The sequence below is a fragment of the Amblyomma americanum genome, chromosome 2 (genome assembly GCF_052857255.1).
Source record: "Amblyomma americanum isolate KBUSLIRL-KWMA chromosome 2, ASM5285725v1, whole genome shotgun sequence".
Lineage (NCBI taxonomy): Eukaryota > Metazoa > Arthropoda > Arachnida > Ixodida > Ixodidae > Amblyomma > Amblyomma americanum.
The window spans coordinates 180,702,156-180,773,988 of NC_135498.1; the positions used below are offsets into that span (position 1 = coordinate 180,702,156).

The following is a 71,833-nucleotide window of genomic DNA, read 5'->3' on the forward strand; positions in this document are numbered from 1 at the left end:
GAGCTGCATGGTCATCGCCTGGTGCATGCTCCTGGCTCCATTGTAAAGAAGACGACGAGCATCTGCGCGAGCTGCATGGTCATCGCCTGGTGCATGCTCCTGGCTCCATTGTAAAGAAGACGACGAGCATATGCGCGAGCTGCATGGTCATCGCCTGGTGCATGCTCCTGGCTCCATTGTAAAGAAGACGACGAGCATATGCGCGAGCTGCATGGTCATCGCCTGGTGCATGCTCCTGGCTCCATTGTAAGGAAGATGTCTAGCATATGCGCGAAATGCATGGTCATCGCCTGGCACACGCTCTCGGCTGGACTAGCTGACCCGCTGTTGGCCCTGCTCCCGTTAGGAAGCTTCTCAGAAGAAACCCCACCGTACATTTGGTGCCGGTGCCGGGTAACGTCCTCTCGCCCTGGAACTCCGCAACCGAACGCTTCCCCCTACCGCGATGCCTAACCACCAAGCCGTCCAAGTGAGCCCGGCCGCCGTCAGCTGTGCTGGTTCTCTCCGCCAGCGAGACCCCGCTATCTTCAGTGGCACGGACGACCATGATGTTGAGGATTGGCTCGCATCGTATGAGCGGGTGAGCGCATACAAGTGGGACGCGGAAACCAAACTGAACACTGTGATTTTCTATCTTATGGGCGTTGCGAATCTGTTGTATGGGAACCACGAGGCGGACATTACATCATGGTCTGTTTTCAAATCTAACTTCTCAGAGGTATTCGGCCGCCTGGCAGTCAGAAAACTCCGTGCCGAACAGCGCTTGCGTGCGCGGTCACAGCAGGTTGGCGAGAATTTCAAGAGTTATATCTAGGATGTCAATCTGTGCAAGAGGGTGAACGCTCAGATGCCCGAAGCCGACAAGATTAGGCATATTCTCCAGGGCATTGATGACGATGCCTTTCAGATGTTGTTGGCGCGAGACCTGCGCATCGTCGCGAAAGTCGTCACCTTGTGTCAGAGCTTCGGCGAACTACGCAAGCAGATGGCTCTGACACGCGAACACACCACGAACGTCGACTCGCTTGCTGGCCTGAACAATGCAAGAGACCGCACATCAAGAGCTTCATCCGAGAAGAAGTTGCTCGCCAGCTCTCGCTTATTTCCCGCCATCAAGAGAGATCACCACACATAACTCCGAATTTGCGGCACATCATCCAAGAACAGGTCGCTGAAGCTCTCCCACAGGCCCCTCAGCCCACAGCTCTTGCGGCCCGCTGACATAAGCGGACGTTGTTGCGCGACCTCGTCCACCTACCTATGCTCCGCCTCCTGGTCCCGTTCGAGAGCCCGCTGCTTTTATTTCGTCGCCTGCTCATCAGCGAACCTCTTGGTGCACCCCTGATAATAATCGACCGCCTGCTCAACGGGAAACTCCTGGCGCGCGCCTGACAACCGCCCGATCAGCTACTTCTACAGCTTGCCAGGTCATGTGGCGCGGCTTTGCCGTCGACGCATGAACATCTCACGAACACCTCCTGAAGTTTCCGGTTACTGGTCCCAGCGCCAGTACTCACCTCCTGCTGAGCCGCCCCTAAGCCGTTCTCTGTCTCCTGAGCGCACCTCCTTCTCTGGACACCGTTCCCCTTCTCCAAGTCGGCGCTCCATCTCTCTGATGCGGCGGCATCCCTCGACCACTCAAGAGGGAAACTAGGTGCCGCAGTTCCTGAGCCGAGAACTCCACAGTCGTCGAAATTTGAAAGGCCTCGTCTGTCCGCCGCCAATTTAATTGAAGTTTTTGTAGAGGGCGTATCTGTGATGGCGCTTGTGGACAACGGCGCTGCGGTTTCTGTCATGGATGCAGCGCTTTGCCGATCTTTGAAGAAAGTGAAGACGCCCCTTTCTGGCCTGTCGTTACGAACTGCAAGTGCGCACCTCATCCAGCCGTTAGCAGCCTGCACTGCTCGAGTAGCCATAGCAGACATTCTATATTTGGTTGAGTTCATCGTTCTGCCGTCATGTTCGCATTCGATCATCTTGGGCTGGGACTTCCTATCGCTTCATTACGCGGTCATCGACTGTGCTCGGGCTCAAGTAGCGCTCTCCACGTTGCCGAATCCCGTGCCAGAGACTGAAATTTGCGATGCCCCTGTTCCTGCTAAAGCTTTTGTCGCCGACAGTATCGATATTCCTGCGTGCTCTTCCGTGATTGTGCCTCTCTCCTGTGCTTGTGTTCGCGATGCCAGTGTCCTCTTCCCGCCGTCTCCTACTTTTCTGCGTCGCCATCGCTAGCCGCTGCCTTATGCCCTGTTCACTTTCTCCGCCGGACTCACCGCACTGTGAGTCGTCAACCTTCTTTCAAGCCCCTTCACTCTTCGCCGTGGAGAATGCATCGGCACCGTGCAGCTCTTTGATTCTGTTTTCAACCTTTCAATCATCCCGACGCTGCCGCAGAATCACCGCCGGTCGCCATGGACGCCCTCAGCTCACCTACTCCTGCGCCCGCCCCATTGTTCACCGACCTATTAATTCGCTCTATCGACGCCACTCTACCTCCAACTCAGCGAACCCAGCTTCTAGCGCTACTTGAGGAGTTTCGCTCGTCCTTCGATTGCCACCAAAGCCGTTTGGGGCGCACGTCGACTGTCGAGCATCACATTGAAACCGGCGCCCATGCCCCTCTGCGACAGCGCCCATATCGTGTTTCCGCCGCTGAACGAAGAGTTATTGAAGAACAGGTAGACACCGTGCGTCAGAGCGGCGTTATTCAGCCTTCCACCAGCCCCTGGGCCTCCCCGGTTCTCCTCGTCAAAAAGTAGGATGGCTCCGTTCGGTTTTGCGTCGATAACCGCCGCATTAATAAGATCACACGCAAAGACGTCTACCCTCTGCCCTGTATTTATGACGCCCTGGACTGTCTACAAGGCGCGGAGCTCTTTTCTTCCCTTGATTTGCGCTCTGGTTATTGGCAGGTCCCAAATGGCAGCTGCAGATTGTGCCAAAACCGCATTCGTGACCCCTGACGGCCTCTACGAGTTTACCGTCATGCCTTTCGGCCTGTGTAACGCTCCTGCTACTTTCGAACGAATGATGGATACCGTTTTTCGTGGCCTCAAATGGAATACGTGCCTGTGCTACCTGGACGATATCGTTATCTTTTCACCTAACTTCCAAACGCATCTATCTCGCCTGCGGGACGTCTTGACATGCCTCACAAACGCAGGCCTGCAGCTAAACTTGAAAAAATGCACCTTTGCAGCCCGTGAAATGACAATTTTAGGTCACGTTGTGATGAAAGACGTTGTACGCCCTGACCCAGCGAAACTTTGTGCCGTGACTGAATTTCCTAAACTTTCCATCACTAAGGAACTTCGCAGCTTCCTAGGGCTCTGCTCTCATTTTAGGCGTTTCATTCGCAGTTTTGCCTCAATTGCTGCCCCTTTGACTCAACTCCTCGGCGCCAATGTCGATTTTTCGGCTTCGTTACCCGCCTGCGACGACGCCTACAGCACCTTACGTCAACTTCTCACGGCACCTCCTATCTTGCGTCATTTCGACCCGGTGGCCTCGACTGAGGTTCACACGGATGCCAGTGGTATTGGTCTGGGTGCAGTGCTCGCTCAGCGCAAATATGGATACGACGAATATGTCGTTACCTATGCCAGCCGCACACTTACCAAGGCTGAGTCTCACTACTCTGTGACTGAAAAAGAATGCCTCGCCATTGTGTGGGCCTTAGGCAAGTTTCGCCCTTACGTGTACGGCCGTCCTTTCGACGTCGTTACTGATCATCGCGCCGTTTGTTGGCATTCCTCTTTGAAAGATCCTACCGGCCGCCTGGCGCGATGGGCGCTGCGTCTTCAAGAATACAACATCCGAGTCGTGTACCGGTCGGGCCGCAAACATCACGACGCCGACGCCTTGTCTCGCTCCCCGCTCCCCGTTGAACTTGCCAGCCTCTGCGAAATCGAAGCCCCTGAGCAATCTGCCACCGTCAGTGACATGCCTTCTGAACAACGCAAGGATCCATGGATTCGTGCTCTTCTGGACTTTCTCTCCGACCCATCGGCGGTTAAACCATCCCGCGCGCTGCGCCGTCAAGCTTCCCATTTTGAGATCCGAGATAACCTGCTTTATCGCCGTAATTATCATTCTGATGGACGAAAATGGCTCCTCGTCATTCCTCGCCACCTACGGTCCTATATCTGCTCATGTTTTCACACTGAGTTTCACACTGAGTTCAAGACTTACACGTGCCTCCGCCTCCGCTACTACTGGCGTGGCATGTACAATTTCGTTTTGAAATACGTACGCTCGTGCCTCGACTGCCAACGCCGCAAGACACCCACTACCCATACTGCTGGCGAGTTGCAGCCGCTATCTTGTCCGCCTCGCCCTTTCGACCGCGTTGGCATTAATTTATATGGGCCCCTCCCCTATACTGCTTCTGGCAAACGATGGATCATTGTTGCCGTCGATCACCTCACGCGGTATGCTGAAACCGCCGCGCTCTCTGCTGCCACGGCACAGGATGTGGCATCCTTTCTTCTGCGTCGGTTCATCCTTCGACACGGTGCCCCTCGAGAACTCCTCAGCGACAGAGGCCGTGTCTTCCTACCTGATGTCATCAAATCTCTGCTCCGTGAGTGCAACGTCATCCATCGGACTTCCCCCGCTTACCACCCTCAGACGAACGGCCTCACTGAATGCTTTAACCACACTCTGGGGGACATGCTGGCTATGTACGTTGGTTCGAACCACACGACCTGGGACCTTATTCTCCCGTATATTACGTTCGCGTACAATACTGCTACGCAATCTACGACAGGATTTTCTCCTTTCTTCCTCCTTTATGGCCGCCATCCCTCCGTTCCCATTGATACTTTTCTCCCCTACCACCCTGACGCATCTGAGTGCACCACCGTTTCCGAAGCCTCCAGGCAGGCCGAAGACTGCCGCCAGATCGCCCGGTCGCTCACGACAGCTACCCAGTCCCTTCAAAAAACGCGCCACGATGAAGACCAACGTCCCCAGCATTTCTCGCCCGGCTCTCTTGTCTGGCTATGGATACCTTCCAGTACTCCGGGCCTCTCCCGGAAACTGCTGGCTAAATATCAAGGGCCCTATCGTGTCCTCGAACAAACATCTCTGTCAACTATATTGTTGAGCCCCTCACGCCGTCGTCACCCGATCACAGACGCCGCGGCCGTGAGACTGTACATGTCCAGCGCCTCAAGAGATACTCCGACCCCGCTGTCTTGTCCGGCCCTTAAGTCTCCAGGATGGCTCCTCTTCTGTCCGGGGGCCATTGTAAAGAAGACGACGAGCATAAGCGCGACATGCATGGTCATCGCCTGGCACACGCTCTCGGCTGGACTAGCTGACCCGCTGTTGGCCCTGCTCCCGTTAGGAAGCTTTTTAGAAGAAACCCCACTTTACAGTTATTATTAATATTATAATTATTTCTGCTCACGACTGTACTTGAACGCTCTGCACAGCAGAGTCGCGGGCCTTTGCTCAGTGAGCAACTCTAGCTTGACTATCGGTGCCTCGACGTATGCTCGTCGCGCGAAAACTGGGGGGTGGGGGGGGGGGGGGCACTGGTGACATCTAATGTTCGGTATATTCTGGACCCCATAGGCTGCAGCTATAGAGCTGCAGCGGGGACATGAAGTTTAAATTTTCGCTTCAACTACGACTTCTATCCCTGGCAGCATTACTGTACGGCCTCCTGGCCCGCGTACCAACAAATGCTGCCGCGTGCAGCAATAACAGACGAGCGTGGAACTTCGTCCGATCGATTTCTCACACGCCGACAGCATCTCATACAGGCTGAAATGACAGCTCAGACAAGGACTGGCGAATATCTCAAACAAAGAACTGAATGACACGGCAGTCGACGAATAAAGTCCCCGCCCTCGGCCGCGCTTAGTTTAAAGCCGGTGAAGAACTTGAGAGCTAAGGTGCTGAAAGAACCTACAATTTCGAACGCAGGAGCAGTTGCTCACGGCCGCAAATACTCCAGATAAGTCTGGTCGCATCTATCGCTCGAAACAGGGTGATAAGGCCGCGTGCAGTCTTGCCACTCCGCATGAGGGGTCATCTGACGAAGCCGTCCTGCTGTCGAGACCGGCCCATGCAGTGCCCCAGTCGCGACAGCGGGGCGGCTCGGCAAGCTTCGTAACACGAGAGACGCAGGCTTTTACCTTTGACTCTACTTTCAAGGTAAATCAGACTTATGCAAACAGCTCGGAAGGGCTGCCTCATAAGCAGTCACTTTTAACATGAGCCGACCTGCGGAGTTTTGGGTTCCCTCGCACAGACACTTCCCTAGTTAAATAAAACTTATACAGGACATGAGACAAGATGGAACATGATATCAAAAAAGCCTTGGGGTCCTATGCTTTTAAAACTGTAACTGAAAGTCGTTAGCCGTCGTGTCCTCGAATACTTCATGACCACAGCGCGACGAACGGGGCTGCGTTGTGTCCATGTGTGTTTCATTCTTCTACGTCCTGTTCGTCGCCCTGAAAGCAACGAATATCGTCTACAACTCGCCCAACAACTTACATTGTCGTTCTTGAAATAATCAATTATTGAGACCTACTACAAAGCCAGCGGCTAAAACCTTAGCTCGGCAGTCGCGTTTCTTTAGTGGAAAGTTGTTGGACACCTTCAACAACGAACTTCGATATTCTTGCTTTGGGGCGCCCAGTTTTCCAGCATTCGCCGAATTCTGTATGGCCATGATCAGGCCCTCATTTGAATCAATGTAGCGTTGACGCCTTTTCAGCGCTGTCGCGGTTACACAGCAGGCGTTATATAGTGTGGCAGGGGTCCGTTCACCCATTCCCGTTAACCCAAAGGATTTGAAGCTCTGTAATTATTCGATGTCCGCTCGTTTCTACCTAAGCCTATGGCTACATTTTCATGATAAGAGTCAACAGACTTCGAATACATTTGCAAAAAAAATTTGGCAGTGGCTTAGCTCGGCTATGCCAGGATATATGTAGCGAAAGCTAAGGCATAGTATGGTTAGCCTTGGTTCATCTTGATTGCAAGTCCTGGTCACATTGTTCTTCGGTTTCTTGAGGCCGTCGCTGAAGTCTCTTGGTCGCATTCCATCGTTCATCACGGGCTCCTTCAGTGAAGCAGGACTCAGGTCTCTCCTCCGGCTGGTGTCGCTGCTGCTAGCGGTTGAGACATCGGACATTAAACTTGCCCGTCCCGCGGCTGCATATTCACGACGTCTAGCCACTCGTTCGACACGCTGTTCATCTGTTTCCTGGGCGATTCGTTTGCTCTTCATCTCGTTTCTATGTCGATTCCAGGCCTCCTCCTGCTTATCAGACTTGTCGCCATCCATACTGCCGTCTCAGCTGTGGTTGCGGCGTACGCGAGCTCTCCTTTTCAATCCTCCATGTTATCAGGCATGCGACGCAGGTGGCTAAGCGAGCGGAGGCGAGCGCAACGACGAGGAACGCGGTGTGACGTCATACCAAACGGCGCGGCGGCAAGCCGCGCGGTTTGACGTCATGCCGGATGGCGCGGCGAGCGCGCGGCGCACAGTAACCGTCTCACATGTCTCGGTAAACACGCGAACCGCGCCGTGAAGGCAGGGATAAAGGAAGGAGGGAAAGTGGAAAGAGATAATAATAATATTTGGTTCTTTGGGGGAAAGGAAATGGCTCAGTATCTGTCTCATATATCTTTGGACACCTGAACAGCGCCGTAAGGGAAGGGATAAAGGAGGGAGGAAAGAAGAAAGGAATAGGTGCCGTAGTGGAGGGCTCCGGAATAATTTCGACAACCTGGGGATCTTTAACGTGCACTGACATCGCACAGCACACGGGCGCCTTAGCGTTTTCCTCCATAAAAACGCAGCCGCCGCGGTCGGGTTCGAACCCGGGAACTCCGGAGCAGTCAGTAGTCGAGCGCCCTAACCACTAAGCCACCGCGGCGGGGCGGAAAGAGATATTGAAAGTTGGATTTTGAGGAAAGGCGCGGCGCTGCGCAGCGGCGGAACACCTGTGGCTCGGTGCTACTAGTGGCGCATGCGCAGTTGTGACTAGGAAGTGAGAGAGAGAGAAATGGGCCGTGTGTCCTCACTGCTCCTCGCGCATGCGCAGCACGGCTCTCCAGGAATCACGCGAAACTGCTCAACCTGCCGCCAGTAAAAAATTAACGTGGATAAGCTCAGCTAATCCAATATATACAAAGCAAAAGATGTCGGCGTTCACTGTGTTAATTGGCGTCGGCGTTGACAATGTTCTAGACGGTTATGGCTTACAGCAAAGGAAGGGCGCATAACTGGCCCCCTGGATATGCGGACGCCTCATTCGTGCTTTGATACATGTGGCGGTGGTGAGAGAGAGAGATGTGGCTTGAATGCATTAGCGCTGACACCGTTGTGGCTGACATGCGGCTCTGTAGCAATATCTAGGCCGCAGCGTTCATTTGGTGATCAATCTCTCGCGATCAACCATTAACTGCATGCCACCTTCCAGCGTGGCAGGGAGGGCGCACTGTCTATCCGGCGTGCGGAAGACAATCAAAGCAGGTTTTTGCAGTTGGACACCAACGCCACGTACATGAAAGAGAGATTGAGGTCTCCACTGACCCACGGAGCTGGTTGTGAACCCTTCCTTTCGTGAAAATGAACAGCCTTTGCAAAGTTGTCAACGCCAATGAACTCTATTAACGCCGTCTGCTCCCTTGTTTGGACGTGAGCGAACTTTGATGAGCCTCTGTGCATTCCTCGAACACACGGGCTTGACGTCCCGTCTGTTCTCCGTCAGGTAGTTACACGCAGTGACCGAACGCTCCGCGAGTTCTACCTTGAACGATTAATAACTGGACGCACCACTCCAGTTGTAACCAACACAGTGCTGTGCGCGTGTGTGATTTAATTCCTCTAAAATGCACTAATCACGCGCACAACCTGGACACATTTTTCATTGTGTACATAGTTTGTACATATTACTTCTCCCCCTATCCTCTCTTCCTGTCCACTCACCTCTTTCATTTCATTTCTCCATTCTGCCTGCTATGCTTTATTTCCGCTGCCCCAGCTCATTTGATTTAGTATCGATGGCAGATGCCGGGGCTAGCAAAAATCTTTTCCTTCCTTTTTTCTATTATTTTTAATAAAACCACTACCACCATCACTTGTTCGGTTTTTGAGGAATGAAAATGGCACAATAACCCCTTCGCATATCTCGGAGGACACCCGAACCGCGCCGTAAAGGAATCGATAAAGGAGGGAGGGCAAGTGGAAAGAGAAAACTGAAAATTGAAAGTTGTATTTTGAGAAAAGGCGCTGCGCAGCGGCGGGACACCTATGGCTCGGTGCTACTAGTGGCGCATGAGCAGTACTGACTAGGGAGCGAGAGAGAGAGAGAGAGAGACAGGCGACGGAGTCAGCGGCGGCCACCTGCGCCGTGCGCGACGTCACTCGTGCTCCGACATACGCCGGCTCGCGCGAAGCGCGGTGTTGACTAGCGTAGTGCAGCTTTTCGCTTCAAAAACATCAAATTTTTTTATGGCCAGGGTACGATCGGCGTGACGGTGGTAATTCGAGGTATATCTGGTCGAAGCTTGCTTTACAGAATGATCAAGCTTCATGCAAGTTCCATTCAGTATGAAATAAACATATTTAACGACACGCCTGATTCATCCGCTGTATTTCGGTACACTTAAGTGCCATCGTCACGTGGGTGCAACGGTACAATATCTCAGCATTCATATTTCTGCCGTCACGTCTTTCCATGGAGGTCGCAAAGGTGGCCTCGTTGAAAACAAAACTGTTTACTTAAAATATCATTAATTTTATAAATATCGGCATTGTTAAGCACTTCATATATTACCTTTCACTACTTTAAGGAGTTTATATTTCGTTTTCAAAATGAGTTCCTTAGAAGCGTGTAAAGAAATCTTACTGCTATTATGGAAGTTACTAACGCTTGGCAACACCGCTGGACACGGTTAAGGTGTATAATTTGTCTTCAGTGTTGTTTTTGAGGAAAGGAAATCGCAAAGTACCTGTCTCACTACGTGGTGAACACCTCAACAGGGCCGCAAGAGAAGGGAGGAAGGCAGGATGTTATTGAAGAGATCTGAAATGCCTTTTGCATTTTTTTTTCATTGAAAACTTTATTGAACCAAAAACGTTATCGCCCCGCCGCGGTGGCTCAGTGGTTAGGGCGCTCGACTACTGATCCGGAGTTCCCGGGTTCGAACCCGACCGCGGCGGCTGCGTTTTTATGGAGGAAAAACGCTAAGGCGCCCGTGTGCTGTGCGATGTCAGTGCACGTTAAAGATCCCCAGGTGGTCGAAATTATTCCGGAGCCCTCCACTACGGCACCTATTCTTCATTCTTTCACTCCCTCCTTTATCCCTTCCCTTACGGCGCGGTTCAGGTGTCGAAAGATATATGAGACAGATACTGCGCCATTTCCTTTCCCCAAAAACCAATTATTATTAACCAAAAACGTTGCGTTGTCACCACCGTGGATGCGGCGTTGGTTAAAGACTTCAGACGATATCCGCAGTCTTCCACTGTTCCTTGTGGCTAATATGCCATTCTAGCCTAGGCTTAAGCCTGGGGCATCCGTACATCATATGTGCAAGGTTCCGTTTTGTATCCCTACACATGAGGCATTGTGGTTTAAAGTAACCGGGGTACATTAGGGCTCTTCTGTGTGGGCTAGGGAATGTGCCTGTTTGAAGTTGCCTCCAAACAACCTGTTTCTGTTTATTTTGTGATTTATGCGCGGCCGGGTATATTAATCTCAGTTCTTTGTAATAGTTTGTAACTTTTGGTATGTAGTCATGTGCTCCTCAGCTACCTCCCAGGAATGAGAGCTCATGGCCCGGTTAATTAGACCTCGAGCTTTTTCATGAGCCATTTCATTCCCTGGATGAAAGGAGTGTGCGGAAATCCAGATCATATTAATATTGCGAATTTGAATATCTTTTGCCCTGTCGATGATTCGGTGAGCAATTTTGTGTATTTTTCCTTGTGCAAAGTTTCTTACAGCACTTTTCGAGTCACTCACTATGGCTCTACATTGTGTGCTGGTTATCGCCAGGGCGACTGTTGCCTCTTCTGCTTCCTGGATGTTGTTTGCGAGGGCAGTGGCAGCTGTTGTTGTTTCATTGTCCTGGTTTACAGCGGCTATCACGTGGCCATTCCTCTCCTCATGCATTGCCGCGTCCACGTAGGTTACCTCCCTTCGGCCACCATAATATTTATGGAGAGCTTTAACTCTAGCCAGTCTTCTAGCTTCATGCCTCGTGGGGTTCGTATTTTTTGGAAGCGGCTTAACTTGAAGCATCGCGTAAATATTCTTAGGTATTCGATGCTTCTCGGATTTTTCGGTGACAGCCAATTTTGAGAGTTCTAATGATTGTTTTGCCGGTTTTAGAGTTAGCGAGTCTTTCCAGCTGGAAGATTTTGTGAGCCTCAATCAGTTCCTCTATGATGTTGCGTATTCCTAACCCCAACAACTTATCCGCAGGCGTAGTTGTGGGTATGCAAAGCGCAATTTTGTATGCCTGCCTAATGAGAGTGTGAAGTTTCTCTGTTTAAGTCCGGTCAAGATTTATATACGGTGCCATATATACGATCCTACTGAGAACGAAGGTCTGAACAAGACTCCTGGTGTCTGCCTCTCTCATTCCTTTGCGTTTATTGGTGATTCTTCTAATTAACCTGCTGAATTGACCTGCGCAAAAGCCATTTTCTTGATGGCTGTGGCGTTTTTACCATTACTCTGAATGTAGAGTCCAAATAGTATAAATTTCTTGACCTCCGGAATTTTGTTTTGCCCCAGAAGTATCTCAATGGGTGGTTGTTCTTTGATTCTCGGGTGCTTATTGTTAGAAGTTCCGATTTAGACGGGAAACAGGTGAGTCCAACCCGCTCGGCTTCCCTGACCACTGTGTCCGCGCCTCTTTGAAGGGTTTCCTCCCGCTCGACATCACTTCCCTTGGTGGCCCGTAGCGTGATGTCTTCGGCATAGAATGCGTGGGACAGGTTAGGCACTTTAAGTTCTTTAGCCAGATTTATGAGAGTTATGTTAAATAGGAAGAGGGACAAGTCTGATCTTTGTGGGGTCCCTTTGCTTCCTAATTTAATGGTTTCACTTTTGAGTGTGTTAATATGTGTCTCAGCCGTCCTGGTTTGAAGAAACGCGGAGATATAATTGTAGGTGTTCTTCCCTGCCCCCAGCGACCCTAGAGCCTCTAGAATAGCTTCGTGCTTGACATTGTCAAAAGCCTTGATTAAATGTGGAAAACCAGCGAAAAGGACGCATTCACAAGGAGGAGAAGTACACAGGACAACGCTGTCCTGCGTTGTCCTGTGTTGACAGCGTTGTCCTGTGTACTTCTCCTCCTTGTGAATGCGTCCTTTTCGCTGGTTTTCCATATACCATGCACCAACTGGCCCAACAAGCTACGCTTCTTCAGTACCTTGATTAAATCTATCGCTAGTATTGCTCGGGTATACCTACTGCTTTTTGGGTTAATCACCTCCTCGGCCAGCTGCAGCATGATGTACTGTGTTGACAAGAAAGACCTAAAGCCCAGCATAGAATCCGGGTATAGGTCCCGCCGCGGTGGCTCAGTGGTTAGGGCGCTCGACTACTGATCCGGAGTTCCCGGGTTCGAATCCGACCGCGGCGGCTGCGTCTTTATGGAGGAAAAACGCTAAGGCGCCCGTGTGCTGTGCGATGTCAGTGCACGTTAAAGATCCCCAGGTGGTCGAAATTATTCCGGAGCCCTCCACTACGGACCTATTTGTTCCTCTCTTCTTTCACTCCCTCTTTTATCCCTTCCCTTACGGCGTGGTTCAGGTGTCCAACGATATATGAGACAGATACTGCGCCATTTCCTTTCCACCAAAAACCAATTATTATTATTATTGTCCCCCTTGTCCATGTGATGCAGAATTCTGTTTAGCAGTACGTGTTCCAAAAGCTTTCCTACACACGATGTGAGAGAATTCGCTCTTAGGTTTTTTAAGTCGAGGGCCTTGACAGGTTTGGCTATCATTATTATCGCTGCGTGTTTCCAAGTATCCGGGATTTCTCCCGCTAGCCAACATTGATTTAAGAAGTCTGTGAGATCTTCTACAGACCTGTCATATAGGTTTCTTAGCGTTTTGTTGGTTACGTTATCTGCTCCCGATGCCGAGACGGTGCGTAACTGGTGCAATGCTGCTCTTACTTCCGCTTCCGATATGTCCTTGTCCATATCCGAATTTGGAGTACCGTTGTATTTCTGATGTGGTGCCGCATTGGTGTCGCCAAAATAGATACGTTCGATTTCCTTTAATAAGGCGTCATCTGTTAAACCTGCCTGGTGTATTATTCTATTTATACCATTCCTGCTTTCCGCCTTGCTGCTTTCTGGGTCTATTAAGTCTCGCAGAAGTTGCCACGTGTTTTTATTGACTAATTTACCACTCATCTGATCGCAAAATTGATTCCACTGTTGTCTAATTAGGTCTTGCGAGTGCTGTTCTATGCTAAGGTCCAACTGGTTGATTTTTAACTTCACTTTCCGGTTGTGCTTTTGCTTTAGCCGCCTTTGCATCAAGGAAGCTCTTGCCTGCCACATGTGTAATATCCTCATGTCCAGCGCTTGGATTTCTCTCTCTATCGGCACAGGTTCTAATGCTGCAGCAACGTCCCTTTCGAGCTGTCCCAACCAAGTGTAATATCATTAAGGGTTCCTACCTCTTCCCATTGGGTTCTAATCCGCCTGAATGTGTCCCAATTAGTCATTTTCGCCTGTAATTCGGAATGTCTCCTATATGCCTAATCTGTAATCTGGTTTCAATATTAAAATGGTCGCTGCATAAGCTGTTTGGTGTGCTTTGCCACTTTCCGTCCCTCGCATTTTTACACATGGTCAGGTCTGGGCTGGTGTTTCTTTGGACGCTATTCCCAATCCGAGTCGGCTTCTTGGATCATTTAGAAGTGTTAGGCCTTCGTGCTGAATGAAGTTCCAGATCCCTACACCTTTTGGTTGGTCTATTTTGTATCCCCACGCAGTGTGCGAGCCGTTAAGATCTCCAACCACTATAAGAGGCTGTCTACCGCTCACACTAAGACCCTTTTTAATTGCTTGCACTACCGGGGGATGCTTTTTTCTGGGTGTACTATACACATTCAGTACGAAAATACTGGTTTTGGCCCATTGCGAGGGTATCAGCTCCACTAGGAGGCAATCTGCGTCTACGGGGCATATGTCGTGTTATATAGCCGTAAGGATTCTTTGCACGAGTACCGCCGTGTTTTTCTTTTCGTGTGCCTTGTCTAATCTTAATTTAGTAATTGCTTGCGTGTCTTCTAAGGCAATCACGTCCCGCACATTCCCTTCCTCCAGGTTTTGAATATAAAGCTGCAGGTTCTCCCTTTTTCGACGGTATCCCCTGCAGTTCCACTGCCAGATTATGATTTCCTGTTTCTCGTTAGCCATTTTGCTCTTCCTGGGCTGAAGCGTTGGGTATGGTTACCTCGGTCCTTTGCGTCTCAGACTGTGCATTTTTAATTTTGTGCTTGATTTCATGTAATTGAATCTGATGGTCTACCACCGTTGATTGAACTTTACTCATCCTTTCTGTTGGTTATTCTTTTGCTGTGTTCCTGCAACTGCTGCATTATTCCGTTTATTCCAACCTCTATCCGCACACTTCTTTTGTTGATCCTGCTCCCTATTTCTACGAGAGTTCTACTAAGCGAGCTGAACTCGTCTTCGTGGTCTTGATCCTCGTTAGACCGCTTTTTCGACTAAGGTAGCCTAACCGGTGAACTGCTCTCGAGGAGCTCGATGACGCTACCTCCATTGGTGGATTACTTTCCACACCAAGGGTTTTAGGTGCAGTAAGGGTATGGGTCGTGGGCGTGGTTACGGTTTGAGCCTTTTCTTGTAACTTCGAATGGGGTGGTTTAGATTTAGGGGTTTCATCCTGTTTACTTTGGGTCTGCAATCCCTTAAGTTCCAATATCTCCTTCTTTAGTTGTGCTATCTGAGCCTTTAATCCTTCCTTCTCCATTTCCCATGGAGACCGCGCCAGCTCACCTGTTTAGTTGTTTCTTTATTTCCCACCCGGCTCAACGGTGGGAAGGATTCCGAGCGACTCCTGGCCCGGCCCCGGCTGTTGTCCCGGTCGCATCCCCTGGTCCTGTTCCTCGATGCTCGCTGATCCGAGCTTTTCGATTCCCACCCGCGCGGTGGGCGACCGGTGTCCTTTCTTTGCGGGGTTTCTTCCTCACTTTGTTGTCCTTGACGTGCGGTGGTTTGCCTTGCACGGTTGCACGGCCATTCAAAGCGAAGCTTGCACTTTTTGGTTCCCGTGAAGTGGTCTCCACCACAAATGATGCACTTAGGGGCACAGTCTGGCGAGTCTTTTTTGGGGTGGTCTAGTCCACACCTAGCGCACAGGTTAGTCCTTGGCTTGACGCACACATCCGCTCGATGTCCAGGTGTTCTACAGTTGAAGCAAGCTTCTTCTTAGGTCTTGAATTTGTAGCATATACAGATGACGTTTCTGTATCTAATTTGTCTTGGAGGGTGCTTCGAATCAGAGAAGGTGATGATCATCGAGTTGGTGTGCCCTAGCCTCCTTGCTGCGTCTGTAATCGGGAGCGTTTGGTTCGCTTCTATAACGTCTTAAACAATTTCCTTGTGGCCTTCATCCGCCAGGATATTGTATACGATGCCTTTAACTGCATTTTCGGCAGTGCGTGTGTATGCCCTGACAGGATAGGTCTCATCATTCAACTTGAGGTATAGCAGCTTTACATATCCATTGGCTCAATCTCTATCTCGTGTGCTTATAGTGAAATAATTATTCACCGTGTTTATCCGGATCGCGTCCTGCTTGAAGGCCGCTGTCACATCCTTGCATCCAGCACCTTTGATGACTTCTTCAACGTCTTTCCCAAAACGATGAATTTCCCAAAAACCAATTTTCTTATCTTTCAGATGGTGTGGGCCCGCCGCGGTGGCGCAGTGGTTAGGGCGCTCGGCTACTGATCCGGAGTACCCGTGTTCGAACCCACCGCGGCGGCTGCATTTCGATGGAGCCGAAACGCAAAGGGGCCCGATTGCTGACCGATTTCAGTGCACGTTAAAGATCCCCAAGTGGTTGAAATTTTTCGTAAGCCCTCCACTACAGCACCTCTTTCTTCATTTCTTCTCTCAGTCCTTCCTTTAACGTTCCCTTATAGTGCGGTTCAGGTGTCCACCAATTTATTAGACAGATAATACGCTAATTCCTTACCCGAAAAGCAATTTTGTTTTTATCTTCTTAGAGCTGGCAGGTGGCATGTTACACTGCTATCTCCACACCGGGTTCTTCCCGTGGCAGCCACCTTCTTAGTATGTATAGGTTTGGGTAAGAACCTGTCTCGGTCTCCAAGTGACAGCTTCTTCTCTGTTGTGAGATTTCTGTGGCGGGGGATATCGGATTCTTCTGCCTCTATAGTTTTATCTCCGCGTGTCTCTCCTCCTTCGTGTTTTATAGCCCGAAGGGACGGAGGGCATCTTGTCAAGTGGCAGGTGCGCTGTCAATGTCTGGAGTGTCATAGGCAAAGATGGCCTGAGCCCGATTGAGCGCATCGAGAGCCGCTTCAAAGCCTCTGCGTACAATGTCATCATTCAAAAGGAGTGAGTTGGTCCCCTCGGTGCTTGATGGCTGACCTCGCCCAGGTGCCAACCCGCCCCGCCACGTGTAGCTTCTTTGGGTGCCTGCGCAGTCGGGGAGCCCCGGAGACGAGGCCTCCGATAGCTTAGCCCGAGGTCTGATACACCAGGCACAGGCGGACCCTGCGTCGGAGTTCTCCTGGGAGCGCATGCCCACATTCAGTGAGCTGATTCAGGCTCACCGAGCCGAGAGACAGCCCTAGACGTCACCACGCCACTCACTTGATAATTACCACCAAACCCTATGGCGCCACCTCCAGACACGAACCCTTTCATCCCCTTATACTAGGTTCTGCTACCTCCAAACGCTCACCAACCCATCTTGCACCCTCTGCAACCACCCCACCGCCACCCTCGCCCACATTTTATTCTAATGCCCTACGGATCCTCTCCCACGGGGCCTGGAGCACCTCAGCAGCTGAGAGGATTGGCAGAGCCTGCTACGCTCTGAGGGCCCGGTCCAGCAGAAGACCGCTACGGACAGTGCTGCCGACGTCATGGACCGTAGGAACGTGAGCGTTTGAGTGTAGTGCGTTCGTGCGGGGGCCCAGGGGCTTGTGTGCCCCAAACATCTCTGTCAAAATAAAAGCTTTTACCACCACCACCAGCACGTGGTAACCCAGGCTGCACCAGCATTTTGTTATACACGCTGTTTCAACCAAGGCGAAACAGAGTTTTAAAGAATTGGCTTTTAAGGTATAGAAATGGTTTCTGCGGCGTTGTAATAGGCTTACACCACTGTTGGCTGACGCCAGAAAACAGGTCAACCATGTTAACTAGTAAGCTGATAACTAATATCTACTAAATAATTTTTTTAATCGCGCAGGTGTGCCCTCAAGCATAAGAGTTATATATAAATATGCAGGCCGGTGTCGGCTATAAATGCCAACAAGGCCCGTTAAGACAGTTAGGTTTTTAACTGTTACAGTCAGGCGCATAGCAGTAATCAGATTTCTATCTGGCCGTTAGTAATAAGTCGGGTCCGGATATACCGAGCCCGGGTATATCGTATTATTGTTTATATCGAACAGACAGAACATATCCCCTTGAAAATCCCGTGAAAAAGTGTAGCACTATTGCTCGCGAACCCGCGTTCAACGGATAATTCGATGTATCGAACTGCGCGTCGCGTCCTTTAAGTGCCGCTTCTTCTAATAGCGCTCTTCTAACCCTTTCCGCACGCGGAGACGTATCTACTTCGAGGCCTTAGGCAGCTACTGGCAGTGCTAGCTGGCTCTATGAAACTGCGTGACGAGGTGCACGTGAGGAGTATTTGAGGGTAATATTGCGGTATCTTGTACTCATTTTCCACGCTACATTGCTGCCATGCAGTGAAGCCAACCTAACGAAAACCCTGCGGCGGCCCTGAACTGGCATGATTCGCTGCTGAATCCATTGCCGAAAGCCTGAAACCAACCCAACCTTGTATTATGACATTAATGAATTTAAAGTTTACCCCGGTAACAGGATCAGACATCTTATGATGGGCAGTGCATGGCTGTAGTTCCAAACCATCTTCCGCTGCAGATTCGATGCCAAGCAGGTTTGGCCCGCACGCCGGCGGGCAGCACGTAGCCGCAAGAGCACGCCAAATGTGGCTGAAATGTATTCTCACTTCTAGGTTACACACAAGCTTTTCTGTTGCAATTTTTAAATAGCGAATTATCGATATATCGAACTATTTCCAGATCACCTTACCTCGATATCTGGTTTCGACTTATCGCTGTCCACTGCATGCTTGTTTGCCTAGGGAGTTTATCGTTCATACAGCATCTTTGTCGCTATAACACACCCGGTGACGTCGCGCATGACACCACGGCAACGCGCCACGCTGATTGGGCAGAATGTCAATTCGAACACAATTACGGTCGCGACATCACAAGTTCCCCCTCTTCCTCATATTTACCTTTCTCCCTCGCGGCGTGCCACGCCGGACGGCCGCCTTATTCAAACGGCGAATTTGCATGACGGTCAGGAATGAGCAGATAAACGAAATCAATATTTTAATTCTTCACTTTAATAGCCAAATTAGATACATCAAAATTATATCGTGCTCCTTTTGTGATTATATAGCTTTCTGTCTATAGGTAGCAGTCACAGTTTCAGCGAAGGACTATTTCCTTGTTGCGGTGGGTTAGGCGGAGGAAAGGTGCGAATGGGCGAAGCTTCACTGAAGACTGAAGTTTTATCCGTCTATAAAGCCCTCACCATGTATCACAGAGTTTCTTACTATTAAAAAACTCTACACCATCTATACACACAGGGCCAGATTAAGAAAAATGGGGGCCCTGGGCTAATGCGCATGCAGGCCCCCTTTCTCTATAGTGACCCCCCCCCCTGTCGCCTGCTACGCTACTGGAGATATGCCATGTTTCATTTAAATTCCATCAAATAAAAAATAACAAAGTGTGATCAGCGGGATTATTATTATTGTTATTATTATAAGGAAAACAACAAAACTTGCTTGAAACGCGTGCTGTTGTGAACACAAACACACATGTTCACCTTCTGTTTATTCTGCATTCTGTCATGGCCAGGATTCTGGTTCATCCGCTCCTAGTTCACAACGCCGCCACCACGGGCCGCATGAAGTTGAGCTCCTCCTCCTTCTCTTACATTCTTCCTCCCGGTATGAGAGAGAGACGCTAGTAAGCTTCGCCCATTGTCCGCTTTGTGTGTCCTCCCCTCAAGCCAAGCTCCTCCGGAGGGGGGCAACCTTCGCGTTTCTGTTTTTTTTTTTCCACCCAGCGTGTTCGAAACGGGCTGACTGTGCGGCTCCCCTAGTCTGTTCCTTTACTGCGGTGCAAGAAAAGAAAGAAGTCGGGTTGGGGTTGAAGCGGTGTACACGCCCCGTCATGTCCGACTTTGAGGGGCCATTTGTCAAAAACTACTGGCGGTATATATGCACATCACACAAGATATGGCTAAACGTTCCAGAATTGTGCCAAGGCCCAGCTATCACTCAGTGAGTCCAGAGCATAATGCGTGGAATGGAATTTTTTTAGCGCTGCACCCAACTTCTCCCCGTGGGACGGTCTGTGTCTTCATGGTAAATGGTGTTTTTTAATTGGTTTTTTGGGGAAAGGAAATGGCGCAGTGTCTGTCTCATATATCGTTGGACACCTGAACCGCGCCGTAAGGGAAGGAGTAAAGGAGGGAGTGAAAGAAGAAAGGAAGAGAGAGGTGCCGTAGTGGAGGGCTCCGGAATAATTTCGACCACCTGGGGATCTTTAACGTGCACTGACATCGCACAGCACACGGGCGCCTTGGCGTTTTTCCTCCATAAAAACGCAGCCGCCGCGGTCGGTAAATGGTGTTTTGCTGTACAGAAAATCTGATGACTGGTGACAGAACAGAACTAGCGGCCGTATAAGCATCAGTAAGAACCTTGTGTTGCGCATTTGTTTACACGTCAGTGTTTTTATTTTTTCGAAAGAGGTTGCAGTTATAACCTGACTCACCATAATTGTCAAGTTTTTTCGCAACGGCGAAAAACATTACGGACAACAATTAAGTCTACTGACGAGCTGTGAAGGAGAAAGCTTGCAGCGTGGTGTTCGGCTGCGGCGATGGCGTGCTGCTCTAATGCAATGGCCAGCCAAGCGGATCAGTTCACGCCGCCCGAATGGAAGTTGATGAAGGCGACGATACCCAAACCCAGCTCGAGCCCCTGTGCTTCCTTTTTTCGAGTTGAGTTGAGTTGTCGACAGAAGGACGAAAGGAAAAGCACGGGCTTGCTTACTGGCTCAATGCGGAGCCACGCCCTGCTGCCTGCGTGCTGATAGTAGGAGGTGAAAGATGGGAGTAAAGAGACAGAAGAAAAGCGCGCGCAATAGCCCGTAGGCCACGGGCCAATCCCGGAGGCAGTGCAATACCGGGCTGACCTGTGCCAGAGTGCGTTACGCCAAGCACTCCGCCATACTTTCAAAAATATGCGTAACACCCAAGCCTCAAGGGCCCATATGAGATATTAAGCCAGGTATGTGAATGGCATCCCCCTTCGAAAGCGGACCGGGGATTGCGCCACACCCGAATACTCGATCCTGTGCTTCCTTGCTATCGCTCCCCTTTATATTTCTCCTCGATATCATTTCCCTTTCTCCTCCGCCGGCTGCAGCTCGGGTGGTTAAGATATTAGATAGCAATTGCCACGGCCGGCAACATTATTTTCCTTCACTTTTGATGCGAAAGCTTCACTATGCTACCTCGTAACGATTTCGCGGTGCTTACGGTTTTGACCTTCAAGTGGGCCAGAGGTCAGTCCTCTCACGGCGTGGTTCGAGCGTCCACCGATATATGTGAGACAGTTACTGCGCCATTTCCTTTCCTTAAAACCAATTTTAGAAACTAACCTTGAAAGTGGTGGTGGTAGTAGTGGTTTTATTAAAAATAATAGTAAAAAGGAAGGAAAAGATTTTTGCTAGCCCCGGCATCTGCCATCGATACTGAAGCACCTGAGCTGGGGCAGCAGAAATAAAGGACAGCAGGCAGAATGGAGAAATGAAATGAAAATTGGTTTTTTGAGAAAGGAAATGGCGCAGTATCTGTCTTTCATATCGGATGACACCTGAACCGCGCCGTAAAGAGAAAATGGAGGGAGTGAAAAAAAAAGAAGAAAAAGGTGCCGTAGTGGAGGGTTCTGGAATAATTTAGACCACCTGGGGATGTTTAGCGTGCACTGACATCGCGCCCTATCCACTGAGCCAATGCGGCGGGTTCCCTTCGTGGGTGCGGAACCCACTTCGGAAAGTATTTTATTTACGAAACTTAATTTTTCTTTTTCTGATTAGGTCGCGTGGTTTTTCCAAACCTCTGGGGAGGACAACGCCTGATTTTCCTCCTTATGAGCTGCTATGCTTTCGCAAAAATAAAAATATGCTGCCTTCTACTTACGAACGGCGGTGATCATTTTACCGATGCTGCTTGCACACAACATGTGTTTCCTGCATTTATACACAAGTATGGTGACAGGTTGCTCAGCGTACAAATTATTGAATAATACCATTTAAACGTGTAACCATTTTCGGGATGCGCTTGTATATGAATTGTACCTGCATGCACGTGACTTTCTGGCGCCCTAGTTCACTGCCTTTTTCTGCATGTGTGTGTGTGTGTGTTGGGCTGAGTGTGTGGGAGTGCGCGCGCGCGCCACGGTAGAGTCCATTGCATGCAGTGGCGCAAAAACGCGGAGCTCCCACTTGGCTTGTCGCAAGTTTGGCTTGGTTAGGAGGGCGAGGGCCGGCTCAGGATGTGAAGCTTTTAAGTTCCATGGTTGATCACCGGCCTGTCTTATGACGTAGGGATAATGTAAACAGGAAATTCGAGAATGTAACATGCAACCAGATGGAGAGTTTTTCCGGGCGATTCGCCGGCGTCGGCGGCAGCGGAGCGCTTTTTTGCCGCCGTCGACTGCCGCACCGCCGCAGCCGAACATTCTGCGTCATAAAATACCAGTCTCTTGCGCTGTATTTTGGATATCGTCGTCTTCATCAGCTGCATCTATGCGCAACGGAACCGAACACTGAAACAGCACTGAAAACCGAAGTGCTAGCACTCCTAGTTGCAACTGGCGTAACCACGCTAACTCGACCGAAATTGATTTTGGTGGCACTGTCTACCTGTGCCATGCGCTGTGCTTTTAACAAGGCTGGTGGAATTCCTTAGTTTAGCGGAAGGCAGTAAAGAATCTTCTGCAGAAATTCTGATGTCTTTTTTGGGAGATTTTTGTCTGCGTGTGGAGAAACCCTTTGCCAGGACTGACACATTAGCCGTTGTAAGTTTTTTTTGTGACAGCCTGGGGGCAAGAGTGCGTCCATGACCTTTCCGGGCCGTTTTCGCAGAGGCGCCGACTATGTCGTGCAGCTCGTGCTTCGCACCATAGGGAACAGAAACATAGCGCATCCAAAAAGCAACCATGGACTGCGCTCCACGATTCGAGGAAAAGTAAAAGGAGACAAAACAAGAAAGGCAGGCAAAGGCACAGCAGGAGACCCCTCCCCACTGTCCTTTTCTTCCTCCCTCTTACCACCCTGCTACCGGCTGCCCGTGTAGCTCTTGAAAAAGAATTTCTCCGTACCTATGCACCTGCTCAAATCATCCTTGGCCCTTTCCGTTACCGCCTCTCCACGTTCTTCATCCGTTTGATGCTGCGTGTTGTGCGTCTTGTTCCCGTAGCCTTTTTGGGAGGAACAGTGCTGAAAATTGTGCCCTAAGGGTAGGGTGGAATTCAAGCAAGTTTTGGATAAGACGATTCCCAATTCTTGCATATTTGTTTTAAAATCAGCGACAACAGCAATGACACATCGCTTTGAGCATGCGGCTCGAGGACGGTGTGTGATTCGTTCCGCAGTGTCGCCGTGTAACCACTGATTTCCAATGGGTAGAAGTTTTCTCGAAGCCTGGCGCTTGGTTTCTTTGAGTTGAAGTGCTCAGAAAATGGTCTTCCACCTAACATTGTGTTGAAGAAAACACTTCAACCCATTGCGCTTGGTGCGAGGTTGCCAGTGCGCCATTAAAACTCATCATCAGCAAAAGAAAACATTTCTAGGCAATGGATACCCAAGATTCTTCTCTCGATGTATCATCTAAAACTGAAAAGGATGCAACGAAAACAACTCGATATGCTTATGCTAAGGACACGCTGGTGGCAAAAACGCGTATGCAGTTAGTACGTAAAGGGTGTCTGCGAAACCTTGGCCAGTGTTCTCAGAAAGGAAGAGATGAAAACTACCCACAAGCCCGACATCATTATCGGAGGCCTCCTGTGCCACTTCAAAGACAGTCATCCCACCCCAAAAAAGGCCTAGAGGCGCCAACTCGAATGGCCCTTCCTGGGCGTACGCGCTCAGTGTCCGCGCTCTTAGCGTAAGCCGAAACCGGTCTGCGCATGCGCACTGCAGGAGACGCCAGCAAGCCTAGGTGAGGCGTCCGTGCTAGATGTCGGCATCAGCGCGCGGGCGCTCGTGTACGCGTTGGAAGGGGGGTCCGGTTTATAACAATTGAAGGATCGCCGGGCTCTCGGTGGCTCTTTTCTTCATGGCTTGAAGCTATTTCAGGTTCCCCGAACTTTTCTTCGCGGTTTAAGTTGTTCTTTCATCGCCCCCCAACCCCTTCTCTCCACGGCTTGAAATTCTCTCCGTCCGCTCGACAGGGGAAGGGAGCCAGCACCAGGAACATGGAGATGCATGGCACATTTAAAAGTCGCTGGATCGTTCCGTGGAAACGGCTCCCTCTTCTGACTCCCGCGGTTTGTGCGCTTAAAAAGCCGCGCTAACTCCCCGGGAGTCACACATCCAAGAAGTAGTATTGCCGGCCCAGCGATTGCTATCTAATCCCTCAAGCACTGGAACTGCAACCGGTGGAATTAAAAGCAAAGAGAGAGGATAGCGAAAAGTAGATAGGAGAGCGGCAGAAAAAAAAACGAGGGTAGGTTGGAACTTATGCAAGAAAAAAAATATGTTCGCGCCACTCGTGCGAAAGTGCTTATGGGTATTGTTGCACATATTCGCAACACGGTAAATTCACTGCATATTCAGGGTCGCGAGCATGTAGCGTCCTGTCCCTAATGAATCGCGCTAGCGGCGCATTGCACAAACGGGTGGGTGGAGCGCCGAGTCACCGTACTGGAGAAAACCAGTAATCTTTTAAACATCGTGTTGTCCGACAATAACTTCTGTTCATTTCTTAGCAGATTTAAATTATAATCAAGAACATTTAACTAGAGTTTGACTCTTGATTGCTGCTCTGGGTAACGGCGTAGTACTGGCTTGCCGAACTGATGGCACACTCTTCAGAATAGTTCCCAGCATGCCACTCTATGAAGTCTTCGTTAGCGGTTCATCCTTCACGTACATCTTTGACAGAATTGCCGAAACTAGCATCGATTACAGCAATGGTAAACCCCTTCTCGACGGCGAACGATCGAATCGTCAGAAGCACTTTACCAACCTAGACAAAAATGTGAACTACCACACTACTAATTGTTACATTGGACAAATAACCTACTGGCATAAAACGCAGCATCAGGTTTGCCGTCTCTTATGTGCAACACATGCAACATTCACTTCAACGCATCCTTGCTGCACTTGCACCACATCGACAAAAGATTGGAAGAGCTTTCTGCTATTGAGGCTAATAACATGAGTGTTGATATGTAGACATTAAGACACGATTTAACAATTTTGAATGCACAGTGCAAGAACCATATACAAGTATCGGTGAGTGAGCTCTAAGTATGCGCGTCCGGGAATTACAAATTTCACTGCTTGAACGAAAGTACCTACAAGCTTCATTGCTTTGCACTGTTATTGCGTACGCAATTCCACTATCACCTATGCCGGTGTGGTCACTGTACGCGCTTAATGAAAAATGTACCTGTGAAGCAAAAGAGTCTTCTTATAATTTCCTCTATATACCTCATAGAAGGCACACGCTTTCTTGTAGCATTTTATGTAGCAGCCCATGGCCATAGCCTCCCTCTGATGGGGGCACTTTTGATAAAACTGCGCATTCGTACGGCAGGCTCAACCTCCCAAAGCAACCTACCAAAGCAGGGACACTGTAGCAGGGCACGGCCGGAATCGAGCCGCCTCCGCTACTCGAGCCCGGCCGCGAGCAGGGACGTGTGCCTTTCCAACGCACCGAGAGAGGGCGCCACACGTTTCATGAAAAAGCTGATGATGCATGATCAATAGTGAAATAGCGCAGGAAGACTTTTATTCCATTGAAATGTAAAATACCTTATACTTCCTTAAAGGTAGGACATTACCCTACGTGAACCTGCTAGAGCTTGTCGATATATTTTAAAATAGGGCTGTAGTGAGCGATAAATTGAAGTCAAGTGGGCTATTTTTCTGGACCTCGCCATAGGCTCCATGCTGTCATAGATCATTGCTCATGGCAAACGCAATATGTAAGCTACATCGATGAAACTCGACTAAATGAAACTTTAAGATGCATTTAACATCTAGGCGAGAGAGCTAATCTCTAACTGTTATGCGCGACGAAATATCAATTTTTATTTTTCGTCGCCGTTAAGTTACGCGCCGCCGCGCCACCGGCTGTCGCGAGATGGCGCGACCAGTTTTTCGAGGCGCATGGTCCAGAATCCTGGGGATGCTCTTCTATCAAGGTTCCCGAACATGAGGAATACTATTCTTACCTGACATGGGGGAGGGAGATATAAAGACGTGACTGTGTGAATGTAAATGTGAAGTTTGACTGCTATGTAAACTCATACCTGTTGAAATGTGCAATCTGTAGTTTCAATTTTTTTTCCTTTGTTGCCCCGTTTCTTCTAAGCAAGAGAGTATTGAGACCATGAAACGTCACTTAGAGGACGCAGCGCAACCCGGTTGCAGATCCACCATCGGCGGCGTCCGCTTTCACGTGGGCCCTTGCCTGCAGACCACCTCTGGGTGCTATGTAATATACGCGTAAAGGCGCGCGATGGCAGCAAGCAATTCTCGTTTTCGAAGCGCCAAATGCGCTGACTTTTTCGTCATCTGGGGACAGATGGAACGAGGCTATGAGGAGCAATCATGTTTTTGACTCCTTAGAAGAGAGCGCAAGCCAGCAATGCAAATGGGCCCGTGCCAGATGAATGCGAGTGGGTCGAAGTGCGCTATCTTACACTTATTTTATAAAACTTACTTATAAACCTTACTTTATAAAACTGGTTAAGTGAACGCAAATTTTAGTGCTCGACGAACTTCGTGTGTATTATATTGAAGTTTAGCCACTTGGGTATAGAAAAGAAATAGTCGTATTGCTAAAGCGTGACTAGTGAACAGTTGTTGGAAAACAAGACTTGTTCTAACTGCCGCATATATGTGATTGTGTCTAACAACGAGATAATAAATGGCAGTCTCAACTGCAGCTGCTGTACTGCATCCTCTCACGAGCCTGCTGCCAGTGGCAAATCTATAGAATGCTGCTTTGCAGAGCGTCTCAAATAGCGTATAGCTTTCGACACCAGCCGGGACTGTATTGATGTACTCAGTTCGTCAAAAGCTTAGAGATCATGCTTGATTTAAGCAAGCTGTAAAGTGAGGTGGCTTAGTTTGTTCATATAGTGTGCATTTCCAGCGGTCATGCCCTGTACACACATTTAAACAGCGGCCTGGTGTAACAAAAGCAAGTGCATGGGCGCCATTAAGAGTACACAGAACTAGTAGGAGTAGGATGAGAGTCAATATTCTGCCTTTATTACGAATACGTTCCATTTGTCTCATCCAGATTACAGAGTGTCTAAATGTAGGTGTTATTTTCGCAATAAATTATGAAATGTTGATTGTGCAAATTTATGGAACACGATATACTATTCGGCAAACCATTAATATAAACTAGAAGCAGCACTCCACCTCAAACTGAGCATTGCGCACAAGAAAACAAAAGCACACCTTTAAATTTCTTGTGGGTCTTAGTGCCGTATGAACAGGTTATGCAATAAAAAAGGAGGAGGGCACAGTAAATATCTTTTACATTTGACCCAGTTTTTTAGTACTCTGATTTTTTTAATCAGGCGTCGAGCAGCCTTTGTCCATTGTGGCGGCTCCCGGTTTCTTCACGGGCCAATTGGACTCGTTTAAGAGTGCGCGGCCATCTGGTGTGAAGAAAAGAAGGCACAACGGTCAAACAGTACCGCGAGAACAGAGAAAAGAAGAGTGCGACGATGCAAGATTTGAAGATAAAGGAAAAATAAACGAGAGGCGCCAGCTTCATGAAAAACTAGGCACCGAAAGATGCTGTGGCTGGAGAAGTGTAGCCATTAACAAGGGCGGCATTGTTTTTCCAAGGCTGAGCTGCTGTTCTGTAGAAGACGGGGGGAGTGGGGGGGGGGGGGGGTCAAGTGTGCTATTGGCACAACTCAGAAAGCGGACGGGTACATTGGAATGAGGAGACATTTTGATGGCATTCACTGGAATCCATAGCGTGGATACATTTAGTAGGCTGGTCAGTCGTTATATGCACAGCCGTTACTCGCGTAGGTGCAGAAAAAAAATGTCTGTATGAGCACGGCGACGACATAGTCTCAAAGTGTGGAAATGGGGCCAGTTAGCACAGAGCTCGCGAGCGGAAACAGACAGGAAATCGGAGAATATTCAGCACACTCGCACACGTCTAGCACATCTGGCAATGAGGAAAGGTCATTACTCTGCAGTAGCGTTCGTGTTCCTGGTGTCTTCCTCCTGTGGTTTTCTTTTTTGCTCTACCTTTTTATTAGAAATCGCATTTTAGTGTATTGGGCTAATTATTACAACGTTGACTTTCGACTCATAATTTAAATCGACGGCTGCATTTACTGATAAAACGTAGTGACATTTGCTCGAACAGTAACGCAACCGCATATCTTCGGCGTTGCTCGGCTCGTCGTGTGGTTGTCTTTTGCTTTCGATTTTGCACACACACAAACACACATAAAGTAGGTTGGGATAATATAAAAAAATTGAAAAATAAGTGTCTCAGCCCGTGCTTCTCAGTATAACTACAGAAAAAAATCAGGAGCTAGTACGCACACTTCTCGACAGCCGCGAAAGGTAAACGTAGCCTCGGCAAATCGCTTCAAATCGAAACGATCCATTAACTCTTGGTCGTGATGAGAAAAGAGGCGTTACCACAAAAGAACACAGCAAACTAAGATGTGGAAGCGAATACTTGCATACACATTCAGAGGCCCTTGCACAGTGAAAACGACACGATCAGATACGCAGAGTATTGCACTCCGCTGTCCGACGCCTGTTGCTGTTATCCTTGCAGACGGCTCCAGTGACAGTGCGCAGTGGTCTTACGTTACCGGTCGCACAAGTTCCTGGTTTCGCGAAAGGAATTTCTCCCTGACCACTCCGAGCGAAGGCCATACAGTCTCCTTGTTTGCTGCGGCCGGCTTCCCCGAAAAAGTCGGACGAATGTAAGGCTAAGAAAATCGGGCGCATCCAAACAAATTCCCTTTCCCGTGACGGCATAGCGATCTAACATTGAGCATTATTAGCTATGTTTGAAATATGTTTTTAACAATGAGTATTACGGTTATAGTGTGTTTTAGAACACGAAAATTCATTGCAACATGGGAATGCATGCCTTGGCTGCCTTGCCAAGAAAAGTGGTCGTAAGGTGTAGTGGAGCAGCTCCATGGGCGAATAACGCAGCTCGCCGAGAATTTAAGGGTCAAAATGGCATTGAACACGTAACCACAACGAACAGCTCCAATGACCAGTCCCTACTACCTGAAAAGGGAGCCTATCCTTTAATCCGACGCTTGATTTTGCTGATCAGAGCCGCGTCCTTGGGGCTGTGCCTGACGGCCGTTCGGCGCTTGGCCGAACTGTCCACGGCCTTGTCGACCACCGTCACCTGGGGGGCATCCATGTTGGAGAGGTCGACGTCGGCCACTGCGAGAAATGCAGCCACGATGAAGAGCGAGATCCGACCGGTGCCTAAGGCAGACAAGACGGCTAGCGCCTCGTGCCCAATTCTGTAGCACCAACCACGAAATACGACACTGAAGGGCTAAATAACTGGCGCTAAACACAAGGATTGGACACATCTGACCAGTTGTATCTTGGTGTGGTCGCATAGCTTCAGCACGGATGTGGCAGCAGAAACAAGACCCTAATATAGAAGACCCATTAAACGCTCACCGACCATCCCCTCCTCTCGTTTAACAAATCCCGGCAAGTATGCAGCCCCACGACTGCAGCGATATACCAGCTGCAGGCCGAGAGTCAGGATGAGAGATGAGAGGAGGAATTTCTCTGGGATAGAGGGGCGGCGTGCGAGGAGGGGCAGGGCTAATTCATTTAAGACGCGAACGGCTTTGTGCTGCAGCCAGCGTAACCTAAGTGGGGATGGTACTGGCGACAACGGCACAAGGAGCAACACCAGCCAGTGTGCGGCTTTGCCAGAACAAAGTCTCGGCTTACTCGGTGAAACAGATGATGGATGGATGATCTTACAAATTGGTGAGTGCAAATTTTATTCTTATCTGAAAACCATTGTGTGCTTATATATGCAAGAAGTTGTCTCCTCGAAAGAGACTCTTCTTGGAGAATACCCTAATCCTGGTTCCTGTCTTTTTGGCTATTTCACTCGACTGAGTTAAGTTCTATGAAGGTAGCCAAGGCAGCAAGCTGCACACGTGCTTCGTACTGCTCAGTTTTAGGAGCCTATTCAGCTCTCTTCCACTGACGTCCTTCATTCCAGCGCCACTCGGCGCCTTTACTGCTCAGAGTAACAGGAAGTCAACACCTAATCTTGCGCCTCTGAACCTGCACGCCTCTTACCGTTGTCGTGCTCCATGGGGAACTCGTGGCGCCTCTTGTGGCTCGAGTGATGTTTCCTCGTGACTGCGAAAGAAGTTGAAGAAAGGAAGATTGAATTTCGGAACACGTTTTACATTAAACAATGCTTTTGGAGAGCCTATCCTATTCTGGTATTTTTGAGCAAGGTCGGCGGCGAAGGCATGCGCGCTTTCGGAATTCGAACATCCGACATGGATATTATATGCGGTAAGCTATACGCCTCTAAATAAAAAAGCAGAATACCATTAATAGTTAAAAAGGTAATTATTAAGTATTACTTAACCAGCTTCTTATCTAGCACGTCTTATATTGAAACCGCTATGCCTAAAAAGCGCTATTCTCAAAAAGTCTATATTAAAAAATTGCAGAAAATCATAGGTGAAACAGCTTGTATGGTACCGAAAACCCCCAGGAAATTTTATATATATGCTCGACCTGGGCACCTGAGTAGAGAGATTTGGTTTGGTTTGGTTTAATGGCACCTAGGAAGCTAAGGCATCATGCGCCAGCCACAAGGTATAGGAAGACTTAGTGCAGAATTTTAGAGAAATGTGAAAAAATTATCGGTGGTGTATACGGCCTAAAACGCTCGTTTTACTATCCAGTGATGCCAAAAGAGAGACATTTCAAGAATGTACACGAGTAAAAGCTTCAAAAAAAAGTCGGTTAACCTCTGGAGCCATCCTTGCCTGCACAAGGATATCGAGGCTTCAAACCAATCTAATAACGACCTCAGCCTTGTTCTCAGGAAGCCTGAGTAGAGAGAATCAAAACGATTATTCCGGGATAATAGTGCAGTTCTGCAACACAGGCTGGGTTTGAAGTGATGTCGGGCATGCAAAAAAGATTTATTTTTGAGCCATTTCATCGCAGCACCGAAAATGTGTTCAACATATTGGACACATACACCTCATATACAATATTAACATATAAACCTGCATGAGCGACTTGCCCGTAGTTCCCATCATTTCAGAGAGCGCTTTCACGTCCTAGTACGTTGGTTATCTTCAACAATACGGACGATGACCTCCAGCGGAGATGCTCATAAAACAAAATGATTAAGCAATGAGTCATTAACTGTGAGCAGGCTCGTAGCAAAAACGCTGCACAGAAAGTGTCCTTTCAATCCGCTAATTTTCTCATGGTGACTTTCACAAAGGTGCAACACCTGAAGACGAGAACTTCGGCCCACCAACGAAGTTCTACGCCGTGCGCTTATTTGTGGGTTCTTGAGCAGGAAAACTTCTCTTCCATCAAAATCGAAACCTATATGTCTTCGAAAATGCTGAACAGTTGCCGCGGAGAGGCATACAAAGCTTTGAACTCACGCCTGGGCACGACCACGGTGACTATGAGGAGCATGGCGAGGAGGACAAGAAACAGCGTGCCGCACACGATCAGCACTGTGAGGATGCTGTCGGTGTTCAAGAGACCCCCACGACGCGGTGCCTGGGCGGCCTGGATCACGCTGCGATGGTTAAAAAAAGAGGCCATTTTCACATAGCATCCAGTCACCACTAAAGGGCCCTTTGTCATTTTTATTGAGGACTATTTATCTCGTTTCATTATTTTCAATTATTCTCTTTATTAAGATCGACACTAATACTATGGGAAGAAAGGAAAACGTAAGACGAAATCAGTAAACATGGATAAGACATAAAAATGATTAACAGCTTGAGCGTAAATGACCGCGAGGATCACTTTATAGCTGATACGCATGCAAAACACTGAGTGGCGCTTCTTTAGGTCCTACCGACTTCCGCAAGAAGCCGCAGTGGTCTACGGAGGCTTCGCTTTGGCTACTACTACTTCACACTTAACAAGGCCGCCTGCTTTGTCCCTGCAAACACCCGCGAATAAATAATAAAATCTTCGCATGATGAACAAACTTCTGGCTTCCTCGATCGGTATTGCTGAAGCCCTCTGTCGAATTCAAGAAAAGTACTTTTCTCGCAAATGGTACGCTGACGTTGCTCATTAAATCAAGGCATGTCATGACAGGCGAAACCGGGGAAACACCGTCAACAACATCGGCATTAATTATGCAGGCCAATTTGACAACCAACGAGACATTTCTTGGCAGATCATCAGAAACCCTCTTGGCAGATCGGCATGGACCTATTTGACCTGTTTGCCAACTCGGCGTCCGGAAACAAGTTAATTCTGGCGTGATCATTGCGATTATTGCGGAGGGTATTGCGTTAGCAAGTCGGCTCAAATTTCATACGCGCATTGACTCGTGGCGCCCCGTGTGTTTAGTCACGCAAAATAGCAGGTAGATTAAAGTTGATGAATGCGATTTCCTAAGAACGACGCGAGAGTCTCGCATTTTAACACGCAGAGACGAAGGCTGCTTTTATGCCGGAGTAGTTTAATGCAGCCACAAGTGAATCTGATCTATTTGCACAGGCTAGGGCTCAAATCCTGCTCTGGGCCATAAGCATGGCAAGCTCCTTATTACTCCTCCTCTACGCTCCGTTGGACGTACTACTGCGGACATAAGTTTCCGGGACGAGAGTTCTAGGAAAAACGTTTATTGCAGCTCCATTCCGGTATATCCAGTGGCCTGATATTGTGAAGAGAGGAAGGAGCAGTTAGGCGTTTAATGCCTTCATAGTATATCAGGTGACTGGGCTACGAGGTGGAGCTACGATAAACGTTTTTGTTAGAACGCGCGTCCTGGAAACTTTCGTTTCAGGGCACATGGTAACTAGCGCTAAAGACAAGGACAGAAGAGAAATAGTCTTCACGAACGCTACAAAACGCGCTGCCCAGACAAGTCCTGCTCACACACGGTGATTGACAGAGTGCACCAGCAGGCACATCGCATGACGAAGGCAGGTTCCTCTAGACAGCTCATGACATCCGTTGCTGAAGGCCCGTTAAAAACGATAAACGCTGCGAAACAGGCAACGACGACTAAGCTACACGCTCATGAGCGGGCTATATGCGTGGCGCTGCCCTATATCTCTACCAGCTGTCAGAATACCTTAAGAAGGTGGGGCAAGAAGGCAGGGTCGAAGTTGAGCTTACTACACCAGATAAACTCGGCAAACTGTGCAAGGCTGATAATGTGGCCTCAAAACAAAAACAGCATTGCCCGATAAAAACATCAAACGCCGTATGTGGCTTGCAAGACCAATGTCTACGGAACTACCTTGTCATGCGGAAATTGCTAAATTGGTCAAACTGGCCTTTGTATCAATGTTCGGCTAATGGAGCACAGGCTGGCTGTAGAGGCACTGTCAGGTTCGGGACACTTGGCGGCACACTGCACATGTTGTGGAGATAAGTGTGCTCCGATGTATAATCAGAAACGGGTCGTTTTTTCAAGTTCAGATCAGAAGGAACGTGAAATACTGGAAGCCTTCCTCATTTACCTGGAAAAACAGTCGTACGTAAGCAATCCATCCTTATTTTTTTCATCGAAAGAATTACATTTTCTAAACCTGAAGGTGCCGTTGTACATGCGCTTTTGGGGTGTGATGTTTTGTACATGTTTTACCTATGTATTGAATGTGTCGATCTGGAATAAAACCAGTTGATGTCTAGCGTTCGTGGTGTCCGTCTTCTGTCCTTGTCTTTAGCGCTAGTTACCATGTGCCCTGAATCTAAAGATCACCAAGCAGCCTAGCTTTCCGCTTTAAAACCTTTTGTCCCCAGTAGTACATGGGACGCTGGAGATTCGTTCACATAACTGTTCTAATCCTGATGGATTAAAAATGGCAACCGGCTGTACCTGACCAGGTACACCAAAGCAAACGCCCTGACGAACTGAACTGCTGATGGGGTCGCAAAGTATTTCATAGAAAACGTTCTCCTGCCCCACGATGGCCCTCAAGGTCGTCTTCACAGACAGGGGAACAGTGTTTAAAGCGGACCTTGTGGACTTTAACATTCTTGGACACAAATTTTCAATATTAGAAAACTGTAAATTACTGATATTGAAATATTGAAGATAATGGCCCATTCTCGCGATATGTAGCAAAATTTTTCTTTTAGGTGTTTTTATCGCTCGCATCGAGAAGTTAAGACTGCCACAGAAAACCAATGGGGAACGCTTTTCACGAAAGCAAGAACTTCAATAGAAAAAAATTCGAGCCTGGCGACGGGCCTGCGGATAACTGATGCTTGTTGTGAACTCTTAGAATATATGAAAAAATTGCGCTCATAAACTCTTTCTCGTTCAAAAATGTTTTTTACACAATTGTTCGGTACGTGACAGCAAAACATCCCACCGGACGACAACCGCTTATGATCCATCAGTCAATGGCCCAAATGAACGCTTGAACAAAGCTATTGCCGGCATGCTTGCCCTCTACGTGGGCTCTGAGAACAAGATCTAGGACATCGTCCTGCCCTACAACCCCGCTGTGCGTACCCGACACAGATGGCGCCCTTGAAGCTCATCCACGACAGCAAAATTACGACATTCGACGCTGTACTACGGAACCTATAGCCGACGAAGGCAACCTCGACTTCGACGTGCAGGCGTGTCCCGACAGCGGTCAAGGTTAAAGACCAACAGTGCACCGACCCCCGACGCTACAATTTACGCCAACGAGAAATGTAATATACAATCCAGTAAACCGTGTGCCGGTGTGAATGGGAACTCTCGGCCGCAGTGTCAGCAACCAACCTTTGCGGCCTTACAAGACTGTCGACGACTGCACCACTGACAAGCTCAGAATAGCATACTGCTAAGTTGTTCCACACGGTGCGACGGCACTGCCGCGGCGCCACGCTCACCCAGATGCTGTGCATGCGGTAACGTAGGCTACAGCTTGTATTCAGTGGGGCTTTTTCTCTACCTCCATCTTTCTTTGTAAGATTCGAGTGAACGGTACTTAAGAGAGGCTAATGCCCTGAAACGTTTTGTTTCTTCCTCGTGGCCTGCACAGAGCCTTATCAAGTTCCTTGCCTCGCAAGAAGCCCCACATTTTACCCGAAAATGTTGTAACCGATCACAACGCTTTGTGCGACGTCGGAGATTGTTGTCGGTGTTTCCGGCGCCCTAAGTTCTTTGTCACCTCTAAACTGAGAGCAGCTGAGAGCGGAGACGATTCTGGCTGTCAGCGACAGCCTAATGCGTTTGCTGCAATCTATCGCCGCCGAGCTCAGATTAAGGGTGCAGAAGGGTTTCCATGATAAAAGTGTGCCAGTCTGACGCGAGCCTGCATGTCTCTCTTCTGAACTGTTGCCACCATCACCAATTGTTATTCCAAAGTAACCTGGATAATACACGAAACCTCCCATTTTAACTACGCAGCCATGCATGCAGTGTGCGCTTTCAAACTCATGAACACCACAACGGCACAGGATATACACTCATGAAAGGACGAATCACTGCGCTGACTAAAAACTGACGTTTATTCACCGCACCTTCATGTGGTTTCACATAGTAATGAGAAAATATTTCGTAAAAGAGTTGGCGTACGTAAGTGTAGTTCTTGCGACTCTTCCTCAGTTGGCAAGCTTGTGCTTGCGTGTGAACTAAAAAAATGGTGCCATGGTGCCCAGAAATGCACGGAAAAAAGCTGTAAGTCGTCAGTATAACCTGCTTTATTCGACTCTTCTGCCTTCTAGCAGCTTTATATTGGACGAACCAATCATTTAAACCGTAGGTTCAGGAGTACTTTAAGAAAGCTAACAATGCTAATTCCGGACACTTAGTTCCCCATTGTCGCGACTGCTACTTGCGTTTCGATGTTTGAAAAGTGCTAAGCTACAACTGAAAATAAAGACCAACTAACTGCATAGATGATCAAGGTCCTAAGGAGACAGATATCAAGAAACTCGCTCAGAGTTGCCTGAGAGCTCAATGCGTTTATATCTGAGAAAAAGGAAATCGTTTCTCTATAATTTGTTTTTTTGCTTACTTGAAGGTTGTTCATTGCGTAAAGATTGTCATGGTCGGTTCTTACGTGACTTTCTTGATTTTTTTTGTGGGGCGGGGAGGGGATCAGCTCGCGCGTACTTATACCGGTCGCATTCCAAATGAACGCCTTAATTTCTTGCGTATGTGTGTGCGCCGCTGCACTGCTCTACCACAATCAAAAAGAACTTACTCAACAGTTCATACTGCAGGCCGACAAACCGCGCCTGGTTTCTAAGCCGCCTTCATCACAACGCCACAGATAATTACCGAAAGCGCAGTCTCCTCGGTCTACATAACACACACGCGTTCGGTACGAATCTCACGGACAACGGCGCGGTAGCAGACTTACAGGGAGAGGACACCTGAACCGTACTGTGAATTAAGTGATTATGAAAGGGGTTAATGGGCAAGATTTTTTAAAAAGATGATGTTTAAGCTTCCTCTCGACGAGTTTTGTGGCTTAAGCAATATAGCCTAAGCGTACACAAACGCTATCTTACAAATGATTTCCTCTATATTAAACCGCAGCGGCATCGCCGCCAAACGTTGCAACCCTAAACTCCGCGGTAGCCTGATTACCACCAAACATACTGACCTTTCGGGCTTGAGCCATACGGGACATGGGAGCAGGGTACAAGTATTCTCGGCTATGAGACAGCTCTGGACGTGTGATGAACGCGGCCTTGCGCGATGGCGCACTTGTTTGACGGTAGTGTGGCACAACTATGACAGCGGCTTTTTTTTTTACTCTGAGGGAGCGCGAAAAGACCATTTCTTTTTCGTCTTGGCGATCACATGTTACAGGCTTGGCACACTCCTACAGTTCTGCAAGTTGCCAATTCAAGCTTTTGTTGCTAAGCACACGAAGCTCCGTCAACAAGGTTACCGTGAGTGTCTGGCTGGCCAGTGTCGCCACTCATGGTAGAGACACCGTCCTCATTTAGGGGTCGGTGTTATACATTGCTCAGCCGCGACAACATTCCGAATGACGGAATTTTCGGCTTTTCGGCACACTAGACCATCTAATTCTGCTGCCAGACGTCCAAGTCTTATTTCAGGTTGAAATTCAGAACCTCTGCATCCATGGCAGAACTGTGGGAAATGTCTGTCACCTAGAATGGCACCCTCTGTTTGAATACTGGGTGCTCTAACTCTAAGCAATGGTGCAGGTGTCGAAGCACCTTAGATTTCAGGACGCATTCACCCTTTTTTCTCGGTTCGAAACAAGGCGGCTGAGGCATGCGCACGGACGTGTGTACTCACTATCGCCTCGGACTGGGGGGACCCTGCATGCCGTACATGTAGTTGGCGTAGCCCGGATCATAGCCCAATGCTGCAACGAAGAGGAGCACAAACGCTGTAAAAAGGTATTGCCACACGTGGAACGGAAAGGATCGTGCTCAGCACGATTGCATTCTTTTGAGGTGCTGATTCATATTCGATATGCCGCCATTAAAGGCGCCTGTAATTCCTTCGTGTCCAACATCGATAAAGACATTGAATATTTCAAACCTGTATGGTACTGTGATGAAAATATTGAAGGTAAAGATCCATTCTTTTCATGTGCAGAAAATCTTTCTTTTACAGTTTTTCTAAGCTAAGACTGCCATAAAAAATCAGTAAGGAACGCTTTTGACGATAGCAAGAACTTGATAGCAAAAACGTGCAAGCCTGCCGACGGCAGTACTGCAGTTATATTCATTGTTAGAGGGAAATCCTACAATATATTAAAGCATCGCGTTCATAAACCACTTCCGGTAGCAGAAACTTTTGTCCAGAATAGTGTGGTGTGTCGGCACATATAATTCTCAGAAAAGTGCAGGAGCGAACGACGACGCGACAAGTACCTGTGCGGGGGGCTGGGCGCCAGATGACCCCGAGTGGGACTTCATAAACGATACCCGCCTCTCACACTGCAAAATGGCTACGGTTACGTTGTAATTACCAATTAGAAGCCACCTGAGTGTCAAGTACCGTACTGTACGCTTGCAAATAAAGGCTCCACATTTGCAAAAAACTTCGGGCCACCCGGGGCCCGAACCCGAGACCACCACCTGTTTGGAGTGGCTGCCATAGCAGTTAAGCTAAGCTCGACGGCTATCACTGGTCACAGCGAAGCCCAGTCGCTATAAAAACGAAAAACGGCACCTTTATTCTACATAGAAACCTACTGTATATCTGGAGGTAATCAGCAAAATACCCTGAACTAACGACTAAGTGCTTTGTTAAGAGCGCAGAGACGGTCTGTGGGCTGAGCATCCCCTTCGATGGCGCAGGTACTGCACACTAATCTCTCTAGCGCCTTGAACTCCGGACATTTCTTGTATAGCTCCAAAGGTCTGTTGATCTGAGCTGGCGGGCTTGCAGACGGCGCCACCCGGTCGGTCATTACGCCACCAGGTCTAACGAAAGGGATTCGATATCCCATCGAGTTAACTGCGCTTATACGCTGCCATAATCCTCACGTGCCTTAATGTTTCAACTGCAGGAAAATGCCCTCCGCCACTCATCTCCTGTTAAGCCCCTCCTGTGCCAGCCGTGCCCAACCCGCCCACAAACTTCTAAATCTCTCACCCAATTGATTCTCTCGCCTACTACGTTGCTTGCTTTCCCTCGCAATCCAGTCTGTGAGCCCATGCTAAGCGCAGTTATCGGCTCTCGAAATCACATATCCTGCTCATGCCCATTCCTCATTTTTTATCTCGGCTACGACATCATCAACTCGCGTTCGTACCTCTAGCCCACTCTGCTCTCTTGCCGTCTTCGTCACAGCTATCATCAGTCTGGCTATGCCCACTCAAGGACAATGGCGCCTTCACAAATTTCTTTATTTACCCGTTCCTGTGACAGCTGAGGCCACCTGATCCTCACAAGCTTTTAAGGCAGTAAGCTGGGCCAGTTGGTGTTCAGATAGAGAGGACATAGCACTAGCGCTAAAGAACAGGGACGAAGGGAGAGAAGATAGCACAAACGCTGGACCATCAACTGACTTTATTCTCCTAAAAATACGCATTTATATAGGCAACAATCATGTGCGGAAAAAGTATCGACAACCAAATCGCATGCGAGATGGCACCTTCCAACAAGAATTTCACTTCTTTGGCAGAAAGATAAACATTCGATTTGCTCGCACGATTGGCTTTCCACGTGTATAAGAAAGGCTTCCAATATCCCTCGCTCTTTCTGGTCCGCATTTACAGAATTTACACGTGTCTGCTTGTAAAAGGGGCTTTGAGCATGCAGTCTCATCCGCCCACCTAACTTTCTGCCATCCTGCTACGCTTGGCTTCTCTTGGAATCCAGTCCGTTGCCTTAAGGACTGGTGGTTATCTTTAGTTCGCATTACATTATGTGGTCATGTCCATTTATGCTTCTTGATTTCGGCTAGAATGTCATTAGCCTTCCTTTGTTCTGTGACCCACTCTGCTTCCTTCACTGTTTCTTAATGTTACGCCTATAATTTTTCTTTCCATAGCTCGCTGCATGTCCTAAATTTAAGTTGCACCTTTTTTTTGGCTTCAGCGTTTCTGCCCAAAGGCGAGCAGCTGTTCTATACTGTTCTCTTGAGGAACATTGGTAAACTGTCATTCATGATCTGAGAGTACCTGCCAAATGCGCTCCATAACATTCTTATTCTTCTAGTATTTTCACTCCAGTGGTCCGGATCTGCGGTGACTGTAGAGATCTGTGCAGAATTTCGCGGCTATTTTAACCATCGCATCCAAGGTGGTAATCACATTGCCCTCCTTGTCGCTTAGTGTGCACGTTTAGGCTATCTCTTTTCTTTAGAGTTTCCTCGATCCTCTTCATATTCTACTTCACTATGTCGTTTATCTTACACTTACTGATAGCCTTTGACAGTTTTGCCAGCTTTATCCTCTTGGGTTAGGGCTTTCGTGCTTCAACGTTTCTTAATCTTTGGACTCTTGAGAGAGATGGTCGGTATCCTGTATAGTTACTCTCCCCCTACTTCCATTCCACACTCCGTAGGGATGTTTCTTCAGGTCGTCAATTTCCTGATTATTACTATGATCATCCTCAGTTAAAGCGAAAAAAATTCAGGGGCACTTGTTGACCTAAAGTGTGGTGAGGCGAAAGCCTTTAGCGCGGTGTTGCTGCTTGTGCCACTGATGTGTGGTTAAGATGTTGATTAAGTACACAACTGTTCGTGAATCGCAAATGCCGGAGACACTGGAGGGCGTTTGGGAGACATCCGTCTCATTCGACGCCTTTCTGCAAACACTCTCCAGCGGACAAGGAGAACTACATATGCGCTGGCAGAATGTAACGTAGTCGTTAGCACGCTCGGCTGCGGAACGGAAGGATAGTGGTTCGAATCCCATTGTGCACAAAGACTTTTTTCTTAGAGCGGAAGAGCGTAACGGACGGACGGGCAGGGTCGCGAGCAGGAGCGAGTAAAGGCTTTCACCTTAATATCTGTTCTACAGATAAGTGCTGAATTCCTTTACATTCTCTCTTACCGCTAAGTCGTTGATGTGCTTCTTCTTTCTTTCCTTCGTTCCCTGTTTGAATTTTGGCTAAATCGAGACTTCATCCTTATATGGTCGTACATCTTCCTTGGCAGGCACCTCTATACCCGCACATGGCAGAATGCGCGCACAGCGCACACTTCCGGGGTGCACGCACATTATGAAGTCTATTAACTTTTCAGTCTAGGCTGACACATAATATAACATTCCAAAAAGTTTTTCCGACATCAGGAGTTCAATGGTGGCGGCGAAACGTAAAGATATAAAGGCGGGCACACGTACGAGACATGGCGGGGTTCGAGGGCACGCCCATGATCGTTTGTCCGTACGGGTCGCCAGCGTACGGCTGCGTGCCGTACATGGGCTGCGTCTGCTGGGCCGCATACGCAGGGTCCACGTAGCCCGCTGGGTACATGGCCCCCGGTTGGGCGTACGCATCCTGCTGTCCGTACTGTACGGGCACCGCCTGCGAAAGGCAGTGTATGCCACTACACAAGACGGTGCTAAACAGGCGGGTTTACTATGCACCTCAGCGCCAAAAATATGGCAGGCAACCGCTTTATCAGCAACACCGCGTTGACCATGAATGCAAGGTAGTTAGGTTTGCAGCAACAGAACGAAATTCTTAAAAAAGAATAGGCGATAGCACTTAGTCATATGCTCACTAATATCTAGTTAGTGTCTAATGCTGTTCTTGAGATTTTCTTGCCCAAACTCAAACTGGAACCGGTTCCATTGACTTTATATGGTATGCATGTGCCATCACCTTCTGTGTTTCGAGTATCTTCCATTGAACTAACATATGAAATTATACTAATCCGACACAATAATCTATCTTTATCCATTATCTTAGGCTGGCCTACTTGCAAAATTTTGGAGTTCCTTAAGAATTCCTGGCGGTGGGCGAACATCTAAATTTTCGGTGTGCTCAGATTTTCTTCTTTGGCGGTGAATAGGGCGGATGACGTCACTACCCTCGCAATCACATTCATAGATCGCGGGGAGTCCGCACACCCTTACTGGCGCAGTTGCGCAGCGCTCCAGCGATGCGTCATTGTCCGGGAGGGCGGCGGTTTCAAACATGTACAACGCCGGGGCTTGCGAGGCCCAGGTTGCTCTACCCGAGCAACCCGTAAGGCTCACGCGCAGCGCCACTGTGGCCAGGTGGCAACCGCATTGAATTTGGTAATGGTGAGCAGTTTGCTCACGATCCGATGTGCACGTTTCTATCTCCCACGTTGGGCAGGTTGTGATTATGTAAGAAGGACACGTGGTCTATCTTAGCCAATCAGAGAATTTTGTGGAAAATTTCCCATTCTGTTGTGCTCTCTGATTGGCCAATTCGGGTCGCGCTATCCTGATGACGTCAACAGGGAATTTACCAGTCAGGGAATTTCGTACGGAGGTGCTGGAACTTGCATGACGGCAGCTTAAATACTATTTCATTAAAAAGAAATACAACATCTCGAAAAGAAGCATAGTGTGCGAACCACTACACTGCGGCCACAATGGGAGGATACAAACAAACGAAGCAGCTCGAATTACAGCCCTACACTGTTCGCAAAAATCTAATGTGCAGTACCGGGGACCCAGCACATACCTTATAGCCCGTGTCTATCTTGGCCGTATATCGCAGACGTACCACCTTCGTTGATCCGGAAATTTCGTCCTTACATCTCCTGCCTTTTCCCGCCTAACCCCATTCTATTTCCTCCTCTCCCGTTTCCTTGATTGTGCCAGCTTTATAAACCAGGTATGAGCAATTTACGCTCGATCGTTACGATGTGGTCAGCTTATTTCTTGTCTTCCAATACAGCCGGACAACAGGGGCTAAACTTTGTCCTTCGTGCATCCTAAAGTGACACGGAGGATTAAACTAAGTTTGCCTGTATCGACTTGCTGCCGCGTTCTGAGGACGCAAAGGCTACTATATCCTAGCATAAAGCTCTTAGAGGCAGAAAAAGAGAAAAAAAAGCATTGCGAACTCAAAGCCATTTTCACAAACTGGGATCACGTATTTCTTTTTACCTGCAAATTTGTGAGGCCAGATCATATTACTGTCCACTTTCAGCCGGCCATCACGGAGTTCCTATGCAATCGGCGTTGCACCAACGCCAGAAGTTTCAGTAACGTTGCGGTCAATGAAATTGAATTTTAGGCTTACTTCTACCATACGCGCAGGTCAGACGCGCTGAAATTTTGTAAACTCTACTACTGCTCTCACGCGCAACACCATTTCTCTTTAAAAACGATTCCGGCAAAATGAATTGTTGTCGACAAAGCAACACCACAGTGAGGCAATGCGCTGCTTCACGCTTCCGAAGGCGCGTTTCAGATGTGCGAACAACCTGCCAGAAAAATTCACCAATTCCTGCTGATTTACTAATCCGATGCGAACGATGGTGCGCCGGAAATCTGGCACCTATAACTTGTCGAAGACGGCTAGTGGAAGAAGTGGTGCGACCAAGCCGATGTATGCTTCTGTGGGGCAAGTTCGCAAAAATTATTCTTGCGAAACTGCACTAACTGTACGCAAGAGGAAACAATGCAAAATGGCAATAAGACGGGCCTTGCCTCTGTCTGGTAGTTTCAAACCCTCAGCGCCGTTGTGTCCAAGAATAATCAGTGCACATTTTTCCAATCTGCCACCGGTAATCAGGCCGAAGCTGGTAACGCGTTGGCCCATTCGTGTTCCGCTTATTCAAAGCATGCAGGTTTGGATCGGCCGGCGGGGACTCATGAACAGCTGCTTGACTACTCTCCACCTGCTACACTAGGCGCTAGCAGCAGAAAGGCCAGGGCGAACCCAGTATCCCAGCACACTCAGGCTATGCTCGAGCACAAGTAAGGCGCTCCTAGGCCAGCAGCAAGCTACAGCTTCATCCCAACAGAACCCGAGTCCGCCGGCACACCGCACGACCACGGAAGACAGCCCGTGGTTGACTTCTGAGGCAGCCAATGGATGTTCTGCTCGCGTCACTAGGCGCACTGCTCTATAGGAATGGTCTCGCTAGGGGGACGGAAGAAGGCGGCTCACCATCGGAACCCCGCGAGCTGTCCGCCAGCTCAGCCTCCGTCCTCCGTCGTCGCCTTCGGCCGCGGGCACGAGACCAAGAGCGACTGACGCCGACGCACGTGCAACGCTACTAGCGCTTCTTTGTCTTCTCTTTCCATCATCGCATTCTAACTAACGAATCAAATTAGAATTGAAATACTACAGGCTTATCTGTACTGAGTCTGGATTATCCTGCTCCTTTGGCAAGTAGATATCGTACGTTCTTTGCAGAAAGTCACTATAGGTACCGCGACGGTTTAGGAAGCGAGCTTGCAGTGGGGGTGGGGGGGGGGGGGGGGGGTGTCGCTGTGGTCGCCGTACTGCTTTGTCTCCAAGCAGAACCTACGTGACTTATTCCTCCGCCGTTGCTAGCCTCCTCTGGGTGATAAGAATCCCCTGACGACATGAGAAGTGGCTACACTTGGCAAATACGGTACCTTCTCGTTGCGGTTGTAATACGTTATTCGAGGCTATATACCACTCGCGCCTGAAAGCACATCGTTGGTTCCGTATTACCCTCGTGATCTGAGACCTGTATGCCTGTATTAGAGACGTGCAGAGTTATTTGGGCCCTGGTATCGTAGCCCAGGCTGCAATACATGGTCTAGTTTTACACGCAATTTTCTACCAATTTTCTACGAACCAGCCCAACTTTCTGCTCTTACCTGTATAAGGGACGTTGGCCCGGTTCATGAAAATTGGTGCCGGCGCGGTGCACCTGCTCACATGGTACACGCAGAATCAAATTAAATATGGATCGACCTTTGCTGAAGTGTATCTGTGTGGAGAGATGAAAAAAAGCACGGAAGACCGCAAAAGGGAAAGGCACTACGTAACCGTATGAGGCTTTACATGGACTGAAAAAAAAAAACACTTTTTTTATCCAGTTATGTTCCCTATTTATAGGAGCTCATGATTGTTTATGTTTTTTTATATTTTACATATCGCTGTCTTATGGACTACGATGACGTTATGGTTTTTAAGACCGCCTATGTATGCACGTAAAGGGCCTTCAGGGTACATGATTACGAAACAAAAACTCCCCTACGCACCAACGAGAACGCTATCCAGATGGCCTAACTATCTAGCACAGCCAGCGATCAAAACAGAGCCGGTGTGAGCCGTCCATGCCTTGGATAACCATGTGGCGTTATCGCATATCGACCACATGTCCTTTACAGGCAATATTTGCGAAAGGTTTACTTTCTTATCACACTCAAAACATTAGATCCAGTAAATATTAAGGAACAGTGGAGAAATTTCGCCTCATTTTACTCATAGAACTAACGAAATAATGTAAGCCACAAAAGGAAGCTTCATCGATCACCTCATGCTTTCGTCTACTTTCACATCTTCCATTTACAGAACATAAAACGACAGAAAACTGGAACGCACATGGGAAATAATGGTGAGAGCTTTGAAGGAAGCGCAGTTTTGGGGGTAACCAGCATTGCGTCTTCAGTTCAACTAAGTAACAAAAATAAACTTGCTGTGAGCAATTTCATCGCATAGTATTTTGTTAAAGTTAAAATTCCCCAGTGTGTGCTTTCACGCTATCAGTTGCCCTGAACAATGGCCATTTAGTCGCAACTAAAATGGAAGCCTTGTAGCAGACGATGCTCATTGGACACGCAACATCTACTGCTTTGCTGTCAAAAGGCTCTCAATGAAACTCGGAAAGCAATGGCGATGCTACTTGCGACGATCTTATTCCTTTTCTGCGCCCATACAGGTCTACTCATATAGTCTATGTGCATGCACTGTTATTTTAGTTGATACTGCACTCTGCTGTGGTAGCCGACCCGCCGCCCAATTCGCTGCTTAAACAGTAATACAACATTTTAGCAGTAAAATATAGCTGTTCATCTAGTCACATGCCGCTATCGCGTGAACTGCAAACCTGCAGCACTTCTGTGCACTCTTTATTCACTGTTTCAGTCTTTTCTTCATGTCATAAGATATTCGTCACGAATTGTGGCCAAACACTCCTTCCGGTGAATGCCTTCTTTCCTGAGACGGAGCATTTTCTTTCGCATTATTTTGGGCCTTTCTCTCTGCCTTTATTAAAAATATACAGAGCGCAATTTGAAACAGACAAGCAAAGGACGAGAGCAGGCCCACGAGAGCTTCATTTCCGTCTCTGCCTTTGCTGCTGCCATGTGCTCATCTGGAATGGAAAGGAACTGCTGCATGACTGGAAGCCTTCAAGTGTACTGCCCCCTGCGCCAGCCCTTGGTGAAGCTGGCATCGCTGGGTGACAGCCCGTCCTCTGTACCTTCGGGGAACCTCATTCAAGACTGCCAGCTGTGCATGACCAAACATAGAAGGCGGCATGTTTTTATCATCCCAGAGATAAGGTAAAAGGGGTCCTAGTGGCATGCAATCACCAGCAGTTTTATGGCATGTTCATAAAACCTCCAACTATTGATGGCCAAGATAAGAAGAGTTCAAAAATTTTGCTTCATCTGCACATGACTACGTAGATATACTAACGAGGAGCTCAAAAATATATTTTTTTTTGCAGCACGGCAGCTATGTTTATAGAATCCACTTTACAAAATTTTTCTTGAAGCGTCTAGAGCTCTTTTCAAGAAGTCAGTGATGTCGCATGCTTATCAAACCCCTGCTGGACTGAATGGTGGAACCAGTTCGTGTATAGAAACAATAATCGCTTTTCCAAACCCAGGAATAGAGACGGACTTCGCTAAGCTTCACAGCGCACCTCGGAAGTCCTGGCGGGTGCTGTCATTTCTCGCAAACGGTGGAATGTTTTACTAAACGACAGTGCAGTCCATTCTTCGTTGAGGAAACAGCTTGTGATATTAAAGGAAATAATTACTTGCGCATAGATGTGCGTTTTAGAGAAATGAGGCTGCAGTCCACTTAGCATAGTAGTGTGCTGCGTTCGTAAAGTCCTGATTTTTTAGCCATTTATGATATTTTGGTGAATTTGGGACTTCAAACTACGCAAACAAAAACCTTTAATTTTTGTTGATAGCAGTATATAAAGCGTTGTTAAAGGTAATATACTATAGCGAGCTGGTGACTCAAACGGAGTAATTAAAGTAATAATAATTAATAATTAAACGCAACAGTGTCCGCGTGGTCAGTGAACAGTGAACATGACCGGTGACAGCTGCTGCTGCGCAGTACACTGGAACGAAGTACAGCGTCATTGAGATGTGTACAAAAATCTAAAGGTTCTTGAACGACAAAGATTCATTAAAATGTTTGTCCTGCGCTTGCTCATTTGATGTGCTTTACGTTTTTCACATAACCGCCATGCACTGCTTTGCTGGTTTCGGACTGATATAGTTTTAGACTCGTGTGATATTTTCTTCACCAATTAAATACGCAGAAACATGGAAACATTGGTATCAGTCATGTGTGCCACGATTTTTAAGACTTACGAATATATTCTTTTACTTAAATAATATATATTTCACTCGTCTAGACAGTGCGTAGCGTCATCTCATAACCAATGACATTGTCAATCTCAATTCAGTTATTATCCTTCCGTTTGATTCCTCCAAAAATTCTATGAGGAGGCCGCCCTGCAATGTGAGCCCCCCCACCCCCCACCCCCCTCCCGAACACAATTTCTGGCTACGCCACTGCAGTCTATGAATGTATGCACGGGTTACAAGTTCGTGGGGATACGGTAGGCGCAGCTGGCAAAAGGACAGGGTTAATCGGAGAGACATGGGAGAGGCCTTTGCCCTGCAGTGGGAATAGTCAGGCTGATGATGACGATGATGATGATGGTGCTGATGGTGATGATGTACGGGTTGCCCTTGCTGATTCCAGTTTTTATGCATATCCTCCCCCTTACAATAATGCCTGTCTGGACGTTAATTGTAGGTAGTGTAAATGAATAAACAGGTGCGAGCTAGGAACTCAGCTCCTTAAGACGGCATGTGTGGACTTCATGATGAAGTGCACGCTTCCATGTGGCTGCATTTACAAGGAAATTCCGCCTCTCCAATGCAGCGCATGACATTTTCTGTGTGCACGCTCGCGGGTCGGATCCGAGCCGCGGTGGCCGTATTGTAATGGAGTCGAAATACACAAACACCCGTGTGCTGTGCGATGTCTGCGACCGTAAAGAACTTCGGGCGCGCGATACAAATCGATCCGGAGCCATTCACTATACGGCATCCCTCGTATCCCATATGTTCTTTCGGATGTTAAGTCCCAGAATTTCGAGTATATAATTTCTTCCCCCTTACTAGTTTTCACTTTCACTACATCCAGCTTAACCACTGCGCCCTCACAACAAATAATGCATGAAATTCCCCTTACAGTACGAACAGAGAGAGAGAGAAAACTTTTATTTAGAATAGATAAATTCGCAGGAGACGGGGGGGTCGAGTCCCTAGTCCAGGGCCTAAACCAACGTCGCTCGGTCCCCGTCATGAAGCGCCGCTCGAAATTGTTCAATTCCGTAAGCCTACTGTCGCACGCCGCTGCCCCAGCTTCTCCGCACATACAGAGAGCTCTGTGGATAATTACGGCACAGCTTATATCGTGTTTCGAAAAAGTAGTTTTCTCTTTCGTTCGCTTATTCAAAGAAAAAGAAAAAGACGCATCTTCTTGGGCGCGTACCCGCGCCCCGTGAGCGCGCGGAACAAACGAAGAAGCGACTGGCTAGAGGCACGCACCGCGTTTCGAGGCTTCCCTGTCTTCTGCTGCATCGCTTACGGCACTGAAGAACCGAAGCGCTGCCCCTCCCGTTCCGTCGACCGCCACTGCGCCGCCACACTTCTGCGCAACGCCATCGCCGGCTTCTGCGGCGGCGCCAGTGTCGATAGCCACCGTGGCCTACAAGGCTTAAGCCTGGCAAGCCTGTGTTACGCGGTCCCAAGTTCTGCGGTCCTTCCGAGATACCAGTTCACGGAGTAACGCAACCTGCAGCAGGACCTCTCCTATCCACGCGCACCTTTTATCCGCGCTCGCACCATGAACTCGGCAGTGGACAGCGGCCAAGACCAATGCAAGAGCCCGCGGTCAGTACCGAGCCTACTGGACGGCTTCGCGTCTGCCGACTCAGCCGGCATCATCCAGAAGAACGTGTACATCATCCTGGGCCACGGCTGGTTCCAGCGATGGGTCCTTCTTTGCACCTTCGTCTCCCTGACTGTGCTCCTGATGCACGCGTTCGCCTACAGTATCGTCGGCCGCCCCTTGGACCACTGGTGCCAGCCGCCCGAGGCACTGCGCCACATGGACGTGCAGGAGTGGAGAAACATGGCGATCCCCATCCTGGCGGACGGCAGCTTCAGCAAGTGTACCGTCTACGACCCCCCACTTCCGGTGAGCACTCGTTCACTTCTTGTTAGCCCTCGGTGAGCATGCAGAGGGGCAGCGGCTAGATGGACGCAACTGCTTCGTATTGAATAGGGCCTAAAGTTAGGCTTCAAGTTTTAAAAATAGACGAAAATATCAAAACAAGAGCGTGTCAAATGAAATAAAATGTAATTCTGTCGGCAGAAATAGTCGTTCTTTTTTTGTTGCACACACCTTCTCTGAATTGCCATTACGCGATTTTGGTTCGTTAGAAGAATACTCAAAGCCTCCTTACTGATCTCACGAAAACCGTAGCAAACTGGCTGACGACCTCATTCGCACTCATCGCGGGGTTATAAAGTACGGAAAATCTTTACAGTGTCTTCTGCAGCGTCTCACTTTTGGATGTTAATCGTAGTGTCGCTGTCCATGTCTCCAGTAATTTTTATTGAACCCGCGTCAGTGTTCACAACGACGTTCACGCTACCAGCGATGTTGACGCCTTGCGGGTTCTGCTGAATCTCTCGGAACATTCCCCGAGAACTGAGCAGAAGGGCATTAGTCGTACACTTATAGAGAACCTGCTCTATCCGACCTAGTTTAGGCCTAAGACACGCGGAACAGTGCGGATCAAGGGGCAATACAAGTGGCGATTGTTGGTCCTTATGAAACCATACATGTAGAACTGCCACTCTACAACCCTGAGCTGAATACCTCTACGTAATCTGGTGCAGCATGCTTAGAACCAAAGAGAGGCATGAATGCGAAGCTTGGTAGGACTAGAGTCCGCAAGTGAAGTGAGCTGAAGTTTCATTGTACTACCTGCGGCCCGAGGGTATGATAAGCTGCCTATAATGACCTCTGATCCGTGTAATATAAATACGTTATACAATCTGCAGGAAGTATTTCGAATAATCATATATAGCTCAGTGTCCGATTTTCTGAAAAGAAAAAAATTGGCAGGTGCTTAGCTCAGCTAGACCAGGATATACGTAGCGAGAGGTACGGTTAAACTTCTGTGGGTAAGCCTGCTTTCCTAGCCATGTCGCTCTTCCGTCTTGTTTCGAGTCATGGCCACTTGATGGGGCTATAACCCCACACCAACTGCTACCTCGGTCGACGAAAATAAAGTTTATCCTCCACCTCGAGACGCTGAGCACGCTCCTCCTCTGTCTCCTCGGCTCGCTGCTGTCTCTTGCCTTCGTTCCGTCGTAAAGCCCTGGCTTCGCCCCGAGACGCCGAATTAGACGACGAAGCACACTCTGAGTCCGTACATGCCACTCGCCTGGCCGCGTCGTCCTTACGACGCTTCTGGAGCCGTACGCCTCATTCTTACGCCGTCTCCTCGGCTCGCTGCCTCCTCTTGGTTCAATTCCGACGACTAAGTCCGGCTTCGTTCCGTCTCTCCGACTCACTATCCATATCTACCGATGGCTCCACCGAGCCGCCTTCTACATATACATATATATATATATATATATATATATATATATATATATATATATATATATATATATATATATATATATATATATATATATATATATATATATATATATAAAGGAAGCTAACAGTCACGGAAACCAAGAGGCATAGGGGAATGTTTTTAATCTTTCTTTTCCTATTTTTAGTGCCAATCAATCGGTTTAAAGAAAATTACTTATAAAGCAGCAGAAAAAACAACCATGCCGCCGGTGGGATCCGAACCCACGACCTCCGAATATCGCGTCCGGTGCTCTTACCAACTGAGCTACGGCGACGGCTGTCCAATCTGCTGCTTTCGTGGGTATTTATGTTCACTGCGTCTAAGCGAACCTTGAGAGTGTTCACCAGCGCCACCCTCGACCTTAGCGGTGGACGTAGCACGTCCTGTTATACCGCGAGTGTGACGTAGAACGTCATCTAACGGCGAGGGCGGAAACTGTGCGAGAGCCCTCTTATACTACCTATGGCAACAAGACTGCCAGAACCGAGACCCCCGTTAAGCTATTAGCAGACAAGGTAAAGGAAATGAGGGGCTCGTTTGACAAACATATTAAGGAAGCTAACCTTCGTGGGTTCGGATCCCACCGGCGGCATGGTTGTTTTTTCTGCTGCTTTATAAGTAATATTCTTTAAACCGATTGATTGGCACTACAAATAAAAAAAAAGAAAGGTTAAAAACATTCGCCTATGCCCCTTGGTTTCCGTGACTGTTAGCTTCCGGTTTCCGTGACTGTTAGCTATATATATATATATATATATATATATATATATATATATATATATATATATATATATATATATATGCAGCTGCATCAACCCCCTCCTCCTACTGCGTATGCACAAAGCTGTTGCAGCTCGGTTTCGCCGGCACGCTTCGGCACCGACTACTCCTGTGACGTCACGCCAGGTTCCACGGCGAGCGTCGGCCGCCAGCTGCGGTGGTCGCTAGGCAACGGCTCAAGGTCATGGTGCGGCCACGGCGAAATGGCGAGACTTGCGCGTAATATAGCTCTCGCTATAAAAGACGAAATGTTCAAGGGTGCATCTTTTTTCTGACAAATGTTGTGCTGAAGGTAGATGCCGGGGAAACACTAGGATAAAGAGGTCACATTAGACAACACTTACTTAAAGAGACTTAGAGCCACTTATAAGCCCTAGCCGACGATAGTACGGTAAAGAAATCTTAACCACAGCATTATGGTTCAAGATAGGAAGACTCGCAGTAATCCAAAAGAGTGCAGGTTATATGCGTGCAAAACATGGCATTGAAACTGAGATTAATACATTCTGTTGACCTTCGGACAGCACTCTATACAGTGCAGAGAGTCGGGCATGGCGCGACAGTTGCGCTGGCTTGGTTTTATACCTTGGCCGAGATTATTCCACCTTCGTTCGCTAGCTTTGGCTCCTCTCTCTTCCCGCATGGCACCTGCAACCGTTAAGTCGCTTCGTTACTTTTTTTTTGTCCGGACGGCTTTGGCTTCCGTAATAATTTCGACGACCTGGGGATCTTTAACGTGCACGTAAAAGATCCCCAAATGGTCGAAATTATTCCGGAGCCCTCCAATACGGCACCACTCTCTTCCTTTCTTCTTTCAATCCCTCCTTTATGCCTTCCCTTATGGCGTGGTTCGGGTGTCCACCGAGATATGTGAGACAGTTACTGCCCACTTCCTCTCCTCAAGAACCAATTTCTTGCCTGCGTTTTTATGGAGTCAATACGCTAAGGCGCCCGTGTGCTGTGCGATGTCATTGCACCTTAAAGATCCCCAGGAGGTCGAAATTATTCCCGAGCCCTCCTCTACGGCACCTCTTTCTTCCTTTCTTCTTTCACTCCTTCCTTTATCCCTTCCCATACGGCGCGGTTCAGGTGTCCGCCGATATATGAGACAGATACTGCGCCATTTCCATTTCACAAAGACCAAGTAATATTATTATTATCACTTGGTGAAGCTCCAGAGGGAATGAATTAGCGACCAGCATTGGCCTTATTCGCCGATGCCGAAGGCGCCAGCCGACTCAGGTTGAGACTTCGATTGCGTTGTCTCGAGGTTGGATCGTGAATGTTCAGTTCAGGAAAAAATACTGTGCTCGATGAAAACGAGACGCGTCATTCAGGCTTTACCGAAACTCCAAAAACTGCAAGGAGGGATTCTTAGCTTCCATCTCGGCAGCAGCGCCTGTCGTATTAAGGCATTTCTTATGTTGCAACACCAGGGACTCGAGCACATGTCTGTTCATAATAATGGTTTTATTTTTAATCGCCCAAGGAGAAGTTTGCCAAATAGCGGCATGGCCAATGTGTTTAGTCTTCACGAAAGGGTGTCAAAACTATTGTTTTCAGCTGCCGCGGCGCCTCAGTGGTTAGGACGCTTGACTACTGATTCGGAGTACGCGGGTTCGGACCTGACCGCGGCGGCCGTGTTTCGATGGAGGCAAAACGCAAATGCGCCCGTGTGTTGTGCGATGTCAGTGCACGTTAAAGATCTCCAGGTGGTCGAAATTGTTCCGGAGCCCCCGGCTGATCAATCTTTAGATAAACTTTTTTATGGGGGAGGGGTGGTTTTAAAGGTTTTTAGGTATGTGGCCGTTTTTTTAGTGCTTTTAAAAAACCAGACGTCCTTCACGTAACCCTCTACAGTAGGTGAAGTTCAAATGCATTTGACAAATATGGACTTAGGCTCACTTTTACCTATGAACTACCCGACACTAATGTTTTACAGTTTTTAGACCTAAAACTAATATTCCTTGGAAGACACTTTTGCTGGGGCTATTACCCGCGTGCAAAAAATATCTTTTGCCTTACGAATCTATGCACTCCAAGACTGTAAAAAGAGCAATAGAGTCCCATTGCCTGAAGTCTTCTCGCAAGAAATCGTGCCGGTATCATTTGCAAGATATCTTTCAAAATCAGATGAGCCGACTTTCGGTGGCTGTGTTCCCCTGCTCTGTGTTGGTTACTGTTTGCGAGACCCTCCTTCAAAAACTGAAGCACGGAACACGAAGAAATACCGAAGAAGATCGTTCCAGGACGCAGAAGCCGCTAGTTGTGCCTTACGTACACAAGACCTCGCACAACTTGAGGAAAGTGGCAAACAGGTATGGCGTGAATGTAGTCTTTTCGGCTCCTAACAAGCTTTGGTAGGTGGTGCTTAGACAGCAACCTAAGAGGCAGTTAGCCTCCTCGGCGACGCGACTTTGCAGTGTCGTTACAACATGGCTACCGGATAGTGAGCAAACTGCCCACCTTGGCAGGTAGCAGTTAAATTAATGACTGCTCACTCGGGATGAGCAACCTGGGGTACAAAAGGCCCACCGCTGGGAGCACGTGCCATCGTAGGGTAGCAGCGCATTGCTTAATTGCTGCTCCATTGCGCCAGGAGGGATACTGTGAGTATTCCCGGAGACCCAAGAATGTAGAGAAGGACCTGTCCCGCATATTTGGGCATTAACCCATTACGCTACAGTGCCATACCCTTAAGGCGAAGATTAGGTATCCCCTCCATTTTTTCCCCTGCGCCTTCGTGTCACTGAGGCAGAGAAACTACAACACCGTCTTGGCCGCGCCGCGGTATGGGAATGGCATTCCGTCACGTAACAAGGGTTCGGTACGGTACCAGGCAAGAACGTTAGGCTACCTGAGCGCACGAAACGACAGTAAACGTCCAACTGCACCGTCAGCCGATTCATTCACGGATGACTACAATGTCGAGCCAATCGTAACGATGCCATTTTGAAGATGGCGCCGCCGCTGCCCGGCAGCCTTGGCCAGCGTATGAAGCGCCCATAGCGTTAGGGAAAATTTTGACTGCAGACTATTGAAAGACTGTGGTGAAAGTCAACACACCCGAAAGAATGAGTGATTTCGTAAAACCTAATCAAGAGGATATTCTGCTTCATCAAGCGCTTATGCGAACCAGTGAGGCGATTTTCTACAGTTTACAAGTTCTAATGCACTACCTTGACGATGAATTAATAAAGCCGCGTGGTCTCGGTGTTTTCGCCATTGGGCTGCCAAGTGCGAAGTCCAAGGTCGCGAGGTCTATCCCAGCCGTGGCGCCTGCATGTCGATGGAGGAGAAATGAAAAGAAAATTTCGAAACTAGGCAACGGTCCAGTTGAACAATCAGCGTGAGCAGGTGGCCGGCCATAGGCGGAAGCTTCGCACTGACGATTCCTATGCTCTCGGTCCAGCGCGGCCCTCCTGGCCCGAACCTCGTCCGAAACGGCAGTCCTGGACGAAGGTGTGCCTTCTGCGCGTTGTCACCGGCGTCGTTCTTTCGGCTGCGAGGTCTGCTTCGCCCCTGTTCCCCAGTCTGGCTACACCTCCCACCGGCCCCTCACACGGCGGTGATCGCGACAGGGTCTTTTTGAGGGCCAGCCTCGCAAGCACGAGGGCGACAAACCTCCTTTTCATTCATTTTGTGGCTTTCAACACGGCAAAGCACGGCTGTTTCAGAACCCCCCTGTCTTAGATTGACGCATTTTTATCTTTCTATTAAGGGGACTAATAAGGGCTGCTCCTGCGCCATTTGCGCGCGCTGGTTTTCGGTTTGTTATTTTGCTTTTCTTGCAGCCCGCAGAGGGAATATTGGCTAAGCACCCTCTCACCGAGAATTCCGCTACCGAGCTGCAGCCACTCGGAGGGACAGATGGTCTTCGCGGCTCTAGCTGTGGGCGGCATCGCTGACTTTATATCTCTTCTTTCACACTGTCCGTCGGCAACTTGTCCCTCTATTTTCTCCCCACCTCTTCCCTTCTTTCTCCTATCGCCGCCTCTCTATTCGTTACCTCATCTTTCTCTCCTGGCCGCTGTTATCGGTGACTTTGGATGGACTTCAATCACACGACATCGCGAGGCGGGCTCCGTATAACAGCACACGCCGTGCGCTGTGCGACGTCAGTACACAGCGCTTTAGAAATAGAAGGCCGCTGAGCGAAGTCCACCACTGTCTTCGCTTTTTTCCCTTGCTGAGCGGCATCCCAACTTGAAATAAACAGAAATAGATATCGTGACTGTATTAATAATCGACTCATTACAAAAACAAAAAAATATTAACGAGTTAACTCAGTTTGCAAAAGCGTTATATGTGCGACAGCACTTTTCCGCCCCTGCGAAGCCCTGACCTCATATGAAGAACTCTGCTGAGAAGTTATTGTGATAGTGTTGACATCTTACAACATAGCTACAATGTCAGAAGACCACACATCTGCACGGTGTTTTGCATGCCGAAATGCGGTTGGCAATACTCAGGTGTGAAGATTACAGAATACTCAGGTGTGAAGATTACAGACTATAGATGTATTCATGTTTTCCCATCAGTCGTAACCATGTCTCGCGGGCTTGGTAAAGAGACGCCGGACTCATTTGCCAACTGTTCCATCGTGGCAGTATAGCATTCACCCGCCGCCCTCACGAACTACCGCCACTTCCAACACCTCCCACTGCTACAAACAACGAAAGACCCTCTGAACCGTTGAAGCGCCCGCCTTTCAACGGGTTTCTTCACTAGCTGAGAAAGGGGTGGGGGCGCTATGTAGCAACATTAAAATGCATCCTGAAACCGCGAAAAAAAAGACAAGGGACAAGAAAGAAACCAACAGGACAGTGCGCGGAACTTCCACTGGGTTTATTACACAGGTGCGTCACATTTATACATTCATCGCAATCACACAGTAACCTAACAAACGACCACCACGGAGCACTGGTGCGCTCACATGTGCGGGACAGGATGTTTTCTAGATGTGCAAACTCTTTATCTGATAAGTTGACCGAGGTTCTGCTGACAGAAGATCCGGATTCTTTCTTAATACGTTAAGCCTCGTGCACGTCTCTACTTAGTTTAGACGCGAACTTTTTCGGGATTGTCGTTTCGCGGAACCGAGGCGTGCAGCCACGGCAGTGGCGACAGTGGCCGGCCGCATGCCTTCCCCCGGCTAATGCGCCTACTCCTACGTACGTGGTGCTCCTGCAGTCTGACATTTTGTGCGACGTCCAGTTTATCCAATGCAGCTTTTACCACAGGACATGGGTATACAGTAAACGGTCCCGCTCTTGCACGGGACGGATCTGTCTGCGTGCTTAATAGCACTGCATTCTTCCTTGTGCCTTCCCTGCAACTTATTGCATAGGCCAGCCAGTTTCTGGGGTGCGGTGAAGAGCCCCGGCACGTCACCTTTCTGAGCCAAACCTCCCCTGTGGCAAAGGCTGCATCGGACAAACTCGATCTTGTGGAAACGTCAGCTTTCTGGAGCAGCACGCAGGAGTAGCCGCATTGGAGAAGGGAAGGGGGGGGGGGGATTCTCGTCACTTCCGTGGCTGCACGCCTCGTTTCCGTGACACGACAATCTTGAAAAAGTTCGCGTCTAAACTAAGTAGGCTTACTGTATTAAGAAGGAATCCGGCCTTTGTCTAAGAAAAACCTCGGTCAACTTATATATGGTAAAGAGTCTGCTTATGTGGAAAGTAGCCGCCGCAGAACCCCTTCCCCCCCAACTAGAGATTCCGCCCATGAAGACTTCCAACACCCCAGGAGCAGTGCATAAACATTTTTTTTCTCTCTCTCTCCCTCTTCGAGGTTGTACTTTTCTAACGCGATGCTTTAGTTCCAGGTAATGTAAATCTTACTTTTGAACAAATATAAGACATGTAAAGCGCAGCATGGCCATTTCCCTATTAATAATTCCTAATTTCCAGCAGCACGCTTCAACACGAATGTGCTTTCAGTTACTGTTGCTTGATGCCAACTGCCTTCATGGCTTCTTGAAAACCCACGCCATAAGTCAGCCACTCTCGCTCGGCAATGCTTCTATATTTCATCGATTCTGTTTTTCTCTCTTCAGGAGGAAGATGAGGAAAAGCGCCGCGAAGTTCAGTGCAATCGGTGGGATTACGACAGCGAGGACCGGAACGACAGCATCGTGAGCTCGTGGGACCTGGTGTGCGGCCGCCTGTGGCTCTACTCCATCTCCTCATCGGTGTACATGCTGGGCTCGCTGACCTTCGTGCCGCTGGCTGGTATCGCAGCGGACCGCGTAGGGCGCAGGCCCACAATCTCGGCGTGCGCCTTGGGCATGCTCCTGGCCACCCTTGCCGCCGGCTCGTCGCAGTCCTTCCAGGTGTTCCTTGCCGCTCGCTTCGTCATTTCTGCCACATCCAGCGCGACATTCCTGCTGGTCTTTATCCTGCTGTACGAGCTGACCGGCAACGCTAACCGCCCTCTATATAGTTTGCTGGCCGCCAGCGTCGGTTCCGTCTTGGCGCAGCTGCTGCTATTTGCCCTGCTGGCGCTGCAGCCACGCTGGTTTCTTGCACAAGCTTTCTTCGCTGCCGCTACCGCGCTCGTAGCAATCTGGTGCCTTTCCCTCAACGAGTCCCCCGTATGGCTACTTGACACGTGGAGGGTTCGGCTCGCAGAGAGTAGTGCACTTCAGGCGGCTGCAGTTAATGGCGTTGATATGACCAAGGCTCGGGCCACTTTCAGGGAGCTTATAAAGATGCTAGGGAAGCGAGAGCAAGTGTCGACGGGTGCTTCCACCGGCGGGGAGAGCAAGCTCAACGCTGTCATCTTCCGAAGGCGTGCCGCGTCCGCGTTGGCTTCCTGGTTCGGCGTGAGCTTCGCCTTCTACGGAACGGGGCTTAGGCAGGCTACGCTCCCTGCCCCCTGGGCCGTGCTGGGATTCTTGCTGCAGGCGCTTCTCTTCTTTGCCGCCTACTACTGCATCAACAAGCGAGGCCAGCGAGCGGCTCTCTCGGGCGTGCTGACGGCGCTGTGTTTGTGCAGTGCACTGCGTACAGCCACCCTCCAATTGGGTCTAAGCGCTGAAGCCCCGATGTCGAGAATGGTTGTCGACAGCACTTCAGCGGTAGCCATGGCCCTCAACTTCAGCTATACGGCGGAGGTGTATCCCACCATGGTGCGAAGCTTGGGGCTATGCATATCGTACTCGGTGGGGCGCGCAGGTGCGTTGCTGGTCACTTTTCTCGACAGCTCATACGACGACGACCAACTGACTCTCAACGTTTTAATGACAGTATTTGCTTTTACTAGCCTAGTCGCGATCCAGTGGCTCCCGGAGGTTTTCATTGAGAAGAAAACGCCTGCGGAACCAGGACTCTTGAGCGACGAGCAACGTAAAGAAGCCTTGAAGGCGTCTCTGAGCCAGGGTCAATTGGAAGTCAATGCGAGGAACCAGCGCAAGACTCGTCACCACCGCAAGGCGAAGGCAGGCTCTAAGGGAAGGGCCGGCGCTGACACTGAGTCGTGTGCAACGCTAGTATCGCCTTCATCACCAGCGTCTCCGGCTTCACCAGCATCTCCAGCATCTGCGACATACCCAGTATCACCGGCATCACCACGAGCGCCTGCGTCTCCCCGTGGAGGTGCTGTTACACACGTCGGGTCTTCCCTGACGCACGATAAGAGAAAAAAACCTGGCAAAGGCGGCAAGCACTTGTCCCCGAACTAGTAAGCGCTATGATTTCCTCCGCTGTTAGGAACTTGGAATATTTGAGGAGGCGTTTTCGGTTATTTTTTTGCCCTCTTTTGGACTACCCTTGGAATTAGCCCGGGTGTTAAGTTTGATAAACCATCAATACCATGGCAGCGTTTCTAAATAGCATCTTCATTTGAAAATTGTTCTGTTTTATTAAACTGTTATGTGCGCATTCCTGATTATCACATCATCAGCCTGATTACGTCCACCGAGGGCAAAGGCCTCTCCCATGTCTCTGTCATCATTTTCTGTCATCATGATGAATGCTTGACGCACATAGGGCATTTTTCCAATCATGTCAGATTCGTCTTCACTCTTATAGAGTGGTCGCACGCGCTGCTTATTGAATTTATTAGATTCAAAGAATTGTGAGCCACCGCGTTACTAAGCCATTGTTAAAGATCGGAGTTTCCGGCGCAGTGGCATGCAGAAAAAGCCTTCTGTTTGCTATATTCCCGGAGATGTCATGCAGGTGCGCTGGTCATCTTTTGCAACTTCACAGCAATATTAACCGCTAAGCTAGTGGACAAAGACAAGCTTGGCTAATCATGATTATTATGATTTGTGGCTTTGGCCAATAAAGTTTTTCTTTCCATTTAGTGTCCGGTTCAAAGTGAGTAGGGCTCGCCTTACTCAACTTAAAACTTTGTCCACAGACTCCAGGTGGGTGGTACTAAATGGTGAATTTGGTACCATTTTTAATGTGTCCGTTTGGTGGTTTATGTTGGCGATTTGTTTCTACGGAAGCTTTTCCTGAATGCAACGGTGCGCTTCCAATCATGTTTTCGGGCTACCACTGCCAGGATGGTTAATGTGAGCTACAATCGCACTGTAAGCATGACTATTATGAAATCTAGTCCTTGTCTTGCATCGCTATCACTTCGTCGAAAAGTGCCCCGTATCGCATTGTTTCACAAGTTTTACCATCATCCCGTAATGCGCGGTCACCTGATCCCACAGCCATATTATGTACCTCATCGTACTGACCATCCTCATAAAGTCGGTTCGATTCTTGTAACATTAAATATTTTCCTCATTCATTCTTGCCGCGTACCTCACGTGACTGGAATCACATTCCCGCAGATATTGTCGGCATTAATATTAAAGGGATGTTCCGCGAAGTCATAGCTAGCATTGTATACTCGGGTGTTATTTAAATTTGTCTCTCTGCTGTATTTTCCTAGCTTTATTCTTGTGTTTTTGCCACTCCCCCTCTGTAATGCCCCTGGCCCTTAGGGGCACGATAAATAAATAAGAATTAATAAGTAAATAACTAAATATGCGAGGGACACTATAAAGGTCCACTGACCAGGAGTCTGGACATTTTGGATAAACAAAACACAGTGCATAGACGAGGCATCGAAGATAACCTCTGCATAATATTATAGCCATGCGTGCCCCGAAAAGCAGTAAAAATTCAAATCGAAGCCCATTCACTCTTCCTTGCAAGATGCCAACCACGTCGTCCGCTGCGCTGGCATCTGCCAAACCTTTACAAGGGGCATTCCAGTGGTCCGTCGTTATTACTGGCTGGTGAAGGGCGGCCGTAACCGGGTCGTCTGCTCCATGCGCGCTCGCTTTCCATCGCGGCTTGCGTTTAAGCACACGCATGCCAGGCCACAAAAGCAAGATTTTTATTTGTCGAAGTTAATGTTTGCTTCAACGTGGTAGGTAAGTAGGTAAACTCTTTTATTGCGCCCAAAAACAGGGGACCAGTCAAAGGACCGGTTGCGCTGACTTAGAGGAGGTCGGCGGGGATCCTTTGGGATGCCGCGGCCTCCACCGCGCGCTGGATAAGCCAGCGTTGGTCTGCTGGCTTGGAAGTACACAGGAGAGACTCCCACGTCTCTGGGGTGTTTGCGTTGTCTCTGTTGTAATGTGGACATGTCCACACCATGTGTATGAGTGTGGCCGGAGTTGAGCAGTGTTTACACATGGGGGCTATCTGTTCCGGAAAGATCTTGCTGTATAAGAGGGGGTGTGGGAAGCTGCCAGTTTGTAGTTTGCGCCATTGGACGGCCTCGCGCCTTGTTAGATCGCGGTGTGCGGGAGGATATGTGCACCTTTGGAGTCTGTAGTGCTGGAGTATGTCCGTGTAAGTGGTGAGTAGAGATAGTGAAGCGCGTGGGATATTAGTGTCAGCGGAAGCAGGGTGGCTGATCATACTCTCGGCTCGGCAGCTGAGATCTCGAGCGAGTGTGTGTGCCTGGGCGTTTCCGCTGAGCGACTCGTGGGCTGGAGCCCAAAGAAGTAAGCGAGATGTGGAAGAGGGTGCTGTAGAACGTAGAATGTGTAACGCCTGGCAAGAGATACGGCCAGCATCGTAATTGCGAATAGCCTGTTGAGAGTCACTGATGACGACTTTGGTATTAGGGTCGGCTAGCGCGAGCGCAATGGCAACCTCCTCAGCTGCGGTGACTGTTTCTGTATTGCGAATGCTGCAGGCTGTGTACCAGCTGCGGTGAGGGGCGAGAGCTACCGCCACCATCGCTGGCCTCGATGGATGGTAAGAGGCGTCCGTATACGTGACGTCCGGACGTCCGCTGAAGCGTTTCTCGAACTGACGAGCCCGGTCGGCCCGTCTCTCGGCGTGGTGTTCCGGGTGCATCCGTTTGGGAATGGGAGGAATGCGGAGATTTAGGCGATATTCCGATGGAAGTTCAGCGTAACTTGGGGCCGATCTCGGCGGGGAGATCCCAACTTGCTGCAGTACCGCTCGGCCAGCGTGTGTGAGTGAGAGCCGCTCATACTGGGCGGTGAGGGTTGCTTCGATCAGTTCGCTCACGGTATTAGAGATTCCGAGAGCCATGAGCTTATGGGTAGCTGTGGACATGGGAAGACCTAGGGCCGTCTTGTATGCTTTTCGAAGTGACGCGTCTAGCCGTTCGCTTTCGGCACGAGTGAGACGTAAGTAGGGTCCAGAGTAGGTAATGCGGGAGCAGACGAAAGCTTGAACGAGGCGCAGGAGGTTGGACTCTCGCATGCCATGATGCTTGTTGGAGATTCGCTTAAGGAGGCGTCCGATCTGCACAACCGACTGGTCGATGCGTTGGATCGTGATGTTGTTGCTGCCGTTGGACTGTAGATGCAAGCCCAGGATCCTGATGTTGTCTGTTCGAGGAATCGGGTTTCCTTGCACCTGGAGGTTGATGTCCGGAAGTATCTTTGAAGGGCGTCGTCCCGGGGAAGGAATGATGATATACTCGGACTTTGTCGCCGAGCACGTGAGGCCAACTGTACTTAGATAATCTCCGATCCGTTCGATCGCGGTCTGTAAAGTCTCTTCAATCTGGCCGTCACTGCCGCGCGTGATCCAAAGTGTGAGGTCGTCAGCATAAATGCTGTGATGCAGGTGGGGGATGTCGGCCAGTAGCTTCGGCAGGCCTATCAGTGCGACGTTAAAAAGCATCGGCGAAAGTACGGCGCCTTGCGGCGTGCCACGGTTTCCCGGAGAGATGATGGAAGGATCTCCCGTGCCGGCTTTAAGTTGCACTGTGCGGTCGGTGAGAAAGTTTCGGATGTACGCATACATGCGATGTCCGACACCGAGAGCTTGAAGTTGTTGAAGAATCGCTTCATGGAGGACGTTGTCGAATGCCTTGGCAACATCGAGGCCGACGATGACTTTTGTGTCTAGTGTACGTCTCATGACTACCTGATGATGGAGAAGAAGCATAATGTCCGGGGCTGCTAAATGAGGGCGGAAGCCGAACATAGTGTCTGGTAGAAGATGGTTGTCTTCAAGGTATCGTGAGAGTCTGGTCTGGATAACGTGTTCCATCAGCTTCCCAACGCAGGACGTGAGAGAGATGGGACGGAGGTTCGCCAAGGTTGGTGGTTTGCCTGGCTTGGGGATGAGGACTAGATTGGCGCATTTCCACTCTTGAGGGATGGTACCGCTGGCCCAACATTCTTGAAAATAGTCGGTAAGAGCATGAATGGATGCGTCGTCTAGATTCCTAAGCATTTTATTTGAAATGCGGTCAGGACCGGCCGCCGAAGTCGTCTTGAGGCGATTGAGTTCTGCTCGGACCTCCGCTAAAGTGATCGGAGCGTCTAGACAGAGATTTTCCGCGCCCTGATAGAAAGGGAGGTTGGTTGTTGGTTCAGGGCGGATGTAAGTATTTATAAGCTCTTGTTTAAGCTCGTCAGACGTGCCAGGATACTGGTGGAAGATTCGCTCGAGCTGTTGGCGTGTTTGGAGCTTGCCTCCTTCTGGGTCGAGTAAATGTCGAAGGAGGTTCCACGTCTTACGAGCGTTTGGAGTGTTGTTCATCTGGTCACATATGTTGTGCCAGCTCTGTCGAGTGAGTTCTATTGCATATTTCTCGATATTCGTATGTGCGCGCGCCAGTCTACGTCGGATATTGCGGTCCCATTTCCGAGTGGCAAGTAGAGCTTCGAGCGACTTCTTGCGCTCCCACAGATGGGCGTAGTAGCGGTCGCAGTGTGGGATACTGTCCTCTAACTCGACGGTGTGAGTGGCGTCGGCCACTTGTTTGACAATTTCGGTTGTCCACGCCTTGATATCAGTTATAGCGGGAGGTATGTCCTGCTGGTTCCTGTGCTTCCGGAAGGAGTCCCAGTCAATCACCTGAGCTGGCCGCGTACATTGCCTGGTGGGCTCGTGTATTACGATTTCGAGTATGAAGTGATCACTCCCAAAGTTTTCGTGAGTGTGACACCAAGTCGCTTTAACTCCAGAGGTCGTAAAGGCCAGATCCGGCGTTGTATCACGATGTAGGCCTGTACCGTGTCTAGTGGGGTAGGACACGTCCGTGATAAGAGTCAGCTGGTTCATATGCCAGTCATTCCAAAGGCGTCGACCTTTAGCGGAGTCATAGTGGTAGCCCCAAGCGCGGTGATGCGCATTAAAGTCACCGAGAATGAGGAGGGGTTGCCCCTGCGCCAGCTGCTGGGCTTTGAGGAAAAGCGGACCGAAAATATCCTTATGAGCTCGGGGAGGGCTGTAGACATTAATTATAAACAGACTAGTGCAACGTTTACGCGAGGGTCGGGGTAATATTTCTAAGAAAACGTATTCGGGGAAAGTTGGATCTAAATTGTGTTGGAGGACAGTGAGGTTACGTTTGACGAGAGTAGCTATTCGAGGTTTTACTCGTTCCGATAGGTATGTACTGTAACCGGCAAGTTTCGTGTTCTTGTCGCATTCCTGGAGAGCTATTAGTTCGGGGCGATCACTCGCGGCGAGGAACTGCTGGAGGACCGGACGCTTACGCGCGAACCCACGACAGTTCCACTGCCAGATGGTGGTGTTACCCGAGCTGCTCGCCATGATTAGGCGGGGATAGTTGTGGGGTTTGAACGGGTGTCGGCGCAGGGGCCGCGGGTACCACGGCAGCGAGGAGTTTGCCCTGTGCTTCTATAGCTTTTTTCAGCATGTCAAATTGTTGCGTGACTTGTGAGCCGATTGTGTGGAGTGAGCGTTCGATGTGTGCTTCTAAAGCTTTGATGCGAGTTTGACTGAGGTTGCAGCTTTCCTCAACTTTGGCAAAACGCGCCTGCCAACCCTCCGCGGGTGAGTCGGTTTCGGACGTTGCTTTGCGTTTTTGTGCGGATCGGTTGGGAGGAGCGATATCCATAGGTACTGATTCATATGATCCCTGCGGATGCGGGGGAGACGAAGGGAGTGTGGCCATTGGCTTTTCGAGAGCCTCTACTCTGAGTATAAGTTGGTGGATGACTGCTGTCAGTTCCATAATCGCTTTGTGTGTGTCTAGAGTAGTGGGAGTCCCTTCCTGCGTACTCACCGGTTCTTGACGTTCTCGTAGATCGGGTAGAGATGGTAGTGGCCCAGGTGGCTGCTGCAAAGGATGAGGAGAGTCCCCTGTCTGCTGGACGACTGCAGGTGGCCCGGGATTGGTCCGGGAGGGCCCCTGAGAACCCATCCGTGGAGCGGGAGACTTGAGCGGTGGAAAAGAGCTCGAGCGGTCTCGGAGCTGCCGCTGCTGGCTATCGGAGCGTTGCCGGTCCCATCGGCTGGTGCGCTGGAGTGTGATCCGCTTGGCGGTCTCTTGGGTCTTGAGTTTCTCTGCCTCAGCATTTCGAATTTTCTCCCACTTCCTGCGCTTGACTTCGTAAGGAATCCTGAAGATTTCCCTGCAGCGACTATCGCCCGTGAAATGTTCTTTACCGCACAGGCGGCAGATTGGTTTGCACGTGTGGTCGGTGGTAGGATTGGATAGTCCGCAACCTCTACACTTAGTAGTTGGGCTTGCACAAACATCGGCTCGATGACCGAGCTCGCCACAGCGATAGCACACCTCGTACTTCTTCTTGAATAAGTTGCATCTGTGGCGACTATTGCAAAAGTAGACCCAGGTAGGCACTTGGCGCTGAGCGAATGTGATGAGTACTGCGGTGGTGTTCCCGAGCCGCCGAAAGTCCAGAATGGGTGGGTTACGGTTGTCCTGTAACTATGCTTGGATTGTATTTCGATCCAGTCGGAGGTCGACGCCGCGAATCACACCACGGCTCGAGCTATCATCTGGAGCGCAGTAGACGGATATCTCATACGCCTTGTTGTCAACGGTGATCTCTTTGAGTTGCATCATCCGTTCAGCTCTTTCGACGACTGGGGTGCAGTACGCGAAAGTATTCTGGATCAGGTTAGCTTGTATTAGGTCTTCGTGACGAACAGCGTCCCTGGGGAAGCGAGCAGCAGTGCAAATTGCTTCCAGTAGTTGGTAGGTTGTAATCTTGGAGAGTAGCAGTCCGCCCCGTGGGCGCACAATTAGCTTGAGAGCGTTGCTGGGTAAGCGAGGCTGGTTCGATGCTACAGATTTTTTGGCTAGTAAGCGTCCTCGTTGCCGAGGCGTGAGTTCAGCTTCCGTCTTCGCACGTAGCCCATTGTCGATTTGGGACGCTTGGTTCGGTCCCGCTTTGTCTCCAGGGAAAGCTGGCACGGCAGGCCCTGATGTTGTTCGCGCTTCCCGGAGCTTGTTAACTTTAGTCAACCAATCACTGGCTGCTAATTCTTCTCGAGAAATTGGGATGCCTTCTACGGTGACCCTCATGGCGACCTACGGCGCGCGGGCACGGTCCACGGCGCAGCCCAGCTGGCGAACGCTGCTGCGACGCAGGTAGCGAACGCCACTGCGACGCAGAGCTCCGTATTCTTCGGCGCGGCGCAGTAGGCCTAGCGAGGCATCTGGCTTGGTCACGGGGAAAAGTTGACCTAAAATGGTCAAAACTTGTTGTACGTACTTCTGGTTGGTGTCCCTGGATTCCGCTCGTCTTCAGGAAACCGGTGATATCAACGGAAGTATTGTAGGGTCTCACTGTCTAGGGTAAAAACACGAAATCAGCGGAGCTCACGTGGAGTTCGTCCGTTGTCGCTCGCGCTCGCAGCGCCCCCTGCTTCAACGTGCTCTCTACGCTGTGCCGTGTTGTACAGCCTTAGACTCGTTCGCACACTCGACCGCACCACACACACGCACACTGCACAAACGCGCAGAACAGAGTTGGTCTGGAGCTACCTATGTCTCGCCGGTAATAGTGAGCCGCACTCACCCAGCCTTACACCCAACACACTGCACTACCTGTCAGGCCTCAGCGGCTGACCTCTACCGTTGTCCTCGGGCCTGCCCGCAACCGCGGGTGGTAGGGCCCATCCTGAACCCATCTCGCTCTAACTGGGAGGGCGCTCAGTTTGCCGCCGACCTGATCAGCCAGCGAAGACTGCTCACCCGGGCGCAGCATGAGGCGGAAGCCAGACGGCTGCTGGACTTAAGGAGCTCTCTCAGGGTACAAGAGCTATTTTTTAAAATAAAATTTGTTCCTCCTCCTTCTCACTGAAACGAGCATAGACGCATGAAAAGGGTGCTCGCTAACAAGGAACGACCCTGACGAAAACAAACACACCAAAGGACGCGCTCGCCAACATTTTGAGGTGGTCGAGCTTATTTTGGTCACTCATTCACTGCGCAGAGGAAATACCTCAACACTGCTTCGTCGCTGAATGTGCACGAAGAGAGTGGAGTCGAACCATGATTCGGTACATATCCATGACTTGCGCCATTATCGTCAAGCAAAAAAAAAAGTCGGCAGCGGCCCTTAAGGTAATTGTTTCTGGGAGTTTAACGACCCAAAGCGATCCAGGCTACGAGGGCGTCGTAGTAACTTGTTCTGTAAATTTTGACTACCTGCGGATTTTTAGCGTGCACTTACCTCGCACACTGCCCGGGCCTCTATATTTCGCCCCCATCGAAATTCCACCGCCGCAGCCTGGTTCGAACCCGCATCTTACGGGTCAGCAGTCGAGTGCTATAACGACTGAGCCATCGCGGCGGCTAGACACATTTAAAAGGGCTACGGCAGGTTACCTCAAGGCATTGCCTTTTCGAGCTACTTCCTATAGTCAGAAGGTTCCTCCACCTATACTAAACAAAATTAAGCGCACTAAACGCGTAATTTAAAGCTATGAAATACTATGAATTGAAATCGTAGGCTTCTAGCTCCGCCCACCAGAGGCGATCGCCATTTTAGAATGCATTCAGTGATGTCATAAGGGCAGTGGCTGCGTTGTCTGCTACAAGTTTCCGTGTCCCGCTTGCATACCACGTGAGGACGGCGCACCGCCGCCAACCTTGTAGCTGTCATCGGACAAAGCAGTCAGTCTGTTGATGACTCACAGAGTGAGACCGCAACCTCGAAATATGCGCCACACTTCGATTGCGATCCAAGTGCGTCGGAATCGAGCGATGACCACCATCAGCATGAGAGTGATGCAGACAATGATGTCCGCAACGACCTCGGTCTCGCGGTAGACGCCGTGGAAGTTCCTCCGCTATGGTGAGTGTTACAGGTATCGAAATATATCACAGGGCGATCATAATTTGTGCCGCTCGCCGTTTAAACAATTAACAGCACGCCCTCGTGTGTTTAACACGAGTTAGTCTCAAATTTGCCCGACCATGTTCACCTCGTGAACAACTACAACAATTCGAACACTGTTGTTACAATTATCTGCACGCTATATTAACGCGGGCAGGCACATCTAAGCATCCTACGTTTACCACTCTGTACTGCTGTGAAGTTTTGTGCGTGCCACACGCAGTTTTCGTGCATGCGGCCCAGGCTGCAGTTTGGTGCGCGCTTAGCACATCAAGCCATGCCTCGCATGTCCGTGCGGAGTGCGTGATAATAGCATGTAGTCGACCGTCGAACCGCGGCATATGCCTCGTTGATTTACAGACATCCTAACGCTCTTTTATCTTAGTACACAAGTAAATGTGCCGTCAGAAGTCTGTTTGTGGAAATCACGTCTGGGTGAAGAAAAGTGATTGCGAGGGCGTCAAATCAGTGCGAATCACGAATGCTGTAAGTGTCGATAACGTATACGCAACTCCTCTACGACACAGCATAATACGCGCGTACCCACGCTCCGCAAAACTTCTTTACTTAACTTGATAGTGCATCAAGCATACATTTAAAATTATGCTTGGCTGTGCTGCTTGGATTGCTACCTATCATGTACTATTTTGCAAATGTCACGTGGCAACTGCCGTTTATTGCAAACGGTCGTTGAAAATGTTTGCTGCAACAATGTAAACAAAGAGCCGAAAGCAGGAGGGCAGGCGCTGCATCACTGTGCAGCCACTCCACTTTTCTTCGAGGATGTGTCAGCATGCATGCACTGGAGATAACATACCTCAGCATGATGCGCCTCAACCGTGCACTGATCTATGCAGCAGATATACACAGGTAAATCATGCAACAGATGCATAAATTCTCTGTGTGTTACAAATGGCGTGCACATATATTTGTTTTCTGTTGCCTTTTCTTTGCGGGAGGTACAGTAACACTGCATACTACCAGTTTGCCATCTGGATATGGCATAGGCTTGGCAGGAGAAACAGAAAACCACTACCGAATTGTGTGGCGCTAAAAATTCGAAGTTCGTTTCCATAAGAGCAGTATACAGGCTTCAGATATGCTTAGTACTAAATATAATAAAGCAAGCCACAAACTAAACAGTAGTGAATGGTAGTATGCATATATTTTGACATTTTCACAAGGTAGATGGCATTGAGAATTGCACGTGTAATGGTACAGTGAAAGCAAACGATGAAAAATATTTCCTAGGAGGGTACATAACTTTCCATGGATGGATGGATGGATGGATGGATGGATGGATGGATGGATGGATGGATGGATGGATGGATGGATGGATGGATGGATGGATGGATGGATGGATGGATGGATGGATGGATGGATGGATGGATGGATGGATGGATGGATGGATGGATGGATGGATGGATGGATGGATGAATTGACGGACGGACGGACGGACGGACGGGTGGATGGATGGATGGACGGACGGATGGACGGACGGACGGACTGACTGATGGACGGATGGAAGGATGGACGGATGGATGGATATATATATATATATATATATATATATATATATATATATATATATATATATATATATATATATATATATATATATCTTTTAAAAGATTAATCACTCCATCTTCCACATCGAATGTGCCCAGTATGTTCCACAAACACTCTAAAATAGCGTTGTCGTCGTAGGCTCCCCTAATATCCAGAAATGCTAGCCATAGGGGCCTGTGTTCCTTTTCAGCAATCTCTCTACACTGCGTCCATCAAAACAGATAGTCCTCCAACCTCTTTTGTTACCGGAACCCATTTTGTAGCTTCCCTAGCACCCCATCGTTCTCCACCCAAGCCTGCAATCTGTCCTTTATAATCTGCAAATCCACCCTGTAAACCACAGATGTCACTGTTATGGGACGGTAGTTACGTCAACTTTGTCCCGCTTTCCCTTATATATCATGTTCATTCTACTTATTCGCCATTCATCGGGGACTTTCAAATCCACTATCATTTTATTCACTACCTGTATTAATGTTTGCTTGGATTTTGGTCCTAGATACTTTATTAACATAATCGGAATACCATCTGGTCCTGTTGATGTAACACTAGGAAGCTTCTTTGCCCTTTGCCACTCTGTGTGCTCAAGTGAAGCAACTGCAGCAATCGGTCTATCCTCCTTGAATAAATTATGCGCAACATTTATTTCTTTAATCTTTTCTGTCATCCTTGTTTCTATGTGTTTCATTGCGTCATCCCCTCCTAGTCGAATACCCTGACCTGTAACAATAAACCTTTGCTCTGGCCTAGTCTTATTACTCATTTTATTTACATGTTTCCAGAATTTCTGAACTCCTTTTCTATCCTTTTATTTATTTCTGACATCTATTTGGCACCCTTCTAATTTTCTCATTAATCAAATAGGATGCTTCCTTTCTACACCTTATGAAGGTATCCCATTTTCTGTCTACTTCTGCTTCTGGTTCCCCTCTCTTGGAATATCCGTGTTCCCTGGACGCTTCCTGACGTTTCTCTATCGCCTTCTTGACCTCCTCATCTCACCAACTCTTGGGTTTGCGTCTTTTTCCTTTCGGCTTGACTCGCACCTTAGCTAGCTCTAGCTCAAGTAATCGAGTTAATTTGGTACAAGTCCATTCTCTTTCATTATCCTCAGAAATTACTTTCTCAATTAGTTTGGCTGCTGCTTCTAATTGCTTTTCTGAGTAAACATTCCCCTGATTGTTCACGTCGCTATAGTCCTACACTGGTTTCTCTTCTGAAACTCAACTTGATACGCTTGTGGTCACTACCTAGACTTCTGGAACACTGTTCATCTATGCTCATTACCCCTAATCTATTATACATCTTCTGTGACATTAGCGCATAATCTATCGTCGAGTGCAGACTCCCTGCCTCCCATGTTATGAGCCCTTCACACTTCTCGGTACTGTGGCATACAACTAAATCACACCTGTCACTAAATCACGCCTGGCACATTTAGCATAGCGCGTACCGCCACTGCTTCCCGCCAGCTATCGCTCATCGCTCCTAGCGGGCTGGTTGGTCACGGCGAGCAAGGAGCGCGTGCTGTTGACGGGAACGTGGCGCCGCCGCCCGGTGAAACTCCACAAGCTGACGATGCGCTCTGCCTGCTCAATGTGAAACGAACACATCCTTCCTTGGAACCGAAATGAACGCTTAAAGAGTGCAATGGGTAGATCGGATCGATTCCGTAAAGCCGCTCTCGGATACATAGAGTAGCCAAAAGTGATGAGAGCTAGGTCGTAGGATGTTTACAGATAGGCGCAAAGTCCTTCGATGCAAAAAGTAGCCAGAGCATCTGGTGGTGTATTTTTGTTTTACTTTATTTACAGTGCTTTTATCTAGGGCAAACAATTTTGGTTTGTAAATGTAATATAAAATATAACTTGACAAAATGTATATCTAGTTATTAACCTAATTTGCAGTATATTTACTTTTCGTCCAATCATCAAGCTCCCGCTAAGTGATGTCATATCCGCTGCTAAAAACCGCCACTGTATGGTGACACCGTCAGCGCCACGAATTTGTTTTTGGAAGCTTATTAAAATATTAAAAACCGCAGTATACGCGGTTCGACTGATGATAATAGCATCACTATAACTCATTTTATGCAACCAACAGGCAAAACAATGCACTGAAAATGTGTTGCGGGGCCCCTTTAATATGCATTGTGCTAGCTCCCTCTCATGCTAAAGACGCATACGCCTAGAAAGTGTCCACGGAGTCGGGGCTTTGGCTGCGAGCCCACCACAGTGCCATCCTGGAGGTGGTACGCTGAAGCAAAGCCACACGAAGCAAGCGCTGCAGAAACGCTACTTGCTTGAGACAAATACTTCGAGACTTCTAATACCAAACATTTGATTCTAATCAAATGCTGAATATTTTACTATTTGACCGAACATTTGAACTTATCAAGCATTTGCATAGGCCTACACCAAACCTACGGAAAATCAGATAGGCTCAAGGCATATATGCCTCCAAGCTATGACATCAGACTTTAAAAAAAACTTACCATAAGTAGGGTCCTCTGGATACTGGCTCTCCACCTCGTGCCATCGGATGCTTTCGCTTCATTTCATTTCATTTCATTTCATTTATTGGTTTTGTTTGACCAGTACAGAGACTGCAATAGTAGGTTCCGTGCAGCTGTCCTGCGCTCACTCCTCTGGCTATTCGTTCAACCTACTCTCACCTCTACTCTGGTTCTTTACCTAATTTTGCCTAATTTACCTAGGTTTATCAGAATATTCGAGGACGGCTATACGTCCAAGGCGGTACTGTCC

The 71,833-nt window shown here is 48.9% G+C and overlaps 2 protein-coding genes across 2 annotated transcripts; one reads left to right on the forward strand and one right to left on the reverse strand.

The window, feature by feature from the left end:
• Positions 1 to 28,884: 28,884 nt before the first annotated feature.
• LOC144119346 (uncharacterized) lies at positions 28,885 to 43,463 on the reverse strand. The gene is made up of 6 exons (XM_077651989.1): positions 43,360 to 43,463; positions 40,605 to 40,788; positions 37,096 to 37,165; positions 31,283 to 31,422; positions 29,937 to 29,999; positions 28,885 to 29,045 (listed from the first exon to the last, which is right to left on the reverse strand). The coding sequence occupies exons 1-6, from the start codon at positions 43,360 to 43,362 to the stop codon at positions 28,894 to 28,896; spliced, it is 612 nt and encodes a 203-aa protein (XP_077508115.1). The 5' UTR covers positions 43,363 to 43,463; the 3' UTR covers positions 28,885 to 28,893.
• Positions 43,464 to 48,336: 4,873 nt separating this feature from the next.
• Positions 48,337 to 58,616, forward strand: LOC144120278 (solute carrier family 22 member 7-like). Its single transcript, XM_077652674.1, has 2 exons — positions 48,337 to 48,690; positions 56,991 to 58,616. The coding sequence occupies exons 1-2, from the start codon at positions 48,337 to 48,339 to the stop codon at positions 58,614 to 58,616; spliced, it is 1,980 nt and encodes a 659-aa protein (XP_077508800.1).
• The last annotated feature ends 13,217 nt before the right edge of the window (positions 58,617 to 71,833 follow it).

Bases quoted from the DNA above. Each gene is read 5' to 3' on its own strand.
- LOC144120278 (XM_077652674.1), top strand. From the start codon at position 48,337: ATGAACTCGGCAGTGGACAGCGGCCAAGACCAATGCAAGAGCCCGCGG. The intron at 48,691-56,990 runs GTGAGCACTCGT...TTCTCTCTTCAG, and splicing joins TCTACGACCCCCCACTTCCG to GAGGAAGATGAGGAAAAGCG.
- LOC144119346 (XM_077651989.1), bottom strand. The intron at 31,423-37,095 runs GTGAGTACACAC...TAACCATCGCAG, and splicing joins CCCCCCAGTCCGAGGCGATA to CGTGATCCAGGCCGCCCAGG. The intron at 29,046-29,936 runs GTAAGAGGCGTG...CATTTCTCGCAG, and splicing joins CCCCATGGAGCACGACAACG to TGGCCGACGTCGACCTCTCC.